Raw genomic sequence first — 72,089 nt, forward strand, 5'->3', positions numbered from 1 at the left:
AGGGAGCTCCTGGGCCTCTGAAACAAGGGCGAGAAGGAGGCGTTCCTTCAGGCTTTTGTCTCTGGATGTTGTGTCCGAGATAGCCGTGGATTGGAGGGGTGGCCTCAGGGACTGTGGACGAGTATCCCTCTCTGGGGATTTGTCCCAGCTCCCAAGAGTTTGGGGTCATTTTGTGGGAAGGGTGGAGTCCTGTTGTCTGGCTCATGTGTCTCTCCAAGAAAGGGATTCCAGAGCAGAGCCCCAGGTACGGGCGGAGCGACTGGAAAACTCAAACACTGGTGAGGATTGGGTGCATAGGGGCTTGGCAAGCCCCATATGCGGGCTCTTGGCCCAGGCCCTGACAGGCCTTCCTTTGACATGGGGCTCATGCTGAGGGTCAGAGTGTGAATTTGTGCCCAAGCAGCACTCAAGTTTGGGCGTGGCATCAGGGACCAGGAAGGTTTCTCCCACCCTGAAGGTGTGACTCCATGCCAAGAGCAAGCTTTACAGCCACGGGGAAGGAGGAGTTCTGTGTTGTGCTTGCGATACCCAGCTGTGTGGAGAATTGATATAATGTCTAGGTTCAGATATCTGAAAACCAAGTTTAGGAAGAGGTGACGGCATAAGACCATGGCGTGTCCGAAGTGCTGGGTGTGCGGCCAGCTGTCTCCTTGTCTGTCTGGACGTCTGGCTTCAGGCTGTGTCAGACAGAGCATGAGTGCCCAGAGCAGCCTATCCAGTTCGGGTACCGGTCGAGGCCCGAGCAGGTTGATCCTCATCTGGGTTTTCTGGAGAGAGCCCCACAGGGAAACGTTTTTCTTCCCTTGGGCAGACCCTGGGCTGGGTTGTGGTTCTGGAGTTCCTAGTCCGGAGGGCTTGTTTGCCAGGAGTGTGAGGAAGGAATTCTGAAAACACAAGCTAGCGTGAGGTTTGGGACCGATGGCACGGCAGGCCCACTCTGAGAGGCTGAATCGAGATCTCCTGCACTGAGGTCATTTCAACTATGAGACGTGCCTCAGGCTAGAGTTTTTGTCCAGCATGGCCTCTTCCTGAATGGTGTGGGGGCCTCATGAGGCCAGGAAGGTTTGCCTACGATGGGATTTGTGAACTACTCCAAACCTCAAGGTTTCCTACTGAACGAAAGTCGAGCGCTATTGGATGGTTCCAGGAGGCCCCATACGGAAAGCCTCGAGAGCAGGTGTCTAAGCGTGGATGCCTGGGAACGCCACCTCATATTCCCACTCTTTAGTCAGGACAAGGCAGGCTCAATCTGCGGGCTCCTGGGTGAGCTACCCAGAGGGGAGAGTTGAAATGGACTCTCCTGAAGATGAGTCCTACTGTGGCTTGGTGGCCTGGGAGACCTTGGAATGTGGAGGTGGCTCAGGGACTCTGCAGGATTCTCCAACCTGAGGTGTTTGACACGGCTCCAACATGGAAGCTTCCCATGTGGAGACGAGAGAAGTTCTGTTCAGTGCCTCAGGAAAGCCCCATATCCTGTTCTTCGAACCAAAGCCTCTGAGGAGTGACACCTGGAAAACAAAGCAAGAGTTGAGATTAGGGCCTGAGTGCCTGTCCGGCTCAACCTTCTATCTCTGTTGACATCTGTGTGCATGCATTAATGTAGCTAGCAGCTCAGCTTGTGTCTGAAGGCCCCTGTGTGTGCAGGGAGGCTCCCGGTAATGGTATGTCCTCGGGGGCCTTGAGGTTTCTCATATTCTGGAGGTGTGTGGCCAAAGGAATGGACAGAGTTTCCCAGGAGAGAGCAGGCATGGTCCTGTGGTATGGCTCCAGAGGACCCAGCCTAGAGGCTGTGTTTGCCAGGGCTGTGGGGACAGATGTCTGAAAAAGCAAACTTGGCTCAGGTAGGGGCCAAGGTAATGGCAGGCCTGATCTCCAGTCCGAGAGGGGAGATCCTCTGGATATCAAAGGAGGGCAAGTGGGAGGCAGTCGCTCAGGCTTTTGTCTCTGGGTGTTCTGTTCACAGTGGCCGTTCAGGGTAGGGGTTGCTTCAGGGGCCGAGGAAGAGCCTTCCTCTCGGGGGATTGTCCAAGCTCCCAAGTGTTTGGGTTCATTCTGTGGGAAGGGAAGAGTACTGTTTTCTGCCACAGGGGACCCCCCAGGAGAGGGACTCTAGAGCACAGCAGTGGGTTCCCTCCACTGGAATACACACCATCTAGTTAGTCCTGCGTGCCTATGGGCATGGCAAGCCACATATGCGGGCTCTTGGTCCAATCACTGAGAGGCGTTACTTGAATAAGGTACTCACGCTGAGGGTCACAATGTGTGTTTCTGCCCAAGGCGGCCCTCACACATGGGCGTGGCCTCATGGGCCATGCCGTTTTCTCCTACACTGAAGGTTTGACTCACTGCCAGCAGCAAGGTTTCTTGCCATGGGGAAGGAGGGGTTCTGACTTGTGCATCAGGTTCTCCCCTGTGCAGGGATTGGAGATAAGGTCTAGGTTCTGATGACTGAAAACCCAGGTTGGGAATGGATGGTGGCCTAAGGCAGTGGCGGGTCCAATGTGCTGGGTGTGCAGCCAGCTGTGTCCGTGTCTGTTGGAAGGTCTGGGCTCAGGCTATTTGCGACAGAGCATCAGTGTTTAAGGTAGCCTATGCAATTGGGGTGTTGCCGAGGGCCAAGCAGTTTGATCCTCATTTGGGGTTTCTGGGCAGCACCATAGACAAAGTTTTTCTCCTGGGAGGCAGGCGGAGTGCTTCATTGTGGCCCCAGAATTCCCAGAAGGGAGGGTTTGTGGGCCAGGAGTGTGAGGACGGAAGTCTAGGAACACAAGCTAAAGTGAGGATTGGAGCCAAGGGCAGAGCAGGCCCACTAGGCAGAGGCTGAATCAAAATCTCCTGCATCTGAAGTCAGGCTGAGGATCAGACGTTGGCTGAGGCTGGAGTATGTGTCCATGATGGCACCTTCATGAAGCGGGGGCCTCATGAGGCCAAGGAAGTTTTCCCACGCTGAGATTGGAGGTTGCCCCAAACCACCAGGTTTCCTTCTGTGGGACATTCGAGTCCTGTTGCATGGCTCCAGGACATACCATACGGAAGGACTGGAGAGCACGGTTCGAAGGATGGATCCCTGTACAGCATGCCTCGCATTCCCATTGGCCATTAGCCACAAGATATGTTTGATCTGCTGCCTCTGGGGCACGCTAACCAGGGGGCTGAGTTGAAATGGCCTCTCCTGAGGATGCGTCATAATGTGCGTTTGGGTCCATGGAAACCTTGGAATGTGCTGGTTGTTCAGTGGCCCTGCGGAACTCTCCTACCTGAAGGGTTTGATACATCCCCAGTAAGTAAGCTCCCCATGTGGAGGCGAGAGAGGTTTGGTTTGGTGCCTCAGAAAAGCCCCGTGTGCTGGTCTACGAAAACAGACCTCTGAGGACGGACACATGGAAACCAGAGCTAAGGTTCAGATTAGGGCCTGGGGGCCTGTCCATTTCAAACTTCTGTCTCTGGGGACACTGTCTGAGAGTCTAAGTGGAGATAGTTGCTTCGCTGGTGTCAGAGAGCCCCTCTTAGTCCAGGGTGGCCTACACTATTGATGGCCTCAGGGGCCTTGGAGCTTTTCCCTAACCTGTAGGGTTGTGGTCAATGGATTGGGCACAATTTCCTTGGAGAGGGCAGGCACAATCTTTTGCTGTGGCTCCAGAGGCCCTAGCCTGGCGGTTGTGTGGGTCCAGGCTGAGGGCACAGAAGTCTGAAAACACAAACTCAGCTTATGAGTGGCGCCTAGGGTATGGCAGGCCGGATGTACAGCCCGAGAGGGAGCTCCTCGGCCTCTGAAACAAGGGCGAGTGGGAGGCGTTCCTTCAGGCTTTTGTCTCTGGATGTTGTGTCCGAGATAGCCGTGGATTGGAGGGGTGGCCTCAGGGACTGTGGACGAGTATCACTCTCTGGGGATTTGTCCCAGCTCCCAAGAGTTTGGGGTCATTTTGTGGGAAGGGTGGAGTCGTTTTGTCTGGCTCACGTGTCTCTCCAAGAAAGGGATTCCAGAGCAGAGCCCCAGGTACGGGCGGGGCGACTGGAAAACTCAAACACTGGTGAGGATTGGGTGCATAGGGGCTTGGCAAGCCCCATATGCGGGCTCTTGGCCCAGGCCCTGACAGGCCTTTCTTTGACATGGGGCTCATGCTGAGGGTCAGAGTGTGAATTTGTGCCCAAGCAGCACTCAAGTTTGGGCGTGGCATCAGGGACCAGGAAGGTTTCTCCCACCCTGAAGGTGTGACTCCATGCCAAGAGCAAGCTTTACAGCCACGGGGAAGGAGGAGTTCTGTGTTGTGCTTGCGATACCCAGCTGTGTGGAGAATTGATATAATGTCTAGGTTCAGATATCTGAAAACCAAGGTTAGGAAGAGGTGACGGCATAAGACCATGGCGTGTCCGAAGTGCTGGGTGTGCGGCCAGCTGTCTCCTTGTCTGTCTGGACGTCTGGCTTCAGGCTGTGTCAGACAGAGCATGAGGGCCCAGAGCAGCCTATCCAGTTCGGGTACCGTCGAGGCCCGAGCAGGTTGATTCTCATCTGGGTTTTCTGGAGAGAGCCCCACAGGGAAACGTTTTTCTTCCCTTGGGCAGACCCTGGGCTGGGTTATGGTTCTGGAGTTCCTAGTCCGGAGGGCTTGTTTGCCAGGAGTGTGAGGAAGGAAGTCTGAAAACACAAGCTAGCGTGAGGTTTGGGACCGATGGCACGGCAGGCCCACTCTGAGAGGCTGAATCGAGATCTCCTGCACTGAGGTCATTTCAACTCTGAGACGTGCCTCAGGCTAGAGTTTTTGTCCAGCATGGCCTCTTCCTGAATGGTGTGGGGGCCTCATGAGGCCAGGAAGGTTTGCCTACGATGGGATTTGTGAACTACTCCAAACCTCAAGGTTTCCTTCTGCACGAAAGTCGAGTGCTATTGGTTGGTTCCAGGAGGCCCCATACGGAAAGACTCGAGAGCAGGTGTCTAAGCATGGATGCCTGGGAACGCACCTCATATTCCCACTCTTTAGTCAGGACAAGGCAGGCTCAATCTGCGGGCTCCTGGGTGAGCTACCCAGAGGGGAGAGTTGAAATGGACTCTCCTGAAGATGAGTCCTACTGTGGCTTGGTGGCCTGGGAGACCTTGGAATGTGGAGGTGGCTCAGGGACTCTGCAGGATTCTCCAACCTGAGGTGTTTGACACGGCTCCAACAAGGAAGCTTCCCATGTGGAGACGAGAGAAGTTCTGTTCAGTGCCTCAGGAAAGCCCCATATCCTGTTCTTCGAACCAAAGCCTCTGAGGAGTGACACCTGGAAAACAAAGCAAGAGTTGAGATTAGGGCCTGAGTGCCTGTCCGGCTCAACCTTCTATCTCTGTTGACATCTGTGTGCATGCATTAATGTAGCTAGCAGCTCAGCTTGTGTCTGAAGGCCCCTGTGTGTGCAGGGAGGCTCCCGGTAATGGTATGTCCTCGGGGGCCTTGAGGTTTCTCATATTCTGGAGGTGTGTGGCCAAAGGAATGGACAGAGTTTCCCAGGAGAGAGCAGGCATGGTCCTGTGGTATGGCTCCAGAGGACCCAGCCTAGAGGCTGTGTTTGCCAGGGCTGTGGGGACAGATGTCTGAAAAAGCAAACTTGGCTCAGGTAGGGGCCAAGGTAATGGCAGGCCTGATCTCCAGTCCGAGAGGGGAGATCCTCTGGATATCAAAGGAGGGCAAGTGGGAGGCAGTCGCTCAGGCTTTTGTCTCTGGGTGTTCTGTTCACAGTGGCCGTTCAGGGTAGGGGTTCCTTCAGGGGCCGAGGAAGAGCCTTCCTCTCGGGGGATTGTCCAAGCTCCCAAGTGTTTGGGTTCATTCTGTGGGAAGGGAAGAGTACTGTTTTCTGCCACAGGGGACCCCCCAGGAGAGGGACTCTAGAGCACAGCAGTGGGTTCCCTCCACTGGAATACACACCATCTAGTTAGTCCTGCGTGCCTATGGGCATGGCAAACCACATATGCGGGCTCTTGGTCCAATCACTGAGAGGCGTTACTTGAATAAGGTACTCACGCTGAGGGTCACAATGTGTGTTTGTGCCCAAGGCGGCCCTCACACATGGGCGTGGCCTCATGGGCCATGCTGTTTTCTCCTACACTGAAGGTTTGACTCACTGCCAGCAGCAAGGTTTCTTGCCATGGGGAAGGAGGGGTTCTGACTTGTGCATCAGGTTCCCCCCTGTGCAGGGATTGGAGATAAGGTCTAGGTTCTGATGACTGAAAACCCAGGTTGGGAATGGATGGTGGCCTAAGGCAGTGGCGGGTCCAATGTGCTGGGTGTGCAGCCAGCTGTGTCGCTGTCTGTTGGAAGGTCTGGGCTCAGGCTATTTGCGACAGAGCATCAGTGGTTAAGGTAGCCTATGCAATTGGGGTGTTGCCGAGGGCCAAGCAGTTTGATCCTCATTTGGGGTTTCTGGGCAGCACCATAGACAAAGTTTTTCTCCTGGGAGGCAGGCGGAGTGCTTCATTGTGGCCCCAGAATTCCCAGAAGGGAGGGTTTGTGGGCCAGGAGTGTGAGGACGGAAGTCTAGGAACACAAGCTAAAGTGAGGATTGGAGCCAAGGGCAGAGCAGGCCCACTAGGCAGAGGCTGAATCAAAATCTCCTGCATCTGAAGTCAGGCTGAGGATCAGACGTTGGCTGAGGCTGGAGTATGTGTCCATGATGGCACCTTCATGAAGCGGGGGCCTCATGAGGCCAAGGAAGTTTTCCCACGCTGAGATTGGAGGTTGCCCCAAACCACCAGGTTTCCTTCTGTGGGACATTCGAGTCCTGTTGCATGGCTCCAGGACATACCATACGGAAGGACTGGAGAGCACGGTTCGAAGGATGGATCCCTGTACAGCATGCCTCGCATTCCCATTGGCCATTAGCCACAAGATATGTTTGATCTGCTGCCTCTGGGGCACGCTAACCAGGGGGCTGAGTTGAAATGGCCTCTCCTGAGGATGCGTCATAATGTGCGTTTGGGTCCATGGAAACCTTGGAATGTGCTGGTTGTTCAGTGGCCCTGCGGAACTCTCCTACCTGAAGGGTTTGATACATCCCCAGTAAGTAAGCTCCCCATGTGGAGGCGAGAGAGGTTTGGTTTGGTGCCTCAGAAAAGCCCCGTGTGCTGGTCTACGAAAACAGACCTCTGAGGACGGACACATGGAAACCAGAGCTAAGGTTCAGATTAGGGCCTGGGGGCCTGTCCATTTCAACCTTCTGTCTCTGGGGACACTGTCTGAGAGTCTAAGTGGAGATAGTTGCTCCGCTGGTGTCAGAGAGCCCCTCTTAGTCCAGGGTGGCCTACACTATTGATGGCCTCAGGGGCCTTGGAGCTTTTCCCTAACCTGTAGGGTTGTGGTCAATGGATTGGGCACAATTTCCTTGGAGAGGGCAGGCACAATCTTTCGCTGTGGCTCCAGAGGCCCTAGCCTGGCGGTTGTGTGGGTCCAGGCTGAGGGCACAGAAGTCTGAAAACACAAACTCAGCTTATGAGTGGCGCCTAGGGTATGGCAGGCCGGATGTACAGCCCGAGAGGGAGCTCCTCGGCCTCTGAAACAAGGGCGAGTGGGAGGCGTTCCTTCAGGCTTTTGTCTCTGGATGTTGTGTCCGAGATAGCCGTGGATTGGAGGGGTGGCCTCAGGGACTGTGGACGAGTATCGCTCTCTGGGGATTTGTCCCAGCTCCCAAGAGTTTGGGGTCATTTTGTGGGAAGGGTGGAGTCGTGTTGTCTGGCTCACGTGTCTCTCCAAGAAAGGGATTCCAGAGCAGAGCCCCAGGTACGGGCGGGGCGACTGGAAAACTCAAACACTGGTGAGGATTGTGTGCATAGGGGCTTGGCAAGCCCCATATGCGGGCTCTTGGCCCAGGCCCTGACAGGCCTTTCTTTGACATGGGGTTCATGCTGAGGGTCAGAGTGTGAATTTGTGCCCAAGCAGCACTCAAGTTTGGGCGTGGCATCAGGGACCAGGAAGGTTTCTCCCACCCTGAAGGTGTGACTACATGCCAAGAGCAAGCTTTACAGCCACGGGGAAGGAGGAGTTCTGTGTTGTGCTTGCGATACCCAGCTGTGTGGAGAATTGATATAATGTCTAGGTTCAGATATCTGAAAACCAAGTTTAGGAAGAGGTGACGGCATAAGACCATGGCGTGTCCGAAGTGCTGGGTGTGCGGCCAGCTGTCTCCTTGTCTGTCTGGACGTCTGGCTTCAGGCTGTGTCAGACAGAGCATGAGTGCCCAGAGCAGCCTATCCAGTTCGGGTACCGTCGAGGCCCGAGCAGGTTGATCCTCATCTGGGTTTTCTGGAGAGAGCCCCACAGGGAAACGTTTTTCTTCCCTTGGGCAGACCCTGGGCTGGGTTGTGGTTCTGGAGTTCCTAGTCCGGAGGGCTTGTTTGCCAGGAGTGTGAGGAAGGAAGTCTGAAAACACAAGCTAGCGTGAGGTTTGGGACCGATGGCACGGCAGGCCCACTCTGAGAGGCTGAATCGAGATCTCCTGCACTGAGGTCATTTCAACTCTGAGACGTGCCTCAGGCTAGAGTTTTTGTCCAGCATGGCCTCTTCCTGAATGGTGTGGGGGCCTCATGAGGCCAGGAAGGTTTGCCTACGATGGGATTTGTGAACTACTCCAAACCTCAAGGTTTCCTTCTGCACGAAAGTCGAGTGCTATTGGATGGTTCCAGGAGGCCCCATACGGAAAGACTCGAGAGCAGGTGTCTAAGCATGGATGCCTGGGAACGCACCTCATATTCCCACTCTTTAGTCAGGACAAGGCAGGCTCAATCTGCGGGCTCCTGGGTGAGCTACCCAGAGGGGAGAGTTGAAATGGACTCTCCTGAAGATGAGTCCTACTGTGGCTTGGTGGCCTGGGAGACCTTGGAATGTGGAGGTGGCTCAGGGACTCTGCAGGATTCTCCAACCTGAGGTGTTTGACACGGCTCCAACAAGGAAGCTTCCCATGTGGAGACGAGAGAAGTTCTGTTCAGTGCCTCAGGAAAGCCCCATATCCTGTTCTTCGAACCAAAGCCTCTGAGGAGTGACACCTGGAAAACAAAGCAAGAGTTGAGATTAGGGCCTAAGGGCCTGTCCGGCTCAACCTTCTATCTCTGTTGACATCTGTGTGCATGCCTTCATGGAGGTAGCAGCTCAGCTTGTGTCCGAAGGCCCCTGTGTGTGCAGGGAGGCTCCCGGTAATGGTATGTCCTCGGGGGCCTTGAGGTTTCTCATATTCTGGAGGTGTGTGGCCAAAGGAATGGACAGAGTTTCCCAGGAGAGAGCAGGCATGGTCCTGTGGTATGGCTCCAGAGGACCCAGCCTAGAGGCTGTGTTTGCCAGGGCTGTGGGGACAGATGTCTGAAAAAGCAAACTTGGCTCAGGTAGGGGCAAAGGTAATGGCAGGCCTGATCTCCAGTCCGAGAGGGGAGATCCTCTGGATATCAAAGGAGGGCAAGTGGGAGGCAGTCGCTCAGGCTTTTGTCTCTGGGTGTTGCGTTCACAGTGGCCGTTCAGGGTAGGGGTTGCTTCAGGGGCCGAGGAAGAGCCTTCCTCTCGGGGCATTGTCCAAGCTCCCAAGTGTTTGGGTTCATTCTGTGGGAAGGGAAGAGTACTGTTTTCTGCCACAGGGGACCCCCCAGGAGAGGGACTCTAGAGCACAGCAGTGGGTTCCCTCAACTGGAATACACACCATCTAGTTAGTCCTGCGTGCCTATGGGCATGGCAAACCACATATGCGGGCTCTTGGTCCAATCACTGAGAGGCGTTACTTGAATAAGGTACTCACGCTGAGGGTCACAATGTGTGTTTGTGCCCAAGGCGGCCCTCACACATGGGCGTGGCCTCATGGGCCATGCCGTTTTCTCCTACACTGAAGGTTTGACTCACTGCCAGCAGCAAGGTTTCTTGCCATGGGGAAGGAGGGGTTCTGACTTGTGCATCAGGTTCACCCCTGTGCAGGGATTGGAGATAAGGTCTAGGTTCTGATGACTGAAAACCCAGGTTGGGAATGGATGGTGGCCTAAGGCAGTGGCGGGTCCAATGTGCTGGGTGTGCAGCCAGCTGTGTCGCTGTCTGTTGGAAGGTCTGGGCTCAGGCTATTTGCGACAGAGCATCAGTGGTTAAGGTAGCCTATGCAATTGGGGTGTTGCCGAGGGCCAAGCAGTTTGATCCTCATTTGGGGTTTCTGGGCAGCACCATAGACAAAGTTTTTCTCCTGGGAGGCAGGCGGAGTGCTTCATTGTGGCCCCAGAATTCCCAGAAGGGAGGGTTTGTGGGCCAGGAGTGTGAGGACGGAAGTCTAGGAACACAAGCTAAAGTGAGGATTGGAGCCAAGGGCAGAGCAGGCCCACTAGGCAGAGGCTGAATCAAAATCTCCTGCATCTGAAGTCAGGCTGAGGATCAGACGTTGGCTGAGGCTGGAGTATGTGTCCATGATGGCACCTTCATGAAGCGGGGGCCTCATGAGGCCAAGGAAGTTTTCCCACGCTGAGTTTGGAGGTTGCCCCAAACCACCAGGTTTCCTTCTGTGGGACATTCGAGTCCTGTTGCATGGCTCCAGGACATACCATACGGAAGGACTGGAGAGCACGGTTCGAAGGATGGATCCCTGTACAGCATGCCTCGCATTCCCATTGGCCATTAGCCACAAGATATGTTTGATCTGCTGCCTCTGGGGCACGCTAACCAGGGGGCTGAGTTGAAATGGCCTCTCCTGAGGATGCGTCATAATGTGCGTTTGGGTCCATGGAAACCTTGGAATGTGCTGGTTGTTCAGTGGCCCTGCGGAACTCTCCTACCTGAAGGGTTTGATACATCCCCAGTAAGTAAGCTCCCCATGTGGAGGCGAGAGAGGTTTGGTTTGGTGCCTCAGAAAAGCCCCGTGTGCTGGTCTACGAAAACAGACCTCTGAGGACGGACACATGGAAACCAGAGCTAAGGTTCAGATTAGGGCCTGGGGGCCTGTCCATTTCAAACTTCTGTCTCTGGGGACACTGTCTGAGAGTCTAAGTGGAGATAGTTGCTTCGCTGGTGTCAGAGAGCCCCTCTTAGTCCAGGGTGGCCTACACTATTGATGGCCTCAGGGGCCTTGGAGCTTTTCCCTAACCTGTAGGGTTGTGGTCAATGGATTGGGCACAATTTCCTTGGAAAGGGCAGGCACAATCTTTTGCTGTGGCTCCAGAGGCCCTAGCCTGGCGGTTGTGTGGGTCCAGGCTGAGGGCACAGAAGTCTGAAAACACAAACTCAGCTTATGAGTGGCGCCTAGGGTATGGCAGGCCGGATGTACAGCCCGAGAGGGAGCTCCTGGGCCTCTGAAACAAGGGCGAGTGGGAGGCGTTCCTTCAGGCTTTTGTCTCTGGATGTTGTGTCCGAGATAGCCGTGGATTGGAGGGGTGGCCTCAGGGACTGTGGTCGAGTATCCCTCTCTGGGGATTTGTCCCAGCTCCCAAGAGTTTGGGGTCATTTTGTGGGAAGGGTGGAAAAGTGTTGTCTGGCTCACGTGTCTCTCCAAGAAAGGGATTCCAGAGCAGAGCACCAAGTACGGGCGGGGCGACTGGAAAACTCAAACACTGGTGAGGATTGTGTGCATAGGGGCTTGGCAAGCCCCATATGCGGGCTCTTGGCCCAGGCCCTGACAGGCCTTTCTTTGACATGGGGCTCATGCTGAGGGTCAGAGTGTGAATTTGTGCCCAAGCAGCACTCAAGTTTGGGCGTGGCATCAGGGACCAGGAAGGTTTCACCCACCCTGAAGGTGTGACTCCATGCCAAGAGCAAGTTTACAGCCACGGGGAAGGAGGAGTTCTGTGTTGTGCTTGCGATACCCAGCTGTGTGGAGAATTGATATAATGTCTAGGTTCAGATATCTGAAAACCAAGTTTAGGAAGAGTTTACGGCATAAGACCATGGCGTGTCCGAAGTGCTGGGTGTGCGGCCAGCTGTCTCCTTGTCTGTCTGGACGTCTGGCTTCAGGCTGTGTCAGACAGAGCATGAGTGCCCAGAGCAGCCTATCCAGTTCGGGTACCGTCGAGGCCCGAGCAGGTTGATCCTCATCTGGGTTTTCTGAAGAGAGCCCCACAGGGAAACGTTTTTCTTCCCTTGGGCAGACCCTGGGCTGGGTTGTGGTTCTGGAGTTCCTAGTCCGGAGGGCTTGTTTGCCAGGAGTGTGAGGAAGGAAGTCTGAAAACACAAGCTAGCGTGAGGTTTGGGACCGATGGCACGGCAGGCCCACTCTGAGAGGCTGAATCGAGATCTCCTGCACTGAGGTCATTTCAACTCTGAGACGTGCCTCAGGCTAGAGTTTTTGTCCAGCATGGCCTCTTCCTGAATGGTGTGGGGGCCTCATGAGGCCAGGAAGGTTTGCCTACGATGGGATTTGTGAACTACTCCAAACCTCAAGGTTTCCTTCTGCACGACAGTCGAGTGCTATTGGATGGTTCCAGGAGGCCCCATACGGAAAGACTCGAGAGTAGGTGTCTAAGCATGGATGCCTGGGAACGCCACCTCATATTCCCACTCTTTAGTCAGGACAAGGCAGGCTCAATCTGTGAGCTCCTGTGTGAGCTACCCAGAGGGGAGAGTTGAAATGGACTCTCCTGAAGATGAGTCCTACTGTGGCTTGGTGGCCTGGAAGACCTTGGAATGTGGCGGTGGCTCAGGGACTCTGCAGGATTCTCCAACCTGAGGTGTTTGACACGGCTGCAACAAGGAAGCATCCCATGTGGAGACGAGAGAAGTTCTGTTCAGTGCCTCAGGAAAGCCCCATATCCTGTTCTTCGAACCAAAGCCTCTGAGGAGTGACACCTGGAAAACAAAGCAAGAGTTGAGATTAGGGCCTAAGGGCCTGTCCGTCTCAACCTTCAGTCATGCACAGAAACTACAACCTGAGCCAACGTCTGATCCTCGCCGTGACTTCAGATGCATGAGATATTGGTTCAGATGTGCAAGGGGTACCTGCCATGCCCTCGGCCTGAAGCCCAAGTCTAGCTTGTGGTCTCAGACATCTGTCCTCACACTACTGGCCCAGAAGCCCTCAAGTTTGGCAAATCCGGACCCACAATGCAGCACTCTGTCTGCCCTCGAGAAAAAATATCTTGCCTAATGAGCTGCCCAGGCACCTCAAATGAGGATCAACCTACACGGCACTCGACTGTACCCAAATTACATAGTCTAATCTGGGCATTAATGCACTGTCTGACACAACCTGAGCACGAACCTCCTGACCTACAACCAGGCAGCTGACCGCACACTGAGCACTTCAGACCCACCATGGCCTTAGGTCATCATCTCTTCCAAACTGCGATTTTCAGGCTTCCGAACCTAGACCTTATCTCCAACCACTGCCCAAAGTTGAAAATGATGCAGAAATCAGAACTCCTTCCCCATGGCAAGAGACCTTGTGATTGGCATGTTGTCCAAAGATCAGTGAAGTTGAAACCAATGTGGCCCATGAGGCCCCGCCCATGCTCCCGAGCCACATTGGTCACAAACACACATTGTGACCCTCAGCCTGAGCCCAGTCCTCAAGGAATGCCTCTCAGTGGCTGGATGAAGAGACAGCATATGGGGCCTGCCATGCCCCTAGGCTCCAAATTTTAACCATAGTTTGGGTTGTCCCTTCACTCTTCCCCAGGGCTCTGCTTTGGAATTCCTCTTTGGTTGGGACACCTGAGGTAACAAAACTGAAAGGAGACCTCCCATCCCACAGATTGACGAAAAACAATTGGGACCGGGCCAAATTAACAGAGAGGAAGATTCGTCCATGGCCCATGAGGACTCCACACATTCCACGACCATCGTTGACACAAAATCCAGAGACCAAAGCCTGAGCATGAGCCTCAGACTCGCTCTTTCTAAATATCCTGAAGAGTTCTTCTCATGGTTTGTAGATTGGGCCTGCCATACCTACGTCCCCAAACTTAAGCTGAGTTTGTGTTTTCAGACTTCTGTCCTCAAATTCCTGGGCAACACACACTCCAGGCTGGCGCCCCTGGATCCACACATTAAGACTGTGCCTACCCCATGCATGGGAATTCTGCCCATTCCATTGTCCAAAATTTTACAAATTAGGAGAACCCTCCAAAGTCCCCGAGGCCATCCCAATATCTAGGTCTCAGTGGACAACAAGGGCGGTCTGACACCAGCTGAGCATCTACGTCCACTCATACCATAGATGGATGTCCCCAGTGAAGGATATAGTACCAGACAGGACCCTAGGCCATAATCGGATCCATTGCTTTGGTTTACAGGCATGTCTCCTCAAAATCCTGGATTCCAATACCAGCATAGGGGCTTTCCTGAGGCACTCATCAGAAAAAATCTCGTCTCCACGAGAAAACTTGTGCATGGAACCTATGTCAAAATCTTAGGAGCATACTTCAGAGTCCCGGTGCCACCGCCCCAATCCAAGGCCCTCATGGACACAAACACACATTAGGCCCCATGCTCAGGAAAGTCCATTTCAACTCAGCCAACCCGGTTGCTCCTGCAGAGCCCTCCGATCTCAACTGTCTTGTTGCTAGGAGACAATTGGAATGCGAGGCGGGCTACCCTGGCATCCATCCTCGAATGGTGCTCTGGAGTCATTCCATATGGGATGTGTTGGAGCTGCCCAACAGGTCTCAATTGTCCCGCAGAAGGAATCCTTGAAGGGGTAATCCCACAACTCCCAAAGTGGGAAAAGCTCCATGGCCTTGAGATCCTCTCCGTTCATGAAGGGCAGTCATGCACAGAAACTACAACCTGAGCCAACGTCTGATCCTCGCCGTGACTTCAGATGCATGAGATATTGGTTCAGATGTGCAGGGGGCACCTGCTTTGCCCTCGGCCTGAAGCCCAAGTCTAGCCTGTGGTCTCAGACTTCCGTCCTCATACTACTGGCCCAGAAGCCCTCAAGTTTGGCAATTCTGGACCCACAATGCAGCACTCTGCCTGCCCTCGAGAAAAAATATCTTGCCTATGAGCTGCCCAGGCACCTCAAATGACGATCAACCTACACGGCACTCGACTGTACCCAAATTACATAGTCTAACCTGGGCACTAATGCACTGTCTGATACAACCTGAGCCCGAACCTCCCGACCAAAAACCAGGCAGCTGACCGCACACTGAGCACATCAGACCCACCATGGCCTTAGGTCATCATCTCTTCCCAACTGCGGTTTTCAGGCTTCCGAACCTAGACCTTATCTCCAACCACTGCCCAGGGTTGAAAATGATGCAGAAATCAGAACTCCTTCCCCATGGCAAGAATCCTTGTGATTGGCATGTTTTCCAAATTTCAGTGAAGTTGAAACCAGTGTGGCCCATGAGGCCCCGCCCATGCTCCCGAGCCACATTGGTCACAAAAACACATTGTGACCCTCAGCCTGAGCCCAGTCCTCAAGGAATGCCTCTCAGTGGCTGGATGAAGAGACAGCATATGGGGCCTGCCATGCCCCTAGGCCCCAAATTTTAACCATAGTTTGGGTTGTCCCTTCACTCTGCCCCAGGGCTCTACTTTGGAATTCCTCTTTGGTTGGGACACCTAAGGTAACAAACCTGAAAGGAGACCTCCCATCCCACAGATTGACGAAAAACAATTGGGACCGGGCCAAATCCACAGAGAGGAAGATTCGTCCCTGGCACATGAGGCCTTCCCACATTCCACGACCATCGTTGACACAAAATCCAGAGACCAAAGCCTGAGCAAGAGCCTCAGATTCGCTCTTTCTAAATATCCTGAAGAGTTCTTCTCATGGTTTGTAGATTGGGCCTGCCATACCTACGTCCCCAAACCTAAGCTGAGTTTGTGTTTTCAGACTTCTGTCCTCAAATTCCTGGGCAACACACACTCCAGGCTGGCACCCCTGGAGCCACACATTAGGACTGTGCCTATTCCATGCATGGGAATTCTGCCCATTCCATTGTCCAAAATTGTACAAATTAGGAGAACCCTCCAAAGTCCCCGTGGCCATCCCAACATCTAGGTCTCCGTGGACAACAAGGGCGGTCTGACACCAGCTGAGCATCTACGTCCACTCATACCATACATGGATGTCCCCAGTGAAGGATATGGTACCAGACAGGACCCTAGGCCATAATCGGATCCATTGCTTTGGTTTACAGGCATGTCTCCTCAAAATCCTGGATTCCAATACCAGCATAGGGGCTTTCCTGAGGCACCCATCCAAAAAAATCTCGTCTCCACGAGGAAACTTTGCATGGAACCCATGTCAAAATCTTAGGAGCATACTTCAGAGTCCCGGTGCCACCGCCCCATTCCAAGGTACTCATGGACACAAACACACATTAGGCCCCATGCTCAGGAAAGTCCATTTCAACTCAGCCAACCCGGTTGCTCCTGCAGAGCCCTCCGATCTCAACTGTCTTGTTGCTAGGAGACAATTGAAATGCGAGGCGGGCTACCCTGGCATCCATCCTCGAATGGTGCTCTGGAGTCATTCCATATGGGATGTGTTGGAGCTGCCCAACAGGTCTCAATTGTCCCGCAGAAGGAATACTTGAAGGGTTATCCCGCAACTCCCAACGTTGGAAAACCTCCATGGCCTTGAGATTCCACTCCGTTCATGAAGGGGCAGTCATGCACCGAAACGACAACCTGAGCCAACGCCTGATACTCGCCGTGACTTCAGATGCATGAGATATTGGTTCAGATGTGCAGGGGGTACCTGCCTTGCCCTCGGCCTGAACCCAAATCTAGCTTGTGGTCTCAGACTTCTGTCCTCACATTATAGGCCCAGAAGCCCTCAAGTTTGGCAATTCCCGACCCACAATGCAGCACTCTGCCTGCCCTCGAGTAAAAATATCTTGCCTATGAGCTGCCCATGCACCTCAAATAAGGATCAACATACATGGCACTCGACTGTACCCAAATTACATAGTCTAACCTGGGCACTAATGCACTGTCTGACACAACCTGAGCCCGAACCTCCTGACCAACAACCAGGCAGCTGACCACACACTGAGCACATCAGACCCACCATGGCCTTAGGTCATCATCTCTTCCCACCTGCAGTTCTCAGGCTTCCGAACCTAGACCTTATCTCCAACCACTGCCCAAAGTTGAAAATGATGCAGAAATCAGAACTCCTTCACCATGGCAAGAGACCTTGTGATTGTCATCTTCTCCAAAGTTCAGTTTATTTGAAAACAGTGTGGCCTATGAGGCCCCGCCCATGCTCGGGAGGGACATTGGTCACAAACACACATTGTGACCCTCAGCCTGAGCCCAGTCTTCAAGTAAGGCCTCTCAGTGGCTGGATGAAGAGACAGCATATGGGGCCTGCCATGCCCCTAGGCCCCAAATTTTAACCATAGTTTGGGTTGTCCCTTCACTCTTCCCCAGGGCTCTGCTTTGGAATTCCTCTTTGGTTGGGACACCTGAGGTAACAAAACTGAAAGAAGACCTCCCATCCAACAGATTGACGAAAAACAATTGGGACCGGGCCAAATCCACAAAGAGGAAGATTCGTCTATGTCCCATGAGGCCTCCCCACATTCCACGGCCATCGTTGACAAAAAATCCAGAGACCAAAGCCTGAGCAAGCGCCTCAGACTCGCTCTTTCTTCATATCCTGAAGAGTTCTGCTCCTGGTTTAGAGATTTGGCCTGCCATACCTACGTTCCCAAACCTAAGCTGAGTTTGTGTTTTCAGACTTCTGTCCTCAAAGTCCTGGGCCACACACCCTCCATGCTGGGGCCCCTGGAGCTACACATTAGGACTGTGCCTACACCATGCATGGGAATTCTGCCCATTCCATTGTCCAAAATTGTACAAATTAGGAGAACCCTACAAAGCCCCGAGGCCATCCCAATATGTAGGTCTCTGTGGACAAACAAAGGCGGACTGACACCAACTGAGCATCTACCACCACTCATACCATAGATGGATGTACCAAGAGAAGGAGATGGAACCAGACCGGACCCTCGGCCATAATCGGACCCGTTGCTTTGGTTTACAGGCATGTCTCCTCAAAATCCTGGATTCCAATACCAGCATAGGGGGTTTCCTGAGGCATCCCTCAGCAAAAATCTCGTCTCCACGAAAAACTTGTGCATGGGACCTATGTCAAAATCTTAGGAGAATACTTCAGAGTCCCGGTGCCACCGCCCCATTCCAAGGTCCTCATGGACACAAACACACATTAGGCCCCATGCTCAGGAAAGTCCATTTCAACTCAGCCACCCTGGTTGCTCCCAATAGCCATCCGATCTCCACTGTCTTTTTGCTAGGAGACAATTGGCATGCGAGGCGGGCTTCCCTGGCATTCATCCTTGATTGGTGCTCTGGAGTCATTCCATATGGGATGTGTTGGAGCTGCCCAACAGGTCTCAATTGTCCCGCAGAAGGTATCCTTGAAGGGGGCATCCCACAACTCCCAACGTGGGAAAAACTCCATGGCCTTGAGATACCTCTCCGTTCATGAAGGGGCAGTCATGCACAGAAACTACAACCTGAGCCAACGCCTGATCCTCGCCGTGACTTCAGATGCATGAGATATTGGTTCAGATGTGCAGGGGGTACCTGCCTTGCCCTCGGCCTGAAGCCCAAGTCTAGCTTGTGTTCTCAGACTTCTGTCCTCACACTACTGGCCCAGAAGCCCTCAAGTTTGGCAATTCCGGACCCACAATGCAGCACTGTGCCTGCCCTCTAGAAAAAATATCATGCCTAATGAGCTGCGCAGGCACCTCAAATGAGGATCAACCTACACGGCACTCGACTGTACCCAAATTATAGAGTCTAACCTGGGCACTAGCACTGTCTAACAAAACCTGAGCCCGAACCTCCTGACCAACAACCAGGCAGCTGACCGCACACTGAGCACATCAGACCCACCATGGCCTTAGGTCATCATCTCTTCCAAACTGCGGTTTTCAGGCTTCCGAACCTAGACCTTATCTCCTACCACTGCCCAGGGTTGAAGGTGATGCAGAAATCAGAACTCCTTCTCCATGGCAAGAAACCTTGTGGTTGGCATGTTGTCCAAAGTTCAGTGTAGTTGAAACCAATGAGGCCCATGAGGCCCCGCCCATGCTCGCGAGCCACATTGGTCACAAACACACATTGTGACACTCAGCCTGAGCCCAGTCCTCAAGTAAGGCCTCTCAGTGGTTGGATGAAGAGACAGCATATGGGGCCTGCCATGCCCCTAGGCCCCAAATTTTAACCATAGTTTGGGTTGTCACTTCACTATTCCCCAAGGCTCTGCTTTGGAATTCCTCTTTGGTTGGGACACCTGAGGTAACAAACCTGAAAGGAGACCTCCCATCCCACAGATTGACGAAAAACAATGGGGACCGGGCCAAATCCACAGAAGGAAGATTCGTCCATGGCCCATGAGGCCTCCCCACATTCCACGGCCATCGTTGACACAAAATCCAGAGACCAAAGTCTGAGCAAGTGCCTCAGACTCGCTCTTTCTTCATGTCCTGAAGAGTTCTTCTCATGGTTTGTAGATTGTGCCTGCCATACCTGCGTCCCCAAACCTAAGCTGAGTTTGTGTTTTCAGACTTCTGTCCTCAAAGTCCTGGGCCACACACCCTCTAGGCTGGGGTCCCTGGAGCCACACATTAGGACAATGCCTCCCCAATGCATGGGAATTCTGCCCATTCCATTGTCCAAAATTGTACAAATTAGGTGAAACCTCCAAAGTCCCCGAGGCCATCCCAATATGTAGTTCTCAGTGGACAAACAAGGGCGGTCTGACACCAGCTGAGCATCTACCTCCACTCATACCATAGATGGATGTCCTCAGAGAAGGAGATGGAACCAGACAGGACCCTAGGCCGTAATCGGATCCATTGCTTTGGTTTACAGGCATGTCTCCTCAAAATCCTGGATTCCAATACCAGCATAGGGGGTTTCCTGAGGCACCCATCAGAAAAAATCTCGTCTCCACTAGGAAACTTATGCATGGGAACTATGTCAAAATATTATGAGAATACTTCAGAGTCCCGGTGCCTCCGCCCCATTTCAAGGTCCTCATGGACACACACATATTAGGCCCCATACTCAGGAAAGTCCATTTCAACTCAGCCCCTTCGGTTGCTCCCGCAGAGCCATCCGATCTCAACTGTCTTTTAGCTAGGAGACTATTGGAATGCGAGGCGATCTTTCCTGGCATGCATTCTCGAACGGTGCTCTGGAGTCATTCCATATGGGATGTTTTGGAGCTGCCCAACAGGTCTCAATTGTCCCGCAGAAGGAATCCTTGAAGGGGGCATCCCACAACTCCCAACGTGGGAAAACCTCCATGGCCTTGAGATTCCGCTCCGTTCATGAAGGGGCAGTCATGCACAGAAACTACAACCTGAGCCAACGTCTGATCCTCGTCGTGACTTCAGATGCATGAGATATTGTTTCAGATGTGCAGGGGGTACCTGCCTTGCCCTCGGCCTGAAGCCCAAGTCTAGCTTGTGTTCTCAGACTTCTGTCCTCACACTACTGGCCCAGAAGCCCTCAAGTTTGGCAATTCCGGACCCACAATGCAGCACTGTGCCTGCCCTCTAGAAAAAATATCTTGCCTAATGAGCTGCCCAGTCACCTTAAATGAGGATCAACCTACACGGCACTCGACTGTACCCAAATTATATAGTCTAACCTGGGCACCAATGCACTGTTTGACACAACCTGAGCTCGAACCTCCTGACCAACAACCAGGCAGCTGACCGCACACTGAGCACATCAGACCCACCATGGCCTTAGGTCATCATCTCTTCCAAACTGCGGTTTTCAGGCTTCCGAACCTAGACCTTATCTCCAAACACTGCCCAGGGTTGAAAATGATGCAGAAATCAGAACTCCTTCACCATGGCAAGAGACCTTGTGATTGGCATCTTCTCCAAATTTCAGTTTAGTTGAATCCAGTGTGGCCCATGAGTCCCCGCCCATGCTCGCAAGCCACATTGGTCACAAACACACATTGTGAACCTCATCCTGAGCCCAGTTTTCAAGTAAGGCCTCTCAGTGGTTGGATGAAGAGACAGCATATGGGGCTTGCCATGCCCCTAGGCCCCAAATTTGAACCATAGTTTGGGTTGTCCTTCACTCTTCCCCAGGGCTCTGCTTTGGAATTCCTCTTTGGTTGGGACACCTGAGGTAACAAAAGTGAAAGGAGACCTCCCATCCAACAGATTGACGAAAAACAATTGGGACCGGGCCAAATCCACAGAGAGGAATATTCGTCTATGTCCCATGTGGCCTCCCCACATTCCACGGCCATCGTTGACACAAAATCCAGAGAACAAAGCCTGAGCAAGCGCCTCAGACTCGTTCTTTCTTCACATCCTGAAGAGTTCTGCTCATGGTTTGTAGATTGGGCCTGCCATACCTACGTCCCCAAACCTAAGCTGAGTTTGTGTTTTCAGACTTCTGTCCTCAAAGTCCTGGGCCACACACCCTCCATGCTGGGGCCCCTGGAGCTACACATTAGGACTGTGCCTACCCCATGCATGGGAATTCTGCCCATTCCATTGTCCAAAATTGTACAAATTAGGAGAACCCTACAAAGTCCCCGAGGCCATCCCAATATGTAGGTCTCTGTGGACAAACAAAGGCGGACTGACACCAGCTGAGCATCTACCTCCACTCATACCATAGATGGATGTACCAAGAGAAGGAGATGGAACCAGACCGGACCCTCGGCCATAATCGGACCCATTGCTTTGGTTTACAGGCATGTCTCCTCAAAATCCTGGATTCCAATACCAGCATAGCAGGTTTCCTGAGGCATCCATCAGAAAAAATCTCGTCTCCACGAAAAACTTGTGCATGGGACCTATGTCAAAATCTTAGGAGAATACTTCAGAGTCCCGGTGCCACCGCCCCATTCCAAGGTCCTCATGGACACAAACACACATTAGGCCCCAAGCTCAGGAAAGACCATTTCAACTCAGCCACGCTGGTTGCTCCCAATAGCCATCCGAACTCAACTGTCTTTTTGCTAGGAGACAATTGGCATGCGAGGCGGGCTTCCCTGGCATCCATCCTTGATTGGTGCTCTGGAGTCATTCCATATGGGATGTGTTGGAGCTGCCCAACAGGTCTCAATTGTCCCGCAGAAGGTATCCTTGAAGGGGGCATCCCACAACTCCCAACGTGGGAAAAACTCCATGGCCTTGAGATACCTCTCCGTTCATGAAGGGGCAGTCATGCACAGAAACTACAACCTGAGCCAACGCCTGATCCTCGCCGTGACTTCAGATGCATGAGATATTGGTTCAGATGTGCAGGGGGTACCTGCCTTGCCCTCGGCCTGAAGCCCAAGTCTAGCTTGTGTTCTCAGACTTCTGTCCTCACACTACTGGCCCAGAAGCCCTCAAGTTTGGCAATTCCGGACCCACAATGCAGCACTGTGCCTGCCCTCTAGAAAAAATATCATGCCTAATGAGCTGCGCAGGCACCTCAAATGAGGATCAACCTACACGGCACTCGACTGTACCCAAATTATAGAGTCTAACCTGGGCACTAGCACTGTCTAACAAAACCTGAGCCCGAACCTCCTGACCAACAACCAGGCAGCTGACCGCACACTGAGCACATCAGACCCACCATGGCCTTAGGTCATCATCTCTTCCAAACTGCGGTTTTCAGGCTTCCGAACCTAGACCTTATCTCCTACCACTGCCCAGGGTTGAAGGTGATGCAGAAATCAGAACTCCTTCTCCATGGCAAGAAACCTTGTGGTTGGCATGTTGTCCAAAGTTCAGTGTAGTTGAAACCAATGAGGCCCATGAGGCCCCGCCCATGCTCGCGAGCCACATTGGTCACAAACACACATTGTGACACTCAGCCTGAGCCCAGTCCTCAAGTAAGGCCTCTCAGTGGTTGGATGAAGAGACAGCATATGGGGCCTGCCATGCCCCTAGGCCCCAAATTTTAACCATAGTTTGGGTTGTCACTTCACTATTCCCCAAGGCTCTGCTTTGGAATTCCTCTTTGGTTGGGACACCTGAGGTAACAAACCTGAAAGGAGACCTCCCATCCCACAGATTGACGAAAAACAATGGGGACCGGGCCAAATCCACAGAAGGAAGATTCGTCCATGGCCCATGAGGCCTCCCCACATTCCACGGCCATCGTTGACACAAAATCCAGAGACCAAAGTCTGAGCAAGTGCCTCAGACTCGCTCTTTCTTCATGTCCTGAAGAGTTCTTCTCATGGTTTGTAGATTGTGCCTGCCATACCTGCGTCCCCAAACCTAAGCTGAGTTTGTGTTTTCAGACTTCTGTCCTCAAAGTCCTGGGCCACACACCCTCTAGGCTGGGGTCCCTGGAGCCACACATTAGGACAATGCCTCCCCAATGCATGGGAATTCTGCCCATTCCATTGTCCAAAATTGTACAAATTAGGTGAAACCTCCAAAGTCCCCGAGGCCATCCCAATATGTAGTTCTCAGTGGACAAACAAGGGCGGTCTGACACCAGCTGAGCATCTACCTCCACTCATACCATAGATGGATGTCCTCAGAGAAGGAGATGGAACCAGACAGGACCCTAGGCCGTAATCGGATCCATTGCTTTGGTTTACAGGCATGTCTCCTCAAAATCCTGGATTCCAATACCAGCATAGGGGGTTTCCTGAGGCACCCATCAGAAAAAATCTCGTCTCCACTAGGAAACTTATGCATGGGAACTATGTCAAAATATTATGAGAATACTTCAGAGTCCCGGTGCCTCCGCCCCATTTCAAGGTCCTCATGGACACACACATATTAGGCCCCATACTCAGGAAAGTCCATTTCAACTCAGCCCCTTCGGTTGCTCCCGCAGAGCCATCCGATCTCAACTGTCTTTTAGCTAGGAGACTATTGGAATGCGAGGCGATCTTTCCTGGCATGCATTCTCGAACGGTGCTCTGGAGTCATTCCATATGGGATGTTTTGGAGCTGCCCAACAGGTCTCAATTGTCCCGCAGAAGGAATCCTTGAAGGGGGCATCCCACAACTCCCAACGTGGGAAAACCTCCATGGCCTTGAGATTCCGCTCCGTTCATGAAGGGGCAGTCATGCACAGAAACTACAACCTGAGCCAACGTCTGATCCTCGTCGTGACTTCAGATGCATGAGATATTGTTTCAGATGTGCAGGGGGTACCTGCCTTGCCCTCGGCCTGAAGCCCAAGTCTAGCTTGTGTTCTCAGACTTCTGTCCTCACACTACTGGCCCAGAAGCCCTCAAGTTTGGCAATTCCGGACCCACAATGCAGCACTGTGCCTGCCCTCTAGAAAAAATATCTTGCCTAATGAGCTGCCCAGTCACCTTAAATGAGGATCAACCTACACGGCACTCGACTGTACCCAAATTATATAGTCTAACCTGGGCACCAATGCACTGTTTGACACAACCTGAGCTCGAACCTCCTGACCAACAACCAGGCAGCTGACCGCACACTGAGCACATCAGACCCACCATGGCCTTAGGTCATCATCTCTTCCAAACTGCGGTTTTCAGGCTTCCGAACCTAGACCTTATCTCCAAACACTGCCCAGGGTTGAAAATGATGCAGAAATCAGAACTCCTTCACCATGGCAAGAGACCTTGTGATTGGCATCTTCTCCAAATTTCAGTTTAGTTGAATCCAGTGTGGCCCATGAGTCCCCGCCCATGCTCGCAAGCCACATTGGTCACAAACACACATTGTGAACCTCATCCTGAGCCCAGTTTTCAAGTAAGGCCTCTCAGTGGTTGGATGAAGAGACAGCATATGGGGCTTGCCATGCCCCTAGGCCCCAAATTTGAACCATAGTTTGGGTTGTCCTTCACTCTTCCCCAGGGCTCTGCTTTGGAATTCCTCTTTGGTTGGGACACCTGAGGTAACAAAAGTGAAAGGAGACCTCCCATCCAACAGATTGACGAAAAACAATTGGGACCGGGCCAAATCCACAGAGAGGAATATTCGTCTATGTCCCATGTGGCCTCCCCACATTCCACGGCCATCGTTGACACAAAATCCAGAGAACAAAGCCTGAGCAAGCGCCTCAGACTCGTTCTTTCTTCACATCCTGAAGAGTTCTGCTCATGGTTTGTAGATTGGGCCTGCCATACCTACGTCCCCAAACCTAAGCTGAGTTTGTGTTTTCAGACTTCTGTCCTCAAAGTCCTGGGCCACACACCCTCCATGCTGGGGCCCCTGGAGCTACACATTAGGACTGTGCCTACCCCATGCATGGGAATTCTGCCCATTCCATTGTCCAAAATTGTACAAATTAGGAGAACCCTACAAAGTCCCCGAGGCCATCCCAATATGTAGGTCTCTGTGGACAAACAAAGGCGGACTGACACCAGCTGAGCATCTACCTCCACTCATACCATAGATGGATGTACCAAGAGAAGGAGATGGAACCAGACCGGACCCTCGGCCATAATCGGACCCATTGCTTTGGTTTACAGGCATGTCTCCTCAAAATCCTGGATTCCAATACCAGCATAGCAGGTTTCCTGAGGCATCCATCAGAAAAAATCTCGTCTCCACGAAAAACTTGTGCATGGGACCTATGTCAAAATCTTAGGAGAATACTTCAGAGTCCCGGTGCCACCGCCCCATTCCAAGGTCCTCATGGACACAAACACACATTAGGCCCCAAGCTCAGGAAAGACCATTTCAACTCAGCCACGCTGGTTGCTCCCAATAGCCATCCGAACTCAACTGTCTTGTTGCTAGGAGGCAATTGGAATGCGAGGCGGGCTTCCCTGGCATCCATCCTCGAACGTGCTCTGGAGTCATTCTATATGGGATGTGTTGGAGCTGCCCAACAGGTCTCAATTCTCCCGCAGTAGGTATCCTTGAAGGGGGCATCCCACAACTCCCAACGTGGGAAAACATTCATGGCCTTGAGAACCCTCTCCGTTCATGAAGGGGCAGTCATGCACAGAAACTAAAACCTGAGCCAACGTCTGATCCTCGTCGTGACTTCAGATGCATGAGATATTGGTTCAGATGCGCAGGGCGTACCTGCCTTGCCCTCGGCCTGAAGCCCAAGTCTAGCTTTTGTTCTCAGACTTTTGTCCTCACACTACTGGCCCAGATGCCCTCACGTTTGGCAATTCCGGACCCACAATGCAGCACTCTGCCTGCCCTCTAGAAAAAATATCTTGCCTAATGAACTGCTTGGGCACCTCAAATCAGGATCAACCTAACGGCACTCGAATGTACCCAAATTATATAGTCTAACCTGGGCACTAATGCACTGTCTGACACAACCTGAGCCTGAACCTCCTGACCAACAACCAGGCAGCTGACCGCACACTGAGCACATCAGACCCACCATGGCCTTAGGTCATCATCTCTTCCAAACTGCGGTTTTCAGGCTTCCGAACCTAGACCTTATCTCCAAACACTGCCCAGGGTTGAAAATGATGCAGAAATCAGAACTCCTTCCCCATGGCAAGAGACCTTGTGATTGGCATGTTGTCCAAATTTCTGTGTAGATGAAACCAGTGTGGCCCATGAGGCCCCGCACATGCTCGCGGGCCACATTGGTCACAAACACACATTGTGACCCTCAGCATGAGCCCAGTCCTCAAGTAAGGCCTCTCAGTGGCTGGATGAAGAGACAGCATATGGGGCCTGCCATGCCCCTAGGCCCCAAATTTTAACCATAGTTTGGGTTGTCCCTTCACTCTTCCCCAGGGCTCTGCTTTGGAATTCCTCTTTGGTTGGGACACCTGAGGTAACAAACCTGAAAGGAGACCTCCCATCCCACAGATTGACGAAAAACAATTGAGACCAGGTAAAATCCACAGAGAGGAAGGTTCGTCCATGGCCCATGAGATTCACCACATTCCACGGCCATCGTTGACACAAAATCCAGAGACCAATGCCTGAGCAAGCGCCTCAGACTCGCTCTTTCTTCGTATATTGAAGAGTTCTTCTCATGCTTTGTAGATTGGGACTGCCACACCTACGTCCCCAAACTTAAGCTGAGTTTGTGTTTTCAGACTTCTGTCCTCAAAGGCCTGGGCCACACACCCTACAGGCTGGGGCCCCTGGAGCCACACATAAGGACTGTTCCTACCCCATGCATGGTAATTCTGCCCTTTCCATTGTCCAAAATTGTACAAATTAGGAGAACCCTCCAATGTCCCCGAGGCCATCCCAATATGTAGGTCTCTTTGGACAAACAAGGGCGGTCTGACACCAGCTGAGCATCTACCTCCACTCATAACATACATGGATGTCCCCAGAGAAGGAGATGGTACCAGACAGGAACCTAGGCCATAATCGGATCCATGGCTTTGGTTTACAGGCATGTCTCCTCAAAAGCATGGATTCCTATACCAGACGAGGGGGTTTCCTGAGGCACCCATCAGAAAAAATCTCGTCTCCACAAGGAAACTTGTGCTTGGGACCTATGTCAAAATCTTAGGAGAATAATTCAGAGTCCCGGTGCCACCGCTCCATAACGAGGTCCTCATGGACACAAACACACATTAGGTCCCAAGCTCAGGAAAGTCCATTTCAACTCAGCCATCCCGGTTGATCCCGCAGAGCCATCCGATCTCAACTGTCTTGTTGCTAGGAGAAATTTGGAATGCGAGGCGGGCTTCCCTGGCATACATCCTCGAACGTTGCTCTGGAGTCATTCCATATGGGATGAGTTGGAGCTGCCCAACAGGTCTCAATTGTCCCGCAGAAGGAATCCTTGAAGGGGGCATCCCAGAACTCCCAACGTGAAAAAACCTCCATGGCCTTGAGATTCCTCTCCGTTCATGAAGGGGCAGTCATGCACAGAAACTACAACCTGAGCCAACGTCTGATCCTCGCCGTGACTTCAGATGCATGAGATATTGGTCAGATGTACAGGGGGTACCTGCCTTGCCCTCGGCCTGAAGCCCAAGTCTAGCTTGTGGTCTCAGACTTCTGTCCTCACAGTACTGGCCCAGAAGCCCTCAAGTTTGGCAATTCCGGACCCACAATGCAGCACTCTGCCTGCCCTCGAGAAAAAATATCTTGCCTAATGAGCTGCCCAGGAACCTCAAATGAGGATCAAAATACACGGCACTCGACTGTACCCAAATTACATAATTTAACCTGGGCACTAATGCACTGTCTGACACAACCTGAGCCCGAACCTCCTGACCAACAACCAGGCAGCTGACCGCACACTGAGCACATCAGACCCACCATGGCCTTAGGTCATCATCTCTTCCCAACTGCGGCTTTCAGGCTTCCGAACCTAAACCTTATCTCCAACCCCTGCCCAGGGTTGAAAATGATGCAGAAATCAGAACTCCTTCCCCATGGCAAGAGACCTTGTGATTGGCATGTTGTCCTAAGTTCAGTGTAGTTTAAACCAGTGTGGCCCATGAGGCCCCGCCAATGCTCGCGGGCCACATTGGTCACAAACACACATTGTGACCCTCAGCCTGAGCCCTGTCCTCAAGTAAGGCCTCTCAGGGGCTGGATGAAGAGACAGCATATGGGGCCTGCCATGCCCCTAGGCCCCAAATTTTAACCATAGTTTTGGTTGTCCCCTCACTCTTCCCCAGGGCTCTGCTTTGGAATTCCTCTTTGGTTGGGACACCTGAGGTAACAAACCTGAAAGGAGACCTCCAATCCCACAGATTGACGAAAAACAATTGGGACCGGGCCAAATGCCAAGAGATGAAGATTCGTCCATGTCCCATTAGTCCTCCCCTCATTCCACGGCCATTGTTGACAAAAAATCCAGAGAACAAAGCCTGAGCAAGCGCCTCAGACTCGCTCTTTCTTCATATCCTGAAGACTTCTTCTCATGGTTTGTAGATTGGGCCTGCCATACCTACGTCCCCAAACCTAAGCTGAGTTTGGGTTTCAGACTTCTGTCCTCAAAGTCCTGGGACACACCCTCCAGGCTGGGGCCCCTGGAGCCACACATTAGGACTATGCCTACCCCATACATGGGAATTCTGCCCATTCCATTGTCCAAAATTGTACAAATTAGGATAACCCTCCAAATTCCCCGAGGCCATCGCAATATGTAGGTCTCTGTGGACAAACAAGGGCGGTCTGACACCAGCTGAGCATCTGCCTCCACTCATACCATAGATGGATGTCCCCAGAGAATGAGATGGAACCAGACAGGACCCGAGGCCATAATCGGATCCATTGCTTTGGTTTACAGGCATGTCTCCTCAAAATCCTGGATTCCAATACCAGCATAGGGGGTTTCCTGAGGCACCCATCAGAAAGTCTCGTCTCCACGAGGAAACTTGTGCATGGGACCTATGTCAAAATCTTAGGAGAATAATTCAGAGTCCCGGTGTCACCGCCCCATTCCAAGGTCCTCATGGACACAAACACACATTAGGCCCCAAGCTCAGGAAAGTCCATTTCAACTCAGCCACCCTGGTTGCTCCCAATAGCCATCCGAACTCAACTGTCTTGTTGCTAGGAGGCAATTGGAATGCGAGGCGGGCTTCCCTGGCATCCATCCTCGAACGTGCTCTGGAGTCATTCTATATGGGATGTGTTGGAGCTGCCCAACAGGTCTCAATTCTCCTGCAGTAGGTATCCTTGAAGGGGGCATCCCACAACTCCCAACGTGGGAAAACATTCATGGCCTTGAGAACCCTCTCCGTTCATGAAGGGGCAGTCATGCACAGAAACTAAAACCTGAGCCAACGTCTGATCCTCGTCGTGACTTCAGATGCATGAGATATTGGTTCAGATGTGCAGGGCGTACCTGCCTTGCCCTCGGCCTGAAGCCCAAGTCTAGCTTTTGTTCTCAGACTTTTGTCCTCACACTACTGGCCCAGATGCCCTCACGTTTGGCAATTCCGGACCCACAATGCAGCACTCTGCCTGCCCTCTAGAAAAAATATCTTGCCTAATGAACTGCTTGGGCACCTCAAATCAGGATCAACCTAACGGCACTCGAATGTACCCAAATTATATAGTCTAACCTGGGCACTAATGCACTGTCTGACACAACCTGAGCCTGAACCTCCTGACCAACAACCAGGCAGCTGACCGCACACTGAGCACATCAGACCCACCATGGCCTTAGGTCATCATCTCTTCCAAACTGCGGTTTTCAGGCTTCCGAACCTAGACCTTATCTCCAAACACTGCCCAGGGTTGAAAATGATGCAGAAATCAGAACTCCTTCCCCATGGCAAGAGACCTTGTGATTGGCATGTTGTCCAAATTTCTGTGTAGATGAAACCAGTGTGGCCCATGAGGCCCCGCACATGCTCGCGGGCCACATTGGTCACAAACACACATTGTGACCCTCAGCATGAGCCCAGTCCTCAAGTAAGGCCTCTCAGTGGCTGGATGAAGAGACAGCATATGGGGCCTGCCATGCCCCTAGGCCCCAAATTTTAACCATAGTTTGGGTTGTCCCTTCACTCTTCCCCAGGGCTCTGCTTTGGAATTCCTCTTTGGTTGGGACACCTGAGGTTACAAACCTGAAAGGAGACCTCCCATCCCACAGATTGACGAAAAACAATTGAGACCAGGTAAAATCCACAGAGAGGAAGGTTCGTCCATGGCCCATGAGATTCACCACATTCCACGGCCATCGTTGACACAAAATCCAGAGACCAATGCCTGAGCAAGCGCCTCAGACTCGCTCTTTCTTCGTATATTGAAGAGTTCTTCTCATGCTTTGTAGATTGGGACTGCCACACCTACGTCCCCAAACTTAAGCTGAGTTTGTGTTTTCAGACTTCTGTCCTCAAAGGCCTGGGCCACACACCCTACAGGCTGGGGCCCCTGGAGCCACACATAAGGACTGTTCCTACCCCATGCATGGTAATTCTGCCCTTTCCATTGTCCAAAATTGTACAAATTAGGAGAACCCTCCAATGTCCCCGAGGCCATCCCAATATGTAGGTCTCTTTGGACAAACAAGGGCGGTCTGACACCAGCTGAGCATCTACCTCCACTCATAACATACATGGATGTCCCCAGAGAAGGAGATGGTACCAGACAGGAACCTAGGCCATAATCGGATCCATGGCTTTGGTTTACAGGCATGTCTCCTCAAAAGCATGGATTCCTATACCAGACGAGGGGGTTTCCTGAGGCACCCATCAGAAAAAATCTCGTCTCCACAAGGAAACTTGTGCTTGGGACCTATGTCAAAATCTTAGGAGAATAATTCAGAGTCCCGGTGCCACCGCTCCATACCGAGGTCCTCATGGACACAAACACACATTAGGTCCCAAGCTCAGGAAAGTCCATTTCAACTCAGCCATCCCGGTTGATCCCGCAGAGCCATCCGATCTCAACTGTCTTGTTGCTAGGAGAAATTTGGAATGCGAGGCGGGCTTCCTTGGCATCCATCCTCGATCGGTGCTCTGGAGTAATTCCATATGGGATGTGTTGGAGCTGCCCAACAGGTCTCAATTGTCCCGCAGAAGGTATCCTTGAAGGGGGCATCCCACAACTCCCAACGTGGGAAAACCTCCATGGCCTTGAGATACCTCTCCGATCATGAAGGGGCAGTCATGCACAGAAACTACAACCTGAGCCAAAGCCTGATCCTCGTCGTGACTTCAGATGCATGAGATATTGGTCAGATGTGCAGGGGTACCTGCCTTGCCCTCGGCCTGAAGCCCAAGTCTAGCTTGTGGTCTCAGACTTCTGTCCTCACACTACTGGCCCAGAAGCCCTCAAGTTTGGCAATTCCGGACACACAATGCAGCACTCTGCTTGCCCTCGAGAAAAAATATCTTGCCTAATGAGCTGCCCAGGCACCTCAAATGAGGATCAAAATACACGGCACTCGACTGTACCCAAATTACATAGTCTAACCTGGGCACTAATGCACTGTCTGACACAACCTGAGCCCGAACCTCCTGACCAACAACCAGGCAGCTGACCGCACACTGAGCACATCAGACCCACCATGGCCTTAGGTCATCATCTCTTCCCAACTGCGGCTTTCAGGCTTCCGAACCTAAACCTTATCTCCAACCCCTGCCCAGGGTTGAAAATGATGCAGAAATCAGAACTCCTTCCCAATGGCAAGAGACCTTGTGATTGGCATGTTGTCCTAAGTTCAGTGTAGTTTATACCAGTGTGGCCCATGAGGCCCCACCCATGCTCGCGTGCCACATTGGTCACAAACACACATTGTGACCCTCAGCCTGAGTCCTGTCCTCAAGTAAGGCCTCTCAGGGGCTGAATGAAGAGACAGCATATGGGGCCTGCCATGCCCCTAGGCCCCAAATTTTAACCATAGTTTTGGTTGTCCCCTCACTCTTCCCCAGGGCTCTGCTTTGGAATTCCTCTTTTGTTGGGACACCTGAGGTAACAAACCTGAAAGGAGACCTCCAATCCCACAGATTGACGAAAAACAATTGGGACCGGGCCAAATGCCAAGAGATGAAGATTCGTCCATGTTTCATTAGTCCTCCCCTCATTCCACGGCCATTGTTGACAAAAAATCCAGAGACCAAAGCCTGAGCAAGCGCCTCAGACTCGCTCTTTCTTCATATCCCGAAGACTTCTTCTCATGGTTTGTAGATTGGGCCTGCCATACCTACGTCCCCAAACCTAAGCTGAGTTTGTGTTTTCAGACTTCTGTCCTCAAAGTCCTGGGACACACCCTCCAGGCTGTGGCCCCTGGAGCCACACATTAGGACTGTGCCTACCCCATACATGGGAATTCTGCCCATTCCATTGTCCAAAATTGTACAAATTAGGATAACCCTCCAAATTCCCCGAGGCCATCGCAATATGTAGGTCTCTGTGGACAAACAAGGGCGGTCTGACACCAGCTGAGCATCTACCTCCACTCATACCATAGATGGATGTCCCCAGAGAATGAGATGGAACCAGACAGGACCCGAGGCCATAATTGGATCCATTGCTTTGGTTTACAGGCATGTCTCCTCAAAATCCTGGATTCCAATACCAGCATAGGGGGTTTCCTGAGGCACCCATCAGAAAAAGTCTCGTCTCCACGAGGAAACTTGTGCATGGGACCTATGTCAAAATCTTAGGAGAATAATTCAGAGTCCCGGTGTCACCGCCCCATTCCAAGGTCCTCATGGACACAAACATATTAGATCCCATACTCAGGAAAGTCCATTTCAACTCAGCCACCCCGGTTGCTCCCAATAGCCATCCGATCTCAACTGTCTTGTTGCTAGGAGACAATTGGAATGCGAGGCGGGCTTTCTTGGCATCCATCCTCGAATGGTGCTCTGGAGTCATTCCATATGGGATGTGTTGGAGCTGCCCAACAGGTCTCAATTGTCCCGCAGAAGGTATCCTTGAAGGGGGCATCCCACAACTCCCAACGTGGGAAAACCTCCATGGCCTTGAGATACCTCTCCGATCATGAAGGGGCAGTCATGCACAGAAACTACAACCTGAGCCAACGCCTGATCCTCGCCGTGACTTCAGATGCATGAGATATTGGTTCAGATGTGCAGGGGGTACCTGCCTTGCCCTCGGCCTGAAGCCCAAGTCTAGCTTGTGTTCTCAGACTTCTGTCCTCACACTACTGGCCCAGAAGCCCTCAAGTTTGGCAATTCCGGACCCACAATGCAGCACTCTGCCTGCCCTCTAGAAAAAATATCATGCCTAATGAGCTGCGCTGGCACCTCAAATGAGGATCAACCTACACGGCACTCGACTGTACCCAAATTATAGAGTCTAACCTGGGCACTAGCACTGTCTAACAAAACCTGAGCCCGAACCTCCCGACCAACAACCAGGCAGCTGACCGCACACTGAGCACATCAGACCCACCATGGCCTTAGGTCATCATCTCTTCCAAACTGCGGTTTTCAGGCTTCCGAACCTAGACCTTATCTCCAACCCCTGCCCAGGGTTGAAAATGATGCGGAAATCAGAACTCCTTCCCCATGGCAAGAGACCTTGTGGTTGGCATGTTGTCCAAAGTTCAGTGTAGTTGAAACCAATGTGGCCCATGATGCCCCGCCCATGCTCGCGAGCCACATTGGTCACAAACACACATTGTGACACTCAGCCTGAGCCCAGTCCTCAAGTAAGGCCTCTCAGTGGTTGGATGAAGAGACAGCATATGGGGCCTGCCATGCCCTTAGGCCCCAAATTTTAACCATAGTTTGGGTTGTCACTTCACTATTCCCCAAGGCTCTGCTTTGGAATTCCTCTTTGGTTGGGACACTTGAGTTAACAAACCTGAAAGGAGACCTCCCATCCCACAGATTGACGAAAAACAATGGGGACCGGGCCAAATCCACAGAGAGGAAGATTCGTCCATGGCCCATGAGGCCTCCCCACATTCCACGGCTATCGTTGACACAAAATCCTGAGACCAAAGCCTGAGCAAGCGCCTCAGACTCGCTCTTTCTTCATGTCCTGAAGAGTTCTTCTCATGGTTTGTAGATTGGGCCTGCCATATCTGCGTCCCCAAACCTAAACTGAGTTTGTGTTTTCAGACTTCTGTCCTCAAAGTCCTGGGCCACACACCCTCCAGGCTGGGGCCCCTGGAGCCACACATTAGGACTGTGCCTACCCCATGCATGGAAATTCTGCCCATTCCATTGTCCAAAATTGGATAATTTAGGAGAACCCTCCAAAGTCCCCGAGGCCGTCCAATATGTAGTTCTCAGTGGACAAACAAGGGCGGTCTGACACCAGCTGAGCATCAACCTCCACTCATACCATAGATGGATGTCCCCAGAGAAGGAGATGGAAACAGACAGGACCCTAGGCCGTAATCGGATCCATTGCTTTGGTTTACAGGCATGTCTCCTCAAAATCCTGGATTCCAATACCAGCATAGGGGGTTTCCTGAGGCACCCATCAGAAAAAATCTCGTCTCCACTAGGAAACTTATGCATGGGAACTATGTCAAAATATTATGAGAATACTTAGGAGTCCCGGTGCCACCGCCCCATTTCAAGGTCCTCATGGACACACACATATTAGATCCCATACTCAGGAAAGTCCATTTCACCTCAGCCACCCTGGTTGCTCCCGCAGAGCCATCCGATCTCAACTGTCTTGTAGCTAGGAGACTATTGGAATGCGAGGAGGTCTTTCCTGGCATCCATCCTCGAACGGTGCTCTGGAGTCATTCCATATGGGATGTTTTGGAGCTGCCCAACAGGTCTCAATTGTCCCGCAGAAGAAATCCTTGAAGGGGGCATCCCACAACTCCCAACGTTGGAAAATTCCATGGCCTTGAGATTCCTCTCCGTTCATGAAGGGGTAGTCATGCACAGAAACTACAACCTGAGCCAACGTCTGATCCTCGTCGTGACTTCAGATGCATGAGATATTGGTTCAGATGTGCAGGGGGTACCTGCCTTGCCCTCGGCCTGAAGCCCAAGTCTAGCTTGTGTTCTCAGACTTCTGTCCTCACACTACTGGCCCAGAAGCCCTCAAGTTTGGCAATTCCGGCCCACAATGCAGCACTGTGCCTGCCCTCCAGAAAAAATATCTTGCCTAATGAGCTGCCCAGTCACCTTAAATGAGGATCAATCTACACGGCACTCGACTGTACCCAAATTATAGAGTCTAACCTGGGAACAAATGCACTGTCTGACACAACCTGAGCCCGAATCTCCAGACCAACAACCAGGCAGCTTACTGCACACTGAGCACATCAGAACCACCATGGCCTTAGGTCATCATCTCTTCCCAACTGTGGTTTTCAGGATTCAGAACCTAGACCTTATATCCAACCACAGCCCAGGGTTGAAAATGATGCAGAAATCAGAACTCCTTCCCCATGGCAAGAGACCTTGTGATTGGCATGTTGTCCAAAGTTCTGTGTAGATGAAACCAGTGTGGCCCATGAGGCCCCACACATGCTCGCGGGCCACATTGGTCACAAACACACATTGTGACCCTCAGCCTGAGCCCAGTCCTCAAGTAAGGCCTCTCAGTGGCTGGATGAAGAGACAGCATATGGGGCCTGCCATGCCCCTAGGCCCCAAATTTTAACCATAGTTTGGGTTGTCCCTTCACTCTTCCCCAGGGCTCTGCTTTGGAATTCCTCTTTGGTTGGGACACCTGATGTAACAAACATGAAATGAGACCTCCCATCCCACAGATTGACGAAAAACAATTGGGACCGGGCCAAATCCACAGAGAGGAAGGTCCGTCCATGGCCCATGAGCTTCACCAAATTCCACGGCCATCGTTGACACAAAATCCAGAGACCAAAGCCTGAGCAAGCGCCTCAGACTCGCTCATTCTTCATATCCTGAAGAGTTCTTCTCATGGTTTGTAGATTGGGACTGCCACAGCTACGTCCCCAAACCTCAGCTGAGTTTGTGTTTTCAGACTTCTGTCCTCAAAGTCCTGGGCCACACACCCTCCAGGCTGGGGCCCCTGGAGCCACACATTAGGACTGTTCCTACCCCATGCATGTTAATTCTGCCCATTCCATTGTCCTAAATTGTACAAATTAGGAGAACCCTCCAAAGTCCCCGAGGCCATCCCAATACTAGGTCTCTGTGGACAAACAAGGGCGGTCTGACACCAGCTGAGCTTCTACCTCCACTCATAACATACATGGATGTCCCCAGAGAAGGAGATGGTACCAGATAGGAACCTAGTCCATAATCGGATCCATGGCTTTGGTTTACCGGCATATCTCCTCAAAAGCATGGATTCCTCTACCAGCAGAGGGGGTTTCCTGAGGCACCCATCAGAAAACATCTCGTCTCCACGAGGAAACTTGTGCTTGGGACCTATGTCAAAATCTTAGGAGAATAATTCAGAGTCCCGGTGCCACCGATCCGTACCAAGGTCCTCATGGACACAAACACACATTAGGCCCCATGCTAAGGAAAGTCCATTTCAACTCAGCCATCCCGGTTGCTCCCGCAGAGCCATCCGATCTCAACTGTCTTGTTGCTAGGAGACATTTGGAATGCGAGGCGGGATTCCCTGGCATACATCCTCGAACGTTGCTCTGGAGTCATTCCATATGGGATGTGTTGGAGCTGCCCAACAGGTCTCAATTGTCCCGCAGAAGGAATCCTTGAAGGGGGCATCCCAGAACTCCCAACGTGGGAAAACCTCCATGGCCTTGAGATTCCTCTCCGTTCATGAAGGGGCAGTCATGAACAGAAACTACAACCTGAGCCAACGTCTGATCCTCGCCGTGACTTCAGATGCATGAGATATTGGTCAGATGTGCAGGGGGTACCTGCCTTGCCCTCGGCCTGAAGCCCAAGTCTAGCTTGTGGTCTCAGACTTCTGTCCTCATACTACTGGCCCAGAAGCCCTCAAGTTTGGCAATTCCGGACCCACAATGCAGCACTCTGCCTGCACTCGAGAAAAAATATCTTGCCTAATGAGCTGCCCAGGCACCTCAAATGAGGATCAACATACACAGCACTCGACTGTACCCAAATTACATAGTCTAACCTGGGCACTAATGCACTGTCTGACACAACCTGAGCCCGAACCTCCTGACCAACAACCAGGCAGCTGACTGCACACTGAGCACATCAGACCCACCATGGCCTTAGGTCATCATCTCTACCCAACTGCGGCTTTCAGGTTTCCGAACCTAAACCTTATCTCCAACCCCTCCCCAGGGTTGAAAATGATGCAGAAATCAGAACTCCTTCCCCATGGCAAGAGACCTTGTGATTGGTATGTTGTCCTAAGTTCAGTGTAGTTAAACCAGTGTGGCCCATGAGGCCCCGCCCATGCTCGCGGGCCACATTGGTCACAAACACACATTGTGACCCTCAGCATGAGCCCAGTCCTCAAGTAAGGCCTCTCAGGGGCTGGATGAAGAGACAGCTTATGGGGCCTGCCATGCCCCTAGGCCCCAAATTATAACCATAGTCTTGGTTGTCCCCTCACTTTTCCCCAGGGCTCTGCTTTGGAATTCCTCTTTTGTTGGGACACCTGAGGTAACAAACCTGAAAGGAGACCTCCAATCCCACAGATTGACGAAAAACAATTGGGACCGGGCCAAATGCCAAGAGATGAAGATTCGTCCATGTCCCATTAGTCCTCCCCTCATTCCACGGCCATTGTTGACAAAAAATCCAGAGACCAAAGCCTGAGCAAGCGCCTCAGACTCGCTCTTTCTTCATATCCCGAAGACTTCTTCTCATGGTTTGTAGATTGGGCCTGCCATACCTACGTCCCCAAACCTAAGCTGAGTTTGTGTTTTCAGACTTCTGTCCTCAAAGTCCTGGGACACACCCTCCAGGCTGTGGCCCCTGGAGCCACACATTAGGACTATGCCTACCCCATGCATGGGAATTCTGCCCATTCCATTGTCCAAAATTGTACAAATTAGGATAACCCTCCAAATTCCCCGAGGCCATCGCAATATGTAGGTCTCTGTGGACAAACAAGGGCGGTCTGACACTAGCTGAGCATCTACCTCCACTCATACCATAGATGGATGTCCCCAGAGAATGAGATGGAACCAGACAGGACCCGAGGCCATAATCGGATCCATTGCTTTGGTTTACAGGCATGTCTCCTCAAAATCCTGGATTCCAATACCAGCATAGGGGGTTTCCTGAGGCACCCATCAGAAAAAGTCTCGTCTCCACGAGGAAACTTGTGCATGGGACCTATGTCAAAATCTTAGAAAAATAATTCAGAGTCCCGGTGTCACCGCCCCATTCCAAGGTCCTAATGGACACAAACACACATTAGGCCCCATGCTCAGGAAAGTCCATTTCAACTCAGCCACCCCGTTTGCTCCTGCAGAGCCTTCCGATCTCAACTGTCTTGTTGCTAGGAGACAATTGGAATGCGAGGCGGGCTTCCCTGGCATCCATCCTTGAACGGTGCTCTGGAGTCATTCCATATGGGATATTTTGGAGCTGCCAAACAGGTCTCAATTGTCCCGCAGAAGGAATCCTTGAAGGGGGCATCCAAGAACTCCCAACGTGGGAAAACCTCCATGGCTTTGAGATTCCTCTCCGTTCATGAAGGGGCAGTCATGCACAGAAACTACAACCTGAGCCAACTTCTGATCCTCGCCGTGACTTCAGATGCATGATCATATTGGTTCAGATGTGCAGGGGGTACCTGCCTTGCCCTCGGCCTGTAGCCATGGTCTAGCTTGTGTTCTCAGACTTCTGTCCTCACACTACTGGCCCAGAAGCCCTCAAGTTTTCCAATTCCGGGCCCACAATGCAGCACTCTGCCTGCCCTCGAGAAAAAATATCTTGCCTAATGAGCTGCCCAGGCACCTCAAATGAGGATCAACCTACACGGCACTCGACTGTACCCAAATTATAGAGTTTAACCTGGGCACAAATGCACTGTCTGACACAACCTGAGCCCGAACCTACTGACCAACAACCAGGCAGCTGACCGCACACTGAGCATATCAGACCCACCATGGCCTTATGTCATCACCTCTCCCAACTGCGGTTTTAAGGCTTCCAAACCTAGACCTTATCTCTAACCACTGCCCAGGGTTGAAAATGATGCAGAAATAAGAACTCCTTCCCCATTTCAAGAGACCTTGTGATTGGCATGTTGTCCAAAGTTCAGTGTAGTTGAAACCAGTTTGGCCCTTGAGGCCCCGCCCATGCTCGCAAGCCACATTGGTCACAAACACACATTGTGACCCTCAGCCTGAGCCCAGTCCTCAAGTAAGGCCTCTCAGTGGCTGGATGAAGAGACAGCATATGGGGCCTGCCATGCCCCTAGGCCCCAAATTTTAACCATAGTTTGGGTTGTCCCTTCACTCTTCCCCAGGGCTCTGCTTTGGAATTCCTCTTTGGTTGGGACACCAGAGGTAATAACCTGAAAGGAGACCTCCCATCCCACAGATTGACGAAAAACAATTGGGACTGGGCCAAATCCACAGAAAGGAAGATTTGTCCATGGCCCATAGGCCTCCCCACATTCCACGGCCATCGTTGACACAAAATCCAGAGACCAAAACCTGAGAAGGGCCTCAGACTCCCTCTTTCTTCATATCCTGAAGAGTTCTTCTCATGGTTTGTAGATTGGGCCTGCCATACCTACGTCCCCAAACTTAAGCTGAGTTTGTGTTTTCAGACTTCTGTCCTCAAAGTCCTGGGCCACACACCCTCCACGCTGGGGCCCCTGGAGCCACATATTAGGACTGTGCCTACCCCATGCATGGGAATTCTGCCCATTCCATTGTCCAAAATTGTACAAATTAGTAGAACCCTCCAAAGTCCCGAGGCCATCCCTATATGTAGGTCTCAGTGGACAAACAAGGGCGGTCTGACACCAGCTGAGTATCTACGTCCACTCAAACCATAGATTGATGTCCCCAGAGAAGGACATGATACCAGACAGGTCCCTAGGCCATAATAGGATCCATTGCTTTGGTTTACAGGCATGTCTCCTCAAAAGCCTGGATTCCAATACCAGCATAGGTTGTTTCCTGAGGCACCCATCAGAAAAAATCTCGTCTCCACGAGGAAACTTGTGCATGGGACCTATGTCAAAATCTTAGGAGAATACTTCAGAGTCCCGGTGCCACCGCTCCATTCCAAGTTCCTCATGGACACAACACACATTAGGCCCCATGCTCAGGAATGTCCATTTCAACTCAGCCACCCCGGTTGCTCCCGCAGAGCCATCTGATCTCAACTGTCTTGTTGCTAGAAGACAATTGGAATGTGAGGCGGGCTTCCCTGGCATCCATCCTCGATCGGTGCTCTGGAGTCATTCCATATGGGATGTTTTGGAGCTGCCCAACAGGTCTCAATTGTCCCGCAGAAGGAATCCTTGAAGGGGGCATCCCACAACTCCCAACGTGGGAAAACCTTCATGGCCTTGAGTTTCCTCTCCGTTCATGAAGGGGCAGTCATGCACAGAAACTACAACCTGAGCCAACGTCTGATCCTCGCCGTGACTTCAGATGCATGAGATATTGGTTCAGATGTGCAGGGGGTACCTGCCTTGCCCTCGGCCTGAAGCCCAAGTCTAGCTTGTGTTCTCAGACTTCTGTCCTCATACTACTGGCCCAGAAGTCCTCACGTTTGGCAATTCCGGACCCACAATGCAGCACTCTGCCTGCCGTCTAGAAAAAATACCTTGCCTAATGAGCTGCCCAGGCACCTTAAATGAGGATCAACCTACACGGCACTCGACTATACCCAAATTATAGAGTCTAACCTGGGCACAAATGCACTGTCTTACACACCCTGAGCCCGAACCTCCTGACCAACAACCAGGCAGCTGACCGCACACTGAGCACATCAGTCTCACCATGGCCTTAGGTCATCATCTCTTCCCAACTGCGGTTTTCAGGCTTCCGAACCTAGACCTTATCTCCAACCACTGCCCAGGGTTGAAAATGATGCAGAAATCAGAACTCTTTCCCCATGGCAAGAGACCTTGTGATTGGCATATTGTCCAAACTTCAGTGTAGTTGAAACCAGTGTGACCCATGAGGCCCCGCCCATGCCTGCAAGCCACAAACAAACCTGAAAGGATACCTCCCATCCCACATTTGGACGAAAATCAATTGGGACTGGGCCAAATCCACAGAGAGGAAGATTCGTCCATGGCCCATGAGGCCTCCACACATTCCACGGCCATCGTTGATAAAAATTCAGACACAAAAGCCTGAGCAAGCGCCTCAGACTCGCTCTTAATTCATATCCTGAAGAATTCTTCTCATGGTTTGTAGATTGGGCCTGCCATACCTACGTCCCCAAACCCTAAGCTGAGTTTGGGTTTTCAGACTTCTGTCCTCAAAGTCCTGGGCCTTACACCATCCAGGCTGGGGCCCCTGAAGCCACCCATTAGGACTGTGCCTACCCAATGAATAGGAATTCTGCCCATTCCATTGTCCAAAATCGTACAAAGTAGGAGAACCCTCCAAAGTCTCCGAGGCCATCTCAATATTGTAGGTCTCCCGGGACAAACAAGGGCAGTCTGACACCAGCTGAGCATCTACCTCCACTCATACCATTGATGGATGTCCCAAGAGAAGGAGATGGAAACAGACAGGGCCCTAGGCCAAAATTGGATCCATTGCTTTGGTTTACAGGCATGTCTCCTCAAATACCTGGATTCCAAGAACAGCATAATGGGTTTCCTGAGGCACCCATCAGAACAAATCTCGTCTCCACAAGGAAACTGTGCATGGGAGCTATGTCAAATGTTTAGGAGAATACTTTAGGGTCCCGGTGCCACCGCCCCATTCCAAGGCCCTCATGGACAAAAACACACATTAGGCCCCATCCTCAGGAAAGTCCATTTTAATAGCCACCCCGGTTGCTCCCGCAGATCCATTCGATCTCAACTGTCTTGTTGCTAAGAGACAAGTGGAATGCGAGGCGGGCTTCCCTGGCATTCATCCTCGAACGGTGCTCTGGAGTCATTCCATATGGGATGTGCTGGAGCTGCCCAACAGGTCTCAATTGTCCCGCAGAAGGAATCCTTGAAGGGGGCATCCCACAACTCCCAACGTGGGAAAATCTCCATGGCCTTGAGATTCCGCTCCATTCATGTAGGGGCAGTCATGCACAGAAACTCCAACCAGAGCCAATGTCTAATCCTCGCCGTTACTTCTGATGCATGAGATATCGTTTCAGATTGCAGGGGGTACCTGCCGGGCCCTCGGCCTGAAGCCCAAGTCTAGCTTGAGTTCTCAGACATCTGTCCCCACACTCCTGGCCCAGAAGCCCTCACGTTTGGCAATTCCGGAGCCACAATGCAGCACTCTACCTGCCCTCTAGAAAAATATCTTGCCTAATGAGCTGCCCAGGCTCCTCAAATGCGGAACAATCTACAGGCACTCGACTGTACCCAAATTATACAGTCTAAACAGGGCACTAATGCACTTTCTGACACAACATGAGCCCGAACTTCCTGACCAACACCCAGGCAGCTGACCGCACACTGAGCACAACAACCTGCCATGGCCTTAGGTCGTCATCTCTTCCCAATTTCTCAGGCTTCAGAACATAGACCTTATCTCCAACCACTGCCCAGGGTTGAAAATAATGCAGAAATCAGAACTCCTTCACCATGGCAAGAGACCTTGTGATTGGCATGTTGTCCAAAGTTCAGTGTAGTTGAAACCAGTGTGGTCCATGAGGCCCCGCCCATGCTCGCGTGCCACATTGGTCACAAACACACATTGTGACCCTCAGCCTGAGCCCAGTCCTCAATTAAGTCCTCTCAGTGGCTGGATGAAGAGACAGCATATGGGGCCTGCCATGCCCCTAGGCCCCAATTTTTAACCATAGTTTGGGTTGTCCCTTCACTCTTCCTCAGGGCTCTGCTTTTGAATTCCTCTTTGGTTGGGACACCTGAGGTAACAAACCTGAAAGGAGACCTCCCATCCCACAGATTGACGAAAAACAATTGGGACTGGGCCAAATCCACAGAGAGGAAGATTCGTCCATGGCACATGAGGCCTCCCCACATTCCACGGCCATCGTTGATACAAAATCCAGACACAAAAGCCTGAGCAAGCGCCTCAGAATCGCTCTTTCTTCATATCCTGAAGAGTTCTTCTCATGGTTTGTAGATTGTGCCTGCCATAACTACGTCCCCAAAACCTAAGCTGAGTTTTTGTTTTCAGACTTCTGTCCTCAAAATCCTGTGCCATACACCATCCAGGCTGGGGCCCCTGAAGCCACCCATTAGGATTGTGCCTACCCAATGAATAGGAATTCTGCCCATTCCATTGTCCAAATCGTACAAATTAGGAGAACCCCCCAAAGTCCCCGAGGCCATCCCAATAGTGTAGGTCTCCCGGAACAAACAAGGGTGGTTTGACACCAGGTGAGCATCTACCTCCACTCATACCATAGATGGATGTCCCCAGAGAAGGAGATGGAAACAGACAGGACCCTAGGCCAAAATCGGATCCATTGCTTTGGTTTACAGGCATGTCTCTTCAAATGCCTGGATTCCAAGACAAGCATAGGGGGTTTCCTGAGGCACCCATCAGAACAAATCTCGTCTCCACAAGGAAACTGTGCATGAGAGCTATGTCAAATGTTTAGGAGAATACTTCAGGGTCCCGGTGCCACCGCCCCATTCCAAGGCCCTCATGCACAAAAACACACATTAGGCCCCATCCTCAGGAAAGTCCATTTCAACTCAGCCACCCCGATTGATCCCGCAGAGCCATCCTATCTCAACTGTCTTGTTGCTAGAAGACAATTGGAATGCGAGGCGGGCTTCCCTGGCATCCATCCTCGAACGGTGCTCTGGAGTCATTCCATATGGGATGTTTTGCAGCTGCCCAACAGGTCTCAATTGTGCTGCAGAAGGAATCCTTGAAGGGGGCATCCCACCACCCAACGTGGGAAAACCTCCATGGCCTTGAGATTCCGCTCCGTTCATGAAGGGGCAGTCATGCACAGAAACTCCACCTGAGCCAAGTCTGAACCTCGCTGTGACATCTGATGCATGAGATATCGGTTCAGATCTGCAGGTGGTACCTGCCGTGCCCTCGGCCTGAAGCCCAAGTCTAGCTTGTGTTTTCAGACTTCTGTCCTCACACGCCTGGCCCAGAAGCCCTCAAGTTTGGCAATTCCGGACCCACAATGCAGCACTGTGCCTGCCCTCTAGAAATAATATCTTGCCTAATTTGCAGCCTAGGCACCTCAAATGCGGAACAACCTACACGGCACTCGACTGTACCCATATTATAGAGTCTAACCTGGGCACTAATGCACTGTCTGACACAACCTGAGCCCGAACTTTCTGACCAACACCCAGGCAGCTGACCGCACACTGAGCACATCAGACCCGCCATGGACTTAGGTCGTCATCTCTTCCCAACGGTAGTTTTCAGACTTCAGAACCTAGACCTTATCTCCAACCAATGCCCAGGGTTGAAAAGGATGCAGAAATCACAACTCCTTCCCCATGGCAAGAATCCTTATGATTAGTATGTTGTCCAAACTTCAGTGTAGTTGAAACCAGTGTGGCCCATGCTTGCGGGGCACATTGGTCACAAACACACATTGGAACCCTCAGCCTGAGCCCAGTCCTCAAGTAAGGACTCTCAGTGGCTAGAAAAGAGACAGCTATTGGGACTGCCATGCACCTAGGCCCCAATTTTTAACCATAGTTTGGGTTGTCTCTTCACTCTTCCCCAGGGCTCTCCCTTGGAATTCCTCTTAGTTGGGACACCTGACATAACAAACCTGAAAGGAGACCTCCCATCCCACAGATTGACGAAAAACAATTTCGACTGGGCCAAATCCACAGAGAGGAAGTTTCGTTCATGGCCCATGAGGCCTTCCCACATTCCACGGCCATCGTTGATACAAAATCCAGAGACAAAATCCTGAGCAAGCGCCTCAGATTCGCTCTTTCTTCATATCCTGAAGAGTTTTTCTCATGGTTTATAGATTGAGCCTGCCATACTACGTCCCCAAACCTAAGCTGAGTTTGTGTTTTCAGACTTCTGTCCTCAAAGTCCTGGGCAACACACCCTCCAGGCTTGGGCCCCTGGATCCACACATTAGGACAGTGCCTACCCAATCCATGGGAATTCTGCCCATTCCATTGTCCAAAATCGTGCAAATTAGGAGAAATCTCCAAAGTCCCCATGGTCATCCCAATAGTGTAGGTCTCGGGGCCATCAAGGGCGGTCTGACACCAGCTGAGCATCTATCTCCACTCATTCCATAGATGGATATCCCCAGAGAAGAAGATTGAACCAGACAGGACCCTACGCCATAATCGGATCCATTGCTTTGGTTGACAGGCATGTCTCCTCAAAAGCCTGGATTCCAATACCAGCATAGGGGGCTTCCTGAGGCACCCATCAGAACAAATCTCGTCTCCACAAGAAAACTTGTGCATAGGAGCTACGTCAAAAGCTTAGGAGAATACTTCAGGGTCCCGGTGCCACCGCCCCATTCCAAGGCCCTCATGGAAACAAACACACATTAGGCCCCATCCTCATGAAAGTCCATTTCAACTCAGCCACCCCGGTTGCTCCCGCAGAGCCATCCGATCTCAACTGTCTTGTTGCTAGGAGACAATTGGAATGCGAGGCGGGCTTCCCTGGCATCCATCCTCCAATGGTACTCTGGAGTCATTCCATATGGGATGTACTGAAGCTGCCCAACAGGTCTCAATGGAACCGCAGAAGGAATCCTTGAAGGGGGCATCCCACAACTCCCAAAGTGGGAATACCTCCATGGCCTTGCGATTCCGCTCCGTTCATCAGGGGCAGTCATGCACAGAAACTCCAACCAGAGCCAACGTCTGATCATCGCCTTGACTTCAGATGCTTGAGATATTGGTTCAGATCTGCAGGGGGTACCTGCCGTGCCCTCGGCCTGAAGCCCAAATCAGGCTTGTGTTCTCAGACTTCTGTTCTCACACTCATGGCTCAGAAGCCGTCATGTTTGGCAATTCCGGACCCACAATGCAGCACTCTGAATGCCCTCGGCAAAAATATCTTGCCTAATGAGCTGCCAAGACACCTCAAATGAGGATAAACCTACACGGCATTCGACTGTACCCAAAATATAGAGTCTCACCTGAGCACTAATGCACTGTCTGACACAATCTGAGCCAGAACCTCCTGATCAAACCCCATGCAGCTGACTGCACACTGAGCATAACAGACCCTCCATGGCCTTAGGTTGTCATCTCTTCCCAAATGCGGTTTTTCAGGGTTCAGAAACTAGACCTTAACTCCAAAAACTGCCCAGGGTTGAAAATGATGCAGAAATCAGATCACCTTCCCCTAGGCAAGAGAACTTGTGATTGGCATGTTGTCCAAAGTCCAGTGTAGTTGAAACCAATGTGGCCCATGAGGCCCCGCCCATGCTCGTGGGCCACATTGTTCACAAACACACATTGTGACCCTCAGCCTGAGCCCAGTTCTCAAGTAAGGCCTCTCGGTGGCTGGATGAAGAGACAGCATATTGGGCCTGCCATGCCCCTAGGCCCGAATTTTTTACCATAATTTGGGTTGTCCCTTCACTCTCCCAGGGCTCTGCTTTGGAATTCCTCTTTTTCAGACACCTGAGGTAATAAACCTGAAAGGAGACCTCCCATCCTACAGATTGATGAAAACAATGGGGCCGGGCCAAATCCACAGAGAGGAAGATTCGTCCATGACCCATGAGGCCTCCCCACATTCCACGGCCATCGTTGATACAAAATCCAGAGACAAAAGCCTGAGCAAGCGCCTCAGATTAATTCTTTCTTCATATCCTGAAGAGTTCTTCTCATGGTTTGTAGATTGGGCCTGCCATACCTACGTCCCAAAACCTAAGCTGAGTTTGTGTTTTCAGACTTCTGTCCTCAAAGTCCTGGGCCACACAACCTCCAGGCTGGGGCCCCTGGAGCCACACATTAGGACTGTGCCTACCCAATCCATGGGAATTCTGCCCATTCCGATGTCCAAAATCGTACAAATTAGGAGAACTCTCCAAAGTACCCGAGGCCATCCCAATAGTGTAGGTCTCCGGGGACAAACAAGGGCGGTCTAACACCAGTTGAGCATCTACCTCCACTCATTCCATAGATGGATATCCCCGGAGAAGAAGATTGAACCAGACAGGACCCTAGGCCATAATCGGATCCATTGCTTTGGTTTTCAGGCATGTCTCGTCAAAAGCCTGGATTCCAATACCAGCATAAGGGGTTTCCTGAGGCACCCATCAGAACAAATCTCGTCTCCACAAGGAAATTTGTGCATGGGAGCTACGTCAAAAGCTTAGGAGAATACTTCAGGGTCCCGGTAACAACGCCCCATTCCAAGGCCCTCATGGTCACAAACACACATTAGGCCCCATCCTAGGAAAGTCCATTTCAACTCAGCCACCCCGGTTGCCTCCGCAGAGCCACCCATCTCAACTGTCTAGTTGATAGGAGACAATTGGAATTCGAGGTGGTCTTCCCTGGCATCCATCCTCGAACGGTGCTCTGGAGTCATTCCATATGGGATGTCCTGGAGCTGCCCAACAGGTCTCATTTGTCCCGCAGAAGGAATCCTTGAAGGGGGCATCCCACAACTCCCAACGTGGGAAAACCTCCATGGCCTTGAGATTCTGCTCCGTTCATGAAGGGGCAGTCATGCACAGAAACTCCAAACTGAGCCAACGTCTGATCCTCGCCGTGGCTTCAGATGCTTGAGATATTGGTTCAGATCTGCAGGGGGTACCTGCCGTGCCCTCAGCCTGAAGTCCAAATCAGGCTTGTGTTCTCAGACTTCTGTCCTCATACTCGTGGTCCAGAAGCCCTCAAGTTTAGCAATTCCGGACCAACAATGCAGCACTCTGCCTGCACTCTGGGAAAAATATCTTGCCTAATGAGCAGCGCAGGCACCTCAAATGAGGATAAACCTACACGGCATTCGACTGTACCCAAATTATATAGTATAACCTGGGCACTAATGCACTGTCTGACACAATCTGAGCCAGAACCTCCTGACCAAAACTAGGCAGCTGACTGTACACTGAGAATATCAGACCCGCCATGGCCTTAGGTCGTCATCTCTTCAGAACTGCGGTTTTTCAGGCTTCAGAACCAAGACCTTATTTCCAACCACTGCCAAGGCTTGATAATGATGCAAAAATCAGAACACCTTCCCCATGGCAAGAGACCTTGTGATTGGCATGTTGTCCAAAATTCAGTGTAGTTGAAACCAGTGTGGTCCATGAGGCCCCGCCCATGCTCGCGTGCCACATTGGTCACAAACACACATTGTGACCCTCAGCCTGAGCCCAGTCCTCAATTAAGTCCTCTCAGTGGCTGGATGAAGAGACAGCATATGGGGCCTGCCATGCCCCTAGGCCCAAATTTTTAACCATAATTTGGGTTGTCCCTTCACTCTTTCCCAGGGTTCTGCTTTGGAATTCCTCTTTTTCAGACACCTGAGGTAATAAACCTGAAAGGAGACCTCCCATCCTACAGATTGACGAAAACAATGGGGCCGGTCCAAATCCACAGAGAGGAAGATTCGTCCATGACCCATGAGGCCTCCCCACATTCCACGGCCATCGTTGATACAAAATCCAGAGACAAAAGCCTGAGCAAATGCCTCAGACTCGCTCTTTCTTCATATCCTGAAGAGTTCTTCTCATGGTTTGTAGATTGGGCTTGCCTTACCTACGTCCCCAAACCTAAGTTGAGTTTGTGTTTTCAGACTTCTGTACTCAAAGTCCTGTGACACACACCCTCCAGGCTGGGGCCCCTGGAGCCACACATTAGGACTGTGCCTACCAAATCCATGGGAATTCTGCCCATTCCGATGTCCAAAATCGTACAAATTAGGAGAACTCTCCAAAGTACCCGAGGCCATCCCAATAGTGTAGGTCTCCGGGGACAAACAAGGGCGGTCTAACACCAGTTGAGCATCTACCTCCACTCATTCCATAGATGGATATCCCCAGAGAAGAAGATTGAACCAGACAGGACCCTAGGCCATAATCGGATCCATTGCTTTGGTTTTCAGGCATGTCTCATCAAAAGCCTGGATTCCAATACCAGCATAAGGGGTTTCCTGAGGCACCCATCAGAACAAATCTCGTCTCCTCAAGGAAACTTGTGCATGGGAGCTACGTCAAAAGCTTAGGAGAATACTTCAGGGTCCCGGTGCCACCGCCCCATTCCAAGGCCCTCATGGACACAAACACATATTAGCCCCATACTCAGGAAAGTCCATTTCAACTCAGCCATCCCGGTTGCTCCCGCAGAACCATCCAATCTCAACTGTCCTGTTGCTAGGAGACAATTGGAAAGCGAGGCGGGCTTCCCTGGCATCCATCCTCCAACGATGCTCTGGAGTCATTCCATATGGGATGTCCTGGAGCTGCCCAACAGGTCTCAATTGTCCCGCAGAAGGAATCCTTGAAGGGGGCATCCCACAACTCCCAACGTGGGAAAACCTCCATGGCCTTGAGTTTCTGCTCCGTTCATGAAGGGGCAGTCATGCACAGAAACTCCAAACTGAGCCAACGTCTGATCCTCGCCGTGACTTCAGATGCTTGAGATATTGGTTCAGATCTGCAGGGGGTACCTGCCGTGCCCTCGGCCTGTAGCCATGGTCTAGCTTGTGTTCTCAGACTTCTGTCCTCACATCTGTGGCCCAGAAGCCCTCAAGTTTGGCAATTCCGGACCCACAATGCAGCACTCTGCACGCCCTCTATAAATAATATCTTGACTAATGAGCTGCCCAGGCACCACAAATGAGGATAAAACTTCACGGCACTCGACTCTACCCAAATTTTATAGCCTAACCTGGGCACTAAAGCACTGTCTGACACAACCTGAGCCAGAAACTCCTGAATAACACCCAGGAAGCTGACAGCACACTGAGCATATCAGACCCGCCATGGCCTTAGGTCGTCATCTCATCACAACTGCGGTTTTTCAGGTTCAGAACCTAGGCCTTATCTCCAACCACTTCTCAGCATTGAAAAAGATGCAGAAATCAGAACACCTTCCCCATGGCAAGAGACCTTGAGATTGGCATGATTTCCAAAGACCAGTGTAGTTGAAACCAGTGTGGCTCATGAGGCCCCGCCCATGCTCGCGGGCCACATTGGTCACAAACACATTGTGACCCTCAGCCGGAGCCCAGTCCTCAAGTAAGGCCTCTCAGTGGCTGGATGAAGAGACAGCATATTGGGCCTGCCCTGCCCCTAGGCCCCAAATTTTAACCATAGTTTTGGTTGTCCCCTCACTCTTCCCCTGGGATCTGCTTTGGAATTCCTCTTTGGTTGGGACACCTGAGGTAACAAACCTGAAAGAAGACCTCCCATCCCACAGATTGACGAAAAACAATTGGGACCGGGCCAAATGCCAAGAGATGAAGATTCGTCCATGGCCCATTAGGCCTCCCCTCATTCCACGGCCATCATTGACATAAAATCCAGAGACCAAAGCCTGAGCAAGCGCCTCAGACTCGCTCTTTCTTCATAACCTAAAGACTTCTTCTCATGGTTTGTAGATTGGGCCTGCCATACCTACGTCCCCAAACCTAAGCTGAGTTTGTGTTTTCAGACTTCTGTCCTCAAAGTCCTGGGCCACACACCCTCCAGGCTGGGGCCCATGGAGCCACACATTAGGACTGTGCCTACCCCATGTATGGTAATTCTGCCCATTCCGTTGTCCAAAATTGTACAAATTAGGAGAACCCGCCAAAATCCCCGAAGCCATCCCAATACTAGGTCTCTGTGGACAAACAAGGTCGGTCTGACACCAGCTGAGCATCTACCTCCACTCATACCATAGATGGATGTCCCCAGAGAAGGAGATGGAACCAGACAGGACCGGAAGCCATAATCGGATCCATTGCTTTGGTTTACAGGCATGAATCCACAAAATCATGGATTCCTATACCAGCAAAGGGGGTTTCCTGAGGCACCCATCAGACAACATCTCGTCTCCACGAGGAAACTTGTGCATGGGACCTATGTCAAAATATTAGGAGAATACTTCAGAGTCCCGGTGCCACCGCCCCATTCCAAGGTCCTCATGGACACAAACACACATTAGGCCCCATGCACAGAAAAGTCCATTTCAACTCAGCCACCCCGGTTGCTCCCGCAGAGCCATCCGATATCAACTGTCTTGTTGCTAGGAGACAAATGGAATGCGAGGAGGGCTTCCCTGGCATCCATCCTCGAAAGGTGCTCTGAAGTCATTCTATATGGGATGTGTTGGAGCTGCCAACATGTCTCAATTGTCCCGCAGAAGGAATCCTTGAAGAAGGAATCCCACAACTCCCAACGTGGGAAAACCTCCATGGCCTTGAGATTCCTCTCCGTTCATGAAGGGGCAGTCATGCACAGAAACTACAACCTGAGCCAACGTCTGATTCTCGCCGTGACTTCAGAAGCATGAGATATTGGTTCAGATGTGCAGGGGGTACCTGCCTTGCCCTCGGCCTGAAGCCCAAGTCTAGCTTGTGTTCTCAGACTTCTGTCCTCACACTACTGGCCCAGAAGCCCTCAAGTTTGGCAATTCCGGACCCACAATGCAGCACTCTGCCAGCCCTCTAGAAAAAATATCTTGCCTAATGAGCTGCCCAGGCACGTCAAATGAGGATCAACATACACGGCACTCGACTATACTCAAATTATATAGTCTAACCTGGGCACTAATGCACTGTCTGACACAACCTGAGCCCGAACCTCCTGACCAACAACCAGGCAGCTGACCTCACACTGAGCACATCAGACCCACCATGGCCTTAGGCCATCATCTCTTCCCAACAGAGGTTTTCAGGCTTCCGACCTAGACCTTATCTCCAACCACTGCTCAGGTTTGAAAATGATGCAGAAATCAGAACTCCTTCACTATGGCAAGAGACCTTGTGATTGGCATGTTGTCCAAAGTTCAGTGTAGATGAAACCAGTGTGGCCCATGGGGCCCCGCCCATGCTCGCGCGCCACAATGGTCACAAAAACACATTGTAACCCTCAGCCTGAGCCCAGTCCTCAAGTAAGGCCTCTCAGTGGCTGGATGAAGAGACAGCATATGGGGCCTGCCATGCCCCTAGGCCCCAAATTTGAACCATAGTTTGGGTTGTCCCTTCACTCTTCCCCAGGGCTCTGCTTTGGAATTCCTCTTTGGTTGGGCACCTGAGGTAACAAACCTGAAAGGAGACCTCCCATCCCACAGATTGACGAAAAACAATTGGGACCGATCCAAATCCACACAGAGGAAGATTCGTCCATGGCCCATGAGGCCTCCCACATTCCACGGCCATCGTTGAACAAAATCCAGAGACCAAAGCCTGAGCAAGCGCCTCAGACTCGCTCTTTCTTCATATCCTGAAGAGTTCTTCTCATGGTTTGTAGATTGGGCCTGCCATACCTACGTCTCCAAACTTAAGCTGAGTTTGTGTTTTCAGACTTCTGTCCTCAAAGTCCTGGGCCACACACCCTCCTGGCTGGGGCCCCTGGAGCCACACATTAGGACTGTGCCTACCCCATGCATGGAAATTCTGCCCATTCCATTGTCCAAAATTGGACAATTTAGGAGAACCCTCCAAAGTCCCCGAGGCCATCCCAATATCTAGGTCTCTGTGGACAAACAAGGGCAGTCTGACACTTGCTTAGTATCTACGTCCACTCATACAATAGATGGATGTCCCCAGAGAAGGATATGGTACCAGACAGGACCCTAGGCCATAATCGGATCCATTGCTTTGGTTTACAGGCATGTCTCCTCATAGCCTGGATTCCGATACCAGCATATGGGGTTTCCTGAGGCACCCATCAGAAAATATCTCGTCTCCACGAGGAAACTTGTGCATGGGACCTATGTCAAAATCTTAGGAGAGTACTTCAGAGTCCCGGTGCCACCGCTCCATTCCAAGGTCCTCATGGGCACAAACACACATTAGGCCCCAGGCTCAGGAAAGTCCATTTCAACTCAGCCACCCCGGTTGCTCCCGCAGAGCCATCCGATCTCCACTGTCTTGTTGCTAGGAGACAATTGGAATGCGAGGCGGGCTTCCCTGGCATCCATCCTCGAACGGTGCTCTGGAGTCATTCCATATGGGATGTGTTGGAGCTGCCCGACAGGTCTCAATTGTCCCGCAGAAGGAATCCTTAGGGGGCATCCCACAACTCCCAACGTGGGAAAACCTCCATGGCCTTGAGTTTCCTCTCCTTTTATGAAGGGGCAGTCATGCACAGAAACTATATCCTGAGCCAACATCTGATCCTCGCCGTGACTTCAGATGCATGAGATATTGGTTCAGATGTGCAGGGGGTACCTGCCTTGCCCTAGGGCTGAAGCCCAAGTCTAGCTTGTGTTCTCAGACTTCTATCCTCACACTACTGGCCCAGAAGCCCTCATGTTTGGCAATTCCGGACACACAATGCAGCACTCTGCCTGCCTTCTAGAAAAAATATCTTGCCTAATGAGCTGCCCAGGCACCTCAAATGAGAATCAACCTACACGGCACTCGACTGTACCCAAATTATAGAGTCTACCTGGGCACTAATGCACTGTCTGACACAACCTGAGCCCGAACCTCCTGACCAACAACCAGGCAGCTGACCTCACACTGAGCACATCAGACCCACCATGACCTTAGGTCATCATCTCTTCCAAACTGCGGTTTTCAGGCTTTTGAACCTAGACCTTATCTCCAACCACTGCCCAGGGTTGAAAATGATGCAGAAATCAGAACTCCTTCCCCATGGCAAGAGACCTTGTGATTGGCATGTTGTCCAAAGTTCAGTGTAGATGAAACCAGTGTGGCCCATGAGGCCCCGCCCATGCTCGCGTGCCACATTGGTCACAAACACACATTGTGACCCTCAGCCTGAGCCCAGTCCTCAATTAAGTCCTCTCAGTGGCTAAATGAAGAGACAGCATATGGGGCCTGCCATGCCCCTAGGCCCCAAATTTTAACCATAATTTGGGTTGTCCCTTCACTCTTCCCCAGGGCTCTGCTTTGGAATTCCTCTTTGGTTGGGACACCTGAGGTAACAAACCTGAAAGGAGACCTCCCATCCCACTGATTGATGAAAAACAATTGGGACAGGGCCAAATCCACAGAAAGGAAGTTTCTTCCATGACCCTTGATCTTCACCACATTCCATGGCCATTGTTGACACAAAATCCAGAGACCAAAGCCTGAGCAAGCACCTCAGACTCGATCTTTCTTCATATCCTGAAGAGTTCTTCTCATGGTTTGTAGATTGTCCTGCCATAACTACGTACCCAAACCTAAGCTGAGTTTGTGTTTTCAGACTTCTGTCCTCAAAGTCCTGGGCCACACACCCTCCAGGCTGGGGCCCCTAGAGCCACACATTAGGACTGTGCCTACCCCATGCATGGAAATTCTGCCCATTCGATTGTCCAAAATTGGACAAATTAGGTGAACCCTCCAAAGTCCCTGAGGCCATCCCAATATCTAGGTCTCTGTAAACAAACAAGGGCGGTCTGCCACCAGCTGAGCATCTACCTCCACTCATACCATAGATGGATGTCCCCAGAGAAGGAGATGGAACCAGACAGGACCCTAGGCCATAATCGGATCCATTGCTTTGGTTTACAGGCATGTCTCCTCAAAATCCTGGATTCCAATAACAACATATGGGGTTTCCTGAGGCACCCATCAGAAAAAATCTCGTCTCCACGAGGAAACTTGTGCATGGGACCTATGTAAAAATCTTAGGAGAATACTTGAGATCCCCGGTGCCACCGCCCCATTCCAAGGTCCTCATGGACAGAAACACACAATAGTTCCATGCTCAGTATATTCCATTTCAAATCAGCCACCACGGGTGCTCCCGCAGAGCCATCCATTCTCAACTGTCTTGTTGCTAGGAGACAATTGGAATGCGAGGCGGGCTTCCCTGGATCCATCCTCGAACAGTGCTCTGGAGTCATTCCATATGGAATGATTTAGAGCTGCCCAACAGGTCTCCATTGTCCCACAGAAGGAAAACTTGAGGAGGTATCCCACAACTCCCAACTTGGGAAAACCTCCATGGCCTTGACATTCCTCTCCGTTCATGAAGGGGCAGTCATGCACAGAAACTACAACCTGAGCCAACGTCTGATTATGCCGTGACTCTAGATGCATGAGATATTAGTTCAGAGGTGTAGGGGTACCTGCCTTGCCCGCAGCCTGAAGCCCAAGTCTAGCTTGTGTTCTCAGACTTCTGTCCTCACACTACTGGCCCAGAAGCCCTCCAGTTTGGCAATTCCGGTCCCACATTCAGCACTCTGCCTGCCCTCTAGAAAAAAATATCTTGCCTAATGAGCTGCCCAGGCACCACAAATGAGGATCAACCTACACGGCACTCGACTGTACCCAAATTATAGAGTCTAACCTGGGCACTAATGCACTGTCTGACACAACCTGAGCCCGAACCTCCTGACTAACAACCAAGCAGCTGACCGCACACTGAGCACATCAGACCCACCATGGCCTAAGGTCATCATCTCTTCCCAACTGCGGTTTTCAGGCATCCGAACCTAGGCCTTTTCTCCAACCACTGCCCAAGGTTGAAAATGATGCAGAAATCAGAACACCTTCCCCATGCCAAGAGACCTTGTGTTTGGCCTGTTGTCCAAAGTTCTGTGTAGTTGAAACCAGTGTGGCCCATGAGGCCCCGCCCATGCTTCTGAGCCACATTGGTCACAAACACACATTGTGACCCTCAGCCTGAACCCAGTCCTCAAGTAAGGCCTCTCAGTGGCTGGATGAAGAGACAGCATATGGGGCCTGCCATGCCCCTAGGCCCCAAATTTTAACCATAGTTTGGGTTGTCCCTTCACTCTTCCCCAGGACTCTGCTTTGGAATTCCTCTTTGGTTGCGACACCTGAGTTAACAAACCTGAAAGGAGACCATCCATTCCACAGATTGAGGAAAAACAATTGGGACTGGGCCAAATCCACAGAGAGGAAGATTCGTCCATGGCCCATGAGGCCTCCCCTCATTCCACGGCCATCGTTGACACAAAATCCAGAGACCAAACTTGAGCAAGCGCCTCAGACTCGCTCTTTCTTCATATCCTGAAGAGTTCTTCTCATGGTTTGTATTTGGGCCTGCCATACCTACGTCCCCAAACCTAAGCTGAGTTTGTGTTTTCAGACTTCTGTCCTCAAAGTCCTGGGCCACACACCCTCCAGGCTGGGTCCCCTGGAACCAAACATTAGGACTGTGCCTACCCCATGCATGGGAATTCTGCCCATTCCATTGTCGAAAATTTTATAAATTAGGAGAGCCCTCCAAAGTCTCCGAGCCCATCCCAATATGTAGGTCTCTGTGGACAAACAAGGGCGGTCTGACACCACCTGAGCATCTACCTCCACTCAGACCATAGATGGATGTCCCAAGAGAAGGAGATGGAACCAGACAGGACCCTAGGCCATAATCAGATCCATTGCTATGGTTTACAGGCATGTCTCCTGAAAAACCTGGATTCCAATACCAGCATAGGGCGTTTCCTGAGGCACCCATCAGAAAACTTCTCGTCTCCATGAGGAAACTTGTGCATGGGACCTATGTCAAAATCTTAGGAGAATACTTCAGAGTCCTGGTGCCACCGCCCCATTCCAAGGTCCTAATGGACACAAACACACATTAGGCCCCATATTCAGGAAAGTCCATTTCAACTCAGCCACCCCGGTTGCTCCCGCAGAGCCATCTGATCTCAACTGTCTTGTTGCTAGTAGACAATTGGAATGCGAAGCGGGCTTCCCTGGCATCCATCCTCGAACGGTGCTCTGGAGTCATTCCATATTGGATGTGTTGGAGCTGCCAACAGGTCTCAATTGTTCCGCAGAAGGAATCCTTGAAAGGGGCAACCCACAACTCCCAACGTGGGAAAACCTCCATGGCCTTGGGATACCTCTCCGTTCATGAAGGGGCAGTCATGCACAGAAACTACAACCTGAGCCAACGTCTGATCCTCGCCGTGACTTCAGATGCATGAGATATTAGTTCAGATGTGCAGGGGGTACCTGCCTTGCCCTCGTTAAGCCAAGTCTAGCTTGTGTTCTCAGACTTCTGTCCTCTCACTACTGGCCCAGAAGCCCTCAAGTTTGGCAATTCCCGACCCAGAATGCAGCACTCTGCCTGCCCTCTAGAAAAAATATCTTGCCTAATGAGCTGCCCAGGCTCCTCAAATGAGGATCAACCTACACGGCACTTGACTGTACCCAAATAATATAGTCTAACCTGCGCACAAATGCACTGTCTGACACAACCTGAGCCCGAACCTCCTGACCAAAAACCAGGCAGCTGACCACACACTGAGCACATCAGACCCACCATGGCCTTAGGACATCATCTCTTGCCAACTGCGGTTTTCAGGATTCAGAACCTAGACCTTATCTCCAACCACTACCCAGGGTTGAAAATGATGAAGAAATAAGAACTCCTTCCCCATGGCAAGAGTCCTTGTGATTGGCATGTTTTCCAAAGTTCAGTGTAGATGAAACCAGTGTGGCCCATGAGGCCCCGCACAAGCTCGCGGGCCATATTGGTCACAAAAACACATTGTGACCCTCAGCCTGAGCCCAGTCCTCAAGTAAGGCCTCTCAGTTGCTGGATGAAGAGATAGCATATGGGGACTGCCATGCCCCTAGGCCCCAAATTTTACCCATAATTTGGGTTGTCCCTTCACTCTTCCCCAGGGCTCTGCTTTGGAATTCCTCTTTGGTTGGGAAACCTGAGGTAACAAACCTGAAAGGAGACCTCCCATCCCACAGATTGATGAAAAACAATTGGGACCGGGCCAAATCCACAGAGAGGAAGATTCGTCCATGGCCCATGAGGTCTCCCCACATTCCATGGCCTTCGTTGACACAAAATCCAGAGACCAAAGCCTGAGCAAGAGCCTCAGACTCGCTCTTTCTTCATATCCTGAAGAGTTCTTCTCATGGTTTGTAGATTGGGCCTGCCATACCTACGTCCCCAAACCTAAGCTGAGTTTGTGTTTTCAGACTTCTGTCCTCAAAGTCTTGGGCCACACATCCTCCAGGCTGGGGACCCTGGAGTCACACATTAGGACTGTGCCTACCCCATTATTGGGAATTCTGCCCATTCCATTGTCCAAATTTGTACAAATTCGGAGAACCCTCCAAAGTCTCCGAGGCCATACCAATATGTACGTCTCAGTGGACAAACAAGGGCGGTCTGACACCAGCTGAGCATCTACCTCCACTCATACCATAGATGGATGTCCCCAGAGAAGGATATGGTACCAGACAGGACCCTAGGCCATAATCGGATCCATTGCTTTGGTTTACAGGCATGTCTCCTCAAAAGCCTGGATTCCAATACCAGTATAGGGAGTTTCCTGAGGCACCTATCAGAAAAAATCTCGTCTCCACGAGGAAACTTGTGTATGGGACTTATGTCAAAATCTTAGGAGAATACTTCAGAATCCCGGTGCCACCGCTCCATTCCAAGGTCCTCATGGACACAAACACACATTAGGCCCCATGCTTAGGTAATTCCATTTCACTCAGCCACCCCGGTTGTTCTCGCAGTGCCATCCGATCTCAACTCTCTTGATGCTAGGAGACAATTGGAATGCGAGGCGGGCTTCCCTGGCATCCATCCTCCAACGGTGCTCTGGAGTCATTCCATATGGGATGTTTTGGAGCTGCCCAACAGGTCTCAATTGTCCCGCAGAAGGAATCCTTGTAGGGGGCATCACACAACTCCCAACGTGGGAAATCCTCCATGGCCTTCAGATTCCTCTCTGTTCATGAAGGGGCTGTCATGCACAGAAACTTCAACCTGAGCCAACGTATGTTCCTCCTCGTGACTTCAGATGCTTGAGATATTGGTTCAGATCAGCAGGGGGTACCTGCCGTGCCCTCGGCCTGAAGCCCTGGTCTAGCTTGTTTCTCAGACTTCTGTCCTCACACTCGTGGCCCTGAGCCCTCACGTTTGGCAATTCCGGACCCACAATGCAGCACTCTTCCTGCCCTCTAGAAAAAATATCTTGCCTAATGAGCTGCCCAGGCACCTCAAATAAGGATAAAACTTCACAGCACTCGACTCTACCCAAATTATATAGACTAACCTGGGCACTAATGCACTGTCTGACACAACCTGAGCCAGAAACTCCTGAATAACACCCAGGAAGCTGACCGTACACTGAGCATATCAGACCCGCCATGGCCTTAGGTCGTCATCACTTCCCAACTGTGGTTTTTCAGGTTCAGAACCTAGGCCTTATCTCCAACCACTGCCCAGGGTTGAAAATGATGCAGAAATCAGAACACCTTCCCCATGTCATGAGACCTTTTGATTGGCATGTTTTCCAAAGTCCAGTGTAGTTGAAACCAGTGTGGCACATGAGGCCCCGCCCATGCTCTCGGGCCACATTGGTCACAAACACATATTGTGACCCTCAGCCTGAGCACAGTCCTCAAATAAGGCCTCTAAGTGGCTGGATGAAGAGACAGCATATTGGGCCTGCCATGCCCCTAGGCCCCAATTTTTAACCATAGTTTGGGTTGTTCCTTCATGCTTCCCCAGGGCTCTGCTTTGGAATTCCTCTTTTGTTCAGACACCTGAGGTAATAAACCTGAAAGGAGACCTCCCATCCAACAGCTTGACGAAAAACAATTGGGAACGGTTCTAATCCACAGAGAGGAAGATTCATTCATGGCCCATGAGGCCCCCCCACATTCCACGGCCATCGTTGATACAACGTCCAGATCAAAAGCCTGAGCAAGTGCCTCAGACTCGCTCGTTCTTCATATCCTGAAGAGTTCTTCTATGGTTTTTAGATTGGACCTGCCATACCTACGTCCCCAAACTTAATCTGAGTTTGTGTTTTCAGACTTCTGTCCTCAAAGTCCTGGGCCACACTCCCTCCAGGCTGGGGCCCCTGGAGCCACACATTAGGACTGTGCCTACCCAATCCATGGCAATTCCACGCATTCCATTGTCCAAAATCGTACAAATTAGGAGAACTCTCCAAAGTCCCGAGGCCATCCCAATAGTGTAGGTCTCCGGGGACAAACAAGGGCGGTCTGACACCAGGTGAGCATCTACCTGCACTCATTCCATAGATAGATATCCCCAGATAAGAAGATTGAACCAAACAGGACCCTAGGCCATAATCGGATCCATTGCTTTGGTTTACAGGCATGTCTCCTCAAAAGCCTGGATTCCAATACCAGCATAAGGGGTTTACTGAGGCACCCATCAGAACAAATTTCGTCTCCACAAGGAAACTTGTGCATGGGAGCTATGTCAAAAGCTTAGGAGAATACTTCAGGGTCCCGGTGCCACCACCCCATTCCAAGGCCCTCATGGACACAAACACACATTAGACCCCACCGTCAGGAAAGTCAATTTCAACTCAGCCACACCCCAGTTGCTCCCGCAGAGCCATCCGATCTCAACTGTCTTGTTGCTAGGAGACAATTGTAATGCGAGGCGGGCTTCCCTGGCATACATCCTCCAACGGTGCTCTGGAGTCATTCCATATGGGATGTCCTGGAGCTGCCCAACAGGTCTCAGTTGTCCCGCAGAAGGAATTTTTGAAGGGGGCATCCCACAACTCCCAATGTGGGAAACCCTCCATGGCCTTGAGATTCCGCTCCGTTTATGAAGGGGCAGTCATGCACACAAACTCCAACCTGAGCCAGGGTCTGATCCTCGCCATGACTTCGGATGCTTGAGATATTGGTTCAGATCTGCAGAGGGTACCTGCCGTGCCCTCGGCCTGAAGCCCAAGTCTAGCTTGTCTTCTCAAACTTCGGTCCTCACACTCCTGGCCCAGAAGCCCTCAAGTTTGGCAATTCCGGACCCACAATGCAGCAATCTGCCTGCCCTCTAGAAAAAATATCATGCCTAATGAGCAGCCCAGGCACCTCAAATGAGGATAAACCTACACGGGACTCGACTATACCCAAATTATATAATCTAACCTGGGCACTAATGCACTGTCTGACAACCTGAGCTGGAACCACCTGACCAACACCCAGGCAGCTGACTGCACACTGAGCATATCAGACCCGCCATGGCCTTAGGTCGTCATCTCTTCCCAACTGCGGTTTTTCAGGTTCAGAACCTAGGCCTTATCTCCAACTACTGCCCAGGGTTGAAAATGATGCAGAAATCAGAACACTTTCCCCATGGCAAGAGACCGTATGATTGACATGTTGTCCAAAGTCCAGTGTAGTTGAAACCAGTGTGGCCCATGAGGCACCGCCCATGCTCTCGGGCCACATTGGTCACAAACACACATTGTGACCCTCAGCCGGAGCACAGTCCTCAAGTAAGGCCTCTAAGTGGCTGGATGAAGAGACAGCATATTGGGCCTGCCATGCCCCTAGGCCCCAATTTTTAACCATAGTTTGGGTTGTTCCTTCATGCTTCCCCAGGGCTCTGCTTTGGAATTCCTCTTTTGTTCAGACACCTGAAGTAATAAACCTGAAAGACCTCACATCCCACAGATTGACGAAAAACAATTGGGACCGGTCCAAATCCACAGAGAGGAAGATTCGTCTATGACCCATGAGGCCTCCCCATATTCCACGGCCATCGTTGATACAAAATCCAGTGACAAAAGCCTGAGCCAGTGCCTCAGACTCGCTCTTTCTTCATATCCTGAAGAGTTCTTCTCATGGTTTGTAGCTTGGCCCTGCCATACCAACGTCCCCAAACCTAAGCTGAGTTTGTGTTTTCAGACTTCTGTCCTCAAAGTCCTGGGCCACACACCCTCCAGGCGGGGCCCCCTGGAGCCACACATTAGGACTGTGCCTACCCAATCCATGGGAATTCTGCCCAATCGATTGTCCCAAATCGTACAAATTAGGAGAACTCTCAAAAGTCCCCGAGGCCATCCCCATAGTGTAGGTCTCCGGGGTCAAACAGGGTGGTCTGACACCAGGTGAGCATCTACCTCCACACATTCCATAGATGGATATCCCCAGAGAAGAAGATTGAACCAGACAGGACCCTAGGCCATAATAGGATCCATTACTTTGGTTTACAAGCATGTCTCCTCAAAAGCCTGGATTCCAATACCAGCATAGGGGGTTTCCTGAGGCACCCATCAGAACAAATTTTGTCTCCACAAGGAAACTTGTGAATGGGATCTACGTCAAAAGCTTAGGAGAATACTTCAGTGTCCCGGTGCCACCGACCCATTCCAAGGCCCTCATGGACACAAACACACATTAGGCCCCATCCTCAGGAAAGTCCATTTCAACGCAGCCACTCCGGTTGCTCCCGCAGAGCCATTCGATCTCAACTCAATTGTGGCTAGGAGACAATTGGAATGCGAGGCGGGCTTCCCTGGCTTCCATCCTCCAACGGTGCTCTGGAGTCATTCCATATGGGATGTCCTGGAGCTGCCCAACAGGTCTCAATTGTCCCGCAGAAGGAATCATTGAAGGGGGCATCCCACAACTCCCAACGTGGGAAAACCTCCATGGCCTTGAGATTCCGCTCCGTTCATGAAGGGGCAGTCATGCACCGAAACTCCAATATGAGCCAACGTCTGATATCGCCGTGACTTCAGATGCTTGAGATATTGGTTCAGATCTGCAGGGGGTACCTGCCGTGCCCTCGGCCTGAATAGCTCTGGTCTAGCTTGTGTTCTCAGACTTCTGTCCTCACACTCCTGGCCCAGAATCCCTCAAGTTTGGCAATTCCGGACCCACAATGCAGCACTCTGTCTGCCCTCTAGAAAAAATATCTTGCCTAATGAGCTGCCCAGGCACCTCAAATGAGGATAAACCTACACGGCACTCGACTATACCCAAATTATATACTCTAACCTGGGCACTAATGCACTGCCTGATACAACCTGAGTCAGAACCTCTGGAACAAAACACATGCAACTGACCGCACACTGAGCATATCAGACCCTCCATGGCCTTAGGTCGTCATCTCTTCCCAACTGCGGTTTTCAGGCTTCAGAACCGAGACCTTATCTCCAACCACTGCCCAGGGTTGAAAATGATGCAGAAATCAGAACACCTTCCCCATGGCAAGAGACCTTGTGATTGGTATGTTGTCCAAAGTCCAGTGCAGTTAAAACCAGTGTGGCCCATGAGGCCCCGCCCATGCTCGCGGGCCACATTTGTCACAAACACACATTGTGACCCTCAGCCTGAGCCCAGTCCTCAAGTAAGGCCTCTAAGTGGCTGGATGAAGAGACAGCATATTGGGCCTGCCATGCCCCTAACCCCAATTTTTAACAAAAGTTTCAGTTGTTCCTTCATGCCTCCCCAGAGCTCTGCTTTGGAATTCCTCTTTTGTTCAGACACCTGAGGTAATAAACCTGAAAGGAGACCTCACATCCCACAGATTGACGAAAAACAATTGGGACCATTTCAAATACACAGAGAGGAAAATTCATCCATGGCCCAGGAGGCCCCCCCACATTCCGCGGCCATCGTTGATACAAAATCCAGAGACAAAAGCCTGAGCAAATGCCTCAGACTTGCTCTTTCTTCATATCCTGAAGAGTTCTTCTCATGTTTTGTAGATTGGGCCTGCCACACTTAAGTCCCCAAACCTCCGCTGAGTTTGTGTTTTCAGACTTCTGTCCTCAAAGTCCTGGGCCAAACACCCTCCCAGGTGGGGCCACTTGAGCCACACATTAGCACCGTGCCTACCCAATGCATGGGAATTCTGCCCATTCCATTATCCAAAATCGTACAAATTAGGAGAACTCTACAAAGTCCCCGAGGCCATCCCAATAGTGTAGGTCTCCGGGGACAAACAAGGGCAGTCTGACACCAGGTGAGCATCTACCTCCACTCATTCCATAGATGGATATCCCCAGATAAGACGATTGAACCAGACAGGACTCTAGGCCATAATCGATTCCATTGCTTTGGTTTACAGGCATGTCTCCTCAAAAGCCTGGATTCCAATACCAGCATAAGGGGTTTCCTGAGGCACCCATCAGAACAAATCTCGTCTCCACAAGGAAACTTGTGCATGGGAGCTATGTCAAAAGCTTAGGAGAATACTCAGTGTCCCGTTACCACCGCCCCATTCCTAGGCCCTCATGGACACAAACACACATTAGGTCCCATCCTCAGGAAAGTCCATTTCAACTCAGCCACCCCGGTTGCTCCTGCAGAGCCATCCGATCTCAACTGTCTTGTTGCTAGGAGACAATTGGAATGCGAGGCGGGCTTCCCTGGCATCCATCCTCCAACGGTGCTCTGGAGTCATTCCATATGGGATGTCCTGGAGCTGCCCAACAGAACTCATTTGTCCCGCAGAAGGAATCCTTGAAGGGGGCATCCACAACTCCCACGTGGGAAAATCTCCATGGCCTTGAGATTCTGCTCCGTTCATGAAGGGTCAACATGCACCGAAACTCCAATATGGGCCAACGTCTGATCCTCGCGGTGACTTCAGATGCTTGAGATATTTGTTCAGATCTGCAGTGGGTACCTGCCGTGCCCTCGGCCTGAAGCCCAAGTCTAGCTTGTGTTTTCAGACTTCTGTCCTCACACTCGTGTCCCAGAAGCTTCCAATTTTGGCAATTCCAGACCCATAATGCAGCACTCTGCCTGCCCTCTAGAAAAAATATCTTGCCTAATGAGCTGCCCAGGCTCCTCAAATGAGGATAAACCTACACGGCACTCGACTGTACCCAAATTTTTATAGTCTAACCTGGGCACTAATGCACTGTCTGACACAACGTGAGCCAGAACCTCCTGACCAATTTCAGGCAGCTGACCGCACACTGAGCATATCAGACCGCCATGGCCTTAGGTCGTCATCTCTTCCCAACTGCGTTTTTTCAGGCTTCAAAATCTAGACCTTATCCCCAACCACTGCCCATGGTTGACAATGATGCAGAAATCAGAACAACTTCCCCATGGCAAGAGATCTTGTGATTGGCATGTTTTCCAAAGTCCAGTGTAGTTGAAACCAGTGTGGCCCATGAGGCCCCGTCCATGCTCGTGTGCCATATTGGTCACAAACACACATTGTGACCCTCAGCCTGAGCCCAGTCCTCAAGTAAGGCCTCTCAGTGGCTGGATGAAGAGACAGCATATTGGGCCTGCCATTCCCCTAGGCCCCAATTTTTAACCATAGTTTGGGTGGTCCCTTCACTCTTCCCCAGGGCTCTGCTTTCGAATTCCTCTTTGATTGGGACACCTGAGGTAACAAACCTGAGAGGAGACATCCCATCCCACATATTGACGGAAAGAAATTGGGACCGGTCCAAATCCACAGAGAGGAAGATTCGTCCATGTCCCAGGAGGCCTCCCCACATTCCACAGCCATTGTTGATACAAAATCCAGAGACCAAAGCCTGAGCAAGTGCCTCAGACTCGCTCTTTCTTCATATCCTGAAGAGTTCTTCTCATGGTTTGTAAATTGGGCCTGCCATACTTACGTCCCCAAACCTAAGCTGAGTTTGTGTTTTCAGACTTCTGTCCTAAAAGTCCTGGGCCACACACCCTCCAGGCTGGGGCCACTGGAGCCACACATTAGGACTGACCTACCCAATCCATGGGAATTCTGCCCATTTCATTTTCCAAAATCGTACAAATTATGAGAATTCTCAAAGTCCCCGAGGCCATCCCAGTAGTGTAGGTCTCCAAGGACAAAAAACGGAGGTCTGACACCAGGTGAGCATCCACCTCCACTCATTCCATAGATGGATATCCCCAGATAAGAAGATTGAACCAGACAGGACTCTAGGCCATAATCGGATCCATTGCTTAGGTTTACAGGCATGTCTCCTCAAAAGCCTGGATTCCAATACCAGCATAAGGGGTTTACTGAGACACCCGTCAGACAAATCTCGTCTCCACAGGAAAACTTGTGCATGGGAACTATGTCAAAAACTTAGGAGAATACTTCAGCGTCCCGGTACCACCGCCCCTTTCCAAGGCCCTCATGGAAACAAAACACATTAGGCCCCATCCTCAGAAAAGTCCATTTCAAAGCAGCCACCCAGGTTGCTCCTTCAGAGCCATCCGATCTCACTGTATTGTTGCTAGGAGACAATTGGAATGCGAGGCGGGCTTCCCTGGCATCCATCCTCGAACGGTGCTCTGGAGTCATTCCATATGCGATGTCCTGGATCTTCTCAACAAGTCACAAATGTCCCGCAGAAGGAATCCTTGAAGAGGGCATCCCACAACGCCCAACGTGGGAATACCTCTATGGCCTTGAGATTCCGCTCCGTTCATGAAGGGTCAGTCATACACAGAAACTCCAACCTGAGCCAACCTCTGATCCTCGCCGTGACTTCAGATGCTTGAGATATTGGTTCCGATCTGCAGGGGTACCTGCCGTGCCCTCGGCCTGAAGCCCAAGTCTAGCTTGTGTTCTCAGACTTCTGTCCTCACACTCGTGGCCTAGAAGCCCTCAAGTTTGGCAATTCGGGACCCACAATGCAGTACTCTGCCTGCCCTCTAGAAAAAATATCTTGCCCAATGAGCAGCCCAGGCACCTCAAATGAGGATAAACCTACACGGCACTCGACTGTACCCAAATTATATAGTCTAACCTATGCACTAATGCACTGTCTGACACAACCTGAGCCAGAAACTCCTGACCAACACCCAGGCAGCTGACCCCACACTGAGCATATCAGACCCGCCATGGCCTTAGGTCGTATTCTCTTCCCAACTGCGGGTTTTCAGGATTCAGGACCTAGACCTTATGTCCAACCTCTGCCCAGCGTTGTAAATGTGCAGAAATCAGAACATCTTCCCCATGGCAATAGACCTTGTGTTTGGCACATTGTCCAAAGTTCAGTGTAGTTGAAACCAGTTGGGCCATGAGGCCCCGCCCAGGTTCACGGGCCACATTGGTCACAAACACACATTGTGACCCTCAGCCTGAGCCCAAGCTCAAGTAAGGCCTCTCAGTGGCTGGATGAAGAGACAGCATATTGGGCCTGCCATGCGCCTAGTCCCCAATTTTTAACCACCGATTGGGTTGTCCCTTCACTCTTCCCCAGGGCTCTGATTTGGAATTCCTCTTTTGTTCGGACACCTGAGGGAATAAACTTGAAAGGAGACCTCCCATCCCACAGATTGACGAAAAACAATTGGAACCAGGCCAAATCCACAGAGAGGAAGATTTGTCAAAGGCTCATGAGGCCTCCCCACATTCCACGGCCATTGTTGATACAAAATCCAGAGACAAAAGCCTGAGCAAGCGCCTCAGACACGCTCTTTCTTCATATGACCCTTTGGACGGGGCCAAACCACCAGAGAATAAGACTCGTCCATTTCCCAGGAAGTCACCCAGAAATTTCACCACCATGAGTGACACGATATCCAGAGACAAAAACTTGAGCAAGAGCCTCACACTCGCCCTTTTTCAAATCCCGAAGTGATCTCCTCATGGTCTGTAGATCAGTCCTGCCATACCTATGACCCGAAACATAAGCCGAGGTTGTGTTTTCAGACAACTGTCCAAACAGCCCTGGCCTACACAACCTACAGGCTCAGGCCCCTGGAGCCAAACCTGAGGACTGTACTTGCCCTCTCCAAGGGAATTGTGTGTGCCCATTCCAATGGCCACAACCCTTCTAATAGGATAAACCTCCAAAGACCCTGATCCATCGCACTAGTGCCGGCTTCACAGGAAATACAGGGGCAATCTGAGCCCATCTGAGCACCTACCTGCACAGAGACCCATAGACAGATCTCCCCAAAGGTAAAAAGGAAAGACGGGGTCCCTAGGCACTAATCAGATTTATTGCTTTGTTTTCCAGGCATCTCTCCTCAGAGGCCTGGATTTCAAAACCAGCATATGGCTGTTTCTTGACTCACCCATCAGAAAACATCTCATCTACACTTGGGAAACTTGCACGTTGGAGCTGTGTCAAAGCCTCTGTGTAGGAGAATCCTTCAGGGCCCCATTCCAAGGTGTCCTTAGACACAAAAGCACATTAAGACCCATCCGCAGGAGAGTCCATTTCAACTCAGCCTCCTCGGTTGCTCCCCCAGACCCAGCAGATCTAAAATGTCTTATTGCTAGGAGACAATTGGAATGCGAGGTGGGCTCCCCATCCATCCATCCTTAAAACCCTGCTCAGAATCATTGGCCTGGAGCCAAACAACAGGTCTCAATTGTCCTGCAGAAGACTCTTTGAAGTTTGGGGTTACTCAAAACTCCCATCGTGGGAAAACCACCATGGCCTCGTGATGCCCCCTCTTCATGAATAGCCATCAGGGACAGAAACTCCATACTGAGCGATCGTTTGATCCTCGCCCTGACTTCAGATCACGAGGTCTCGATTCAGGTCTGTAGATTGTGCCTGCCATGTCCTCACTCAGAAACCTAAGCCTAGCTTGTGCTCTCAGAGTTCTGTCCTCAGACTACTGGCCCACAAGCCCTCCAGTTTGGCAATCCAGAACTACAATGCAGCACTCTGCCTGCCACCCAGAAGAAAAACATTGCCCTCTGGGGCTACCCAGTAACCCCAAATGAGGATCAACCTGCACCTACCTTGGTTGTACCCCAAATACATAGGCCGACCAGGGCACTAATGACCTTTCTGACACAGCCTGAGCCTGGACCTATTGGCCCCACCCAGACACCTGGCCACACACTGAGCACATGGAGCCGCCATGGCCTTAGGTCGTCATCTCTTCCCAACCTCGGTTTTCAGGCTTCAGAACCTAGATCTTATCGCCAATCCCTGCCCAGGGTTGAACGTGATGCAGAAATCAGAACTCCTTCCCCATGGCAAGAAACCTTGTGGTTGGCATGTTGTCCAACGTTCAGAGTAGTTGAAACTAGAGTGGCCCATGAGGCCCCGCCCATGCTCGCGTGCCACATGGGTCCCAAACACAATTTGTGACTCTCAACCTGAGCCCAGTCCTCAAGTAAGGCCTCTCAGTGGCTGGATGAAGAGATAGCATATTGGGATTGCCATGCCCCAAGTCCCCAATTTTTTACCATAGTTCGGGGTATCCCTTCAGTCTTCCCCACGGCTTTGCTTTGCAATTCCTCTTTAGGTGGGACACCTGAGGTAACAAAACTGAAAGGAGTCCTCCCATCCCACAGATTGAAGAAAAACAATTGGGAATCGGGCCAAATCCTCAGAGAGGAAGATTCGTCCATGGCCCATGAGGCCTCCCCGACATTCCACGGCCACCGCAGATACAAAATCCAGAGTCAAAAGCCTGAGCAAGCGCCTCAGATTCGCACTTTCTTCATATCCTGAAGATTTCTACTCATGATTTGTAGATCAGTCCTGCCATACCTACGTCCCCAAAACTAAGCTGAGTTTGTGTTTTCAGACTTCTGTCCTCAAAGTGATGGGCCACACACCCTCCAGGCTGGGGCCCCTGGAGCCACACATTAGGACTGTGCCTACCAATCCATGGGAATTCTGCCCATTCCATCATCCAAAATCGTACAAATTAAGAGAAACCGCCATCCCTGAGGCCATCCCAATAGTGTAGGTCGCCCGGGACAAACAAGGGCGGTCTGATATCAGCTGACCATCTACCTCCACTCATACCATAGATGGATGTCCGCAAAGAAGAAGATTGAACCAGACAGGACCCTAGGCCATAATAGGATCCATTGCTTTAGTTTACAGGCATGTCTCTTCAAAAGCCTTATTCCAATAGGAGCATAGGGGTTCTCCTGAGGCACCCATCAGAACTCATCTCGTCTCCACAAGGAAACCTGTGCATGCGAGTTATGTCAGAAGTTTAGGAGAGTACTTCAAAGTCCCGGGGCCACAGACCCATTCCAAGGCCCTCAGGGACACAAAAACCAATTAGGACCCATCCTCATTTAAGTCCATTTCAACTCAGCCACCACGGTAGCTCCCGCAGAGAAATCAGATCTAAACTGTCTTGTTGCTAGGAAACAATTGGAATGTGAGGCGGACTTCCCAGGCATCCATCCTCGAATGGTGCTCTGGAGTCATTCCATATGGGATTTCCTGGAGCTGTCCAACAGGTCTCAATTGTCCCGCAAAAGGAATCCTTGAAGGGAGCATCCAACAACTCCCAACGTGGGAAAACCTCAATAGCCTCGAGTTTCCGCTCCCTTCATGAAGGGGCTGTATGCACAGAAACTCCAACCTGGCCAACGTCTGATCCTCGCCCTGACTTCAGATGCATGAGATATTGGTTCAGATCTGCAGGAGGTACCTGCCGTGCCCTCGGCCTGATACCCAAGTCTAGCTTGTCTTCTCAGACTTCCGTCCTCTCCCCCCTCACCCCGAAGCCCTCAAGTTTGGCAATTCCGGACCCACAATGCAGCACTCTGCCTGCCCTCTAGAAAAAAATTATTGCCGTATGAGCTTCCTAGGCACCTTAAATGAGGATAAACCTACACAGCACTCGAATTTACCCAAATTATATAGTCTAACCTGGGCACTAAAGCACTGTCCGACACAATCTGAGCCCGGACCTCCTGATCAACCCGGAGAAAGCTGACCGCACACTGAGCACATAAGAGCCGCCATGGCCTTAGGTCATCATCTCTCCCCTACCTCAGTTTTCAGGCTTCCGAACCGAGACCTTATCTCCAATCACTGCCCAGGGGTGAATGTGATGCAGAAATCAGAACTCCTCCTTACCCATGGCAAGAACCCTTGTGGTTGGCACGTTGTCCAACGTTCAGTGTAGGAGAAGCCAGCATTCACCCTGAGGCCCCGCCCATTGTTGAGTGCGACGAGGGCAGCAACACGCATTGTTACCCTCAGCATGAGTCCTGTCCTCTAGAAATTCCTCTCAGCGGCTGGACCATAAAATGTCATAATGTGCTTGACATGTCCCTAGGCCCATTTTAAACAGATTTCTGATTGTTCAGTCGCCCCTCCCCAGGGCTCTACTCTGGAATCCCTCATTTGGTGGGACATCTGAGGTTGAAAAACAAAATGAAACAAATCAACCACAACAAAAAAAACTCTTTGGACGGGACCGAAACAAACCATTTCTTTGGTTCCAGGCATCTCTCCTCAGAGGCCTGGATTTCAAAACCAGCATATGGCTGTTTCTTGACTCACCCATCAGAAAACATGTCATATACACATGGGAAACTTGCACGTTGGAGCTGTGTCAAAGCCTCTGTTTAGGAAAACCCTTCAGGGCCCACGTGCCACCGCTTCATTCCAAGGTCTCCATAGACACAAAAGCACATTAGGACCCATCCACAGGAGAGTCCATTTAAACTCAGCCTCCTAAGTTGCTCCCCGAGATCCAGCAGATCTAAATGTCTGGTTGCTTGGAGACAATTGGAATGCGAGGTGGGCTACCCAGCAATCCATCCTTAGAACTCTGCTCAGAATAATGGCCTGGCCCCAAACAACAGGTCTCACTTGTCCTGCAGAAGACTCTTTGCAGTTTGTAGCTGCTCACAACTCCCATCGTGGGTAAACCCCCATGGCTCTTGATGCCCCCCCTCATGAAGCGGCCATCAGGGACAGAAACTCCAACCTGAGCGATTGTCTGATCCTCGCCCTGACTTCAGATGCACGAGATATCGATTCAGGTCTGTAGATTGTGCCGCCATGTCCCCACCCAGAAACCGAAGCCTAGCTTGTGTTTTCAGACTTCTGTCCTCAGACTACTGGCCCACAAGCCCTCCAGTTTGGCAATCCAGAACTACAATGCAGCACTCTGCCTGCCCCCCAGAAGAAAAACATTGCCCTCTGGGGCTACCCAGTAACCCCTAATGAGGATCAACCTGTACCTACCTTGGCTGTACCCCAAATACATAGGCTGACCAGGGCACTAATGCCTTTTCAGACACAGCCTGAGCCTGGACCTCCTGGCCCCACCCAGACAGGTGGCCGCAGACTGAGCACATCAAGGCTCCATGGCCTTAGGTCGTCATCTTTTCCCAACCTCGGTTTTCAGGCTTCA

The sequence above is a fragment of the Mustela nivalis genome (genome assembly GCF_964662115.1).
Source record: "Mustela nivalis genome assembly, contig: HAP1_SCAFFOLD_131, whole genome shotgun sequence".
In the NCBI taxonomy this organism is placed as follows: domain Eukaryota; kingdom Metazoa; phylum Chordata; class Mammalia; order Carnivora; family Mustelidae; genus Mustela; species Mustela nivalis.